General features: G+C 36.3%; 1 protein-coding gene across 3 annotated transcripts; it reads left to right on the plus strand.

Annotated features, from left to right (window-relative positions):
* The first annotated feature begins 10,029 nt into the window (after positions 1–10,029).
* Positions 10,030–46,403, plus strand: ANKRD10 (ankyrin repeat domain 10). Of its 3 annotated transcripts, none has more exons than XM_037799672.1 (6): positions 10,030–10,466; positions 15,164–15,316; positions 21,785–21,876; positions 32,341–32,576; positions 37,981–38,038; positions 40,126–40,264. In XM_037799672.1, the coding sequence occupies exons 1-5, from the start codon at positions 10,257–10,259 to the stop codon at positions 37,995–37,997; spliced, it is 708 nt and encodes a 235-aa protein (XP_037655600.1). In that variant the 5' UTR covers positions 10,030–10,256; the 3' UTR covers positions 37,998–38,038; positions 40,126–40,264. The 3 variants fall into 3 exon arrangements, with proteins under 3 accessions (XP_037655600.1, XP_037655599.1, XP_037655598.1); XM_037799670.1 differs by lacking the exon at positions 37,981–38,038 and adding an exon at positions 44,776–46,403 and having other exon boundaries at positions 10,037–10,466; positions 40,126–40,221; XM_037799671.1 differs by lacking the exons at positions 37,981–38,038; positions 40,126–40,264 and adding an exon at positions 32,678–32,915.
* Positions 46,404–72,089: the final 25,686 nt, after the last annotated feature.

Raw genomic sequence — 72,089 nt, forward strand, 5'->3', positions numbered from 1 at the left:
AACCATTAATCTTTTATTGTCTCTACGGTTTTTTCTTTTCCAGAGTGTCCTACAGTTGGAATGATAAAGTATGTAGCCTTTACAAACTGGCTTCTTTTACTTTGCAATATGCATTTAAGTTTCCTCCACATATTTTCATGGCTTGATAGCTAATTTCTTTTAATTGCTTAATAATATTCCATTGCATAGACATGCCACCATTTATTTATTAATTCACCTATGGATGGACATCTTGATTGCTTCCAAGTTTTGGAAATTATGAATGAAGCTGCCACAAACATTTGTGTGCAAGTTTTTGTGTGGAAATAAGTTTTCAACTCATAACTAGGAGGGTGACTGCTGATCGTATGGTAAGCCCATGTTTAGCTTTGTAAGAAACTGCCACACTGTCTTTCAAAATAGCTGCACCATTTTGTATTCCCACCAACAGTGAATGCGAGTTCCTGCTGTCCTACATCATTGCCAGCATTTGGTGTGATACTGTCAGTGTTTTGGTTTTAGCCCTTCTAATAGGTGTGTAGGGGTTTAATTTTTAATTTCCTCATGACATATGATGTTGAGTATTTTCATATGCTTATTTGCCATCTGTACACCTTCTTGGCAAGGTGTATGTTCAGCTTCTTTTGACCATTTTCTAATTGGTTTTTTGTTTTCTTATTGTTCAGTTTTAAGAGTTCTTTGTATATTTTAGATAGAAATCCTTTGTCAGATATGTGTTTTGCAAATATTTCTCCCAGCCTCTGATTTGCCTTTTCATTCTCTTAATAGCGTCTTTCAAAGGGCTGAAGTTTTTAATATTAATGAAATCCCACTTTATTAATATTTTCTTTCAGGGATTGTGCTTTTGGTGTTGTATCTAAAAAGTTATTGCCAAATCCAAGGTCACCTAGATTTTCTCTTATGTCATCTTCAGAAGTTGTATAGTTTTGCATTTTACATTTAGGTCTATGATCCATTTTGAGTTAATTTTTGTCAGATGTGTAATATCTCTGTCTAGATTCATTATTTTTGGCATAAGAATGTCCAGTTGTTCTACCATCATTTGTTGAAAATACTATCCATTCTCCATTGAATTGCCTTTGCTCCCTTATCCAAGATCAGTTGACTGTATTTGTGGGGTCTATTTCTGGGCTGTCTATTCTGTTCCATTGATTTATTTGTCTATTCTTTCACCAGTGGTCTAAGAACACTGTCTTGACCACTGTTGCTTTATAGTAAGTCTTATCAGGTAGTGTCAGCCCTCTATTTTCTTCAGTATTGTGTTGGCCCTTCGGGCCATATATACTTTAGAATCAGTTTGTTGATACCAGAAAATAACATGCTGGGATTTTGAATGGGACTGCATTGAGTCTATATATCAGTTGGGAAAACTGACATCTTAACACTGGGTCTTCCTATCCATGAACATGAAATAGCTCACTATTTATATAGATCTTTGATTCCATTTATCAGTTTTATAATTTTCTTCATATAGATTATATACATACTTTGTTAGGTTAATACCTAAGAATTTTTGGTGCTAAGTAGATGGTGGTGTGCTTTTTATTTCAAATTCTAACTGTTCATTGCTGATATATAGAAAAGCAATTGACTTTTTAATATTTACTTTGTGCCCTGCAACCTTGCTATAATCACTTATTAGTTCCAGTTATTTTTTTCAATTCTTGGGATTTTCTACATAGAGAACCATTTCATCTGTGAACAAAGACATTTTATTTCTTCCTTCCCAATGTATACACTTTTTAGTTCCTTTTCTTATTTTATTGAATTAGCTAGGACTTCCTGTAAGAAGTTGGGGAAAAAAGATGACAAAGGAAACTTATTGATCAAAGAATAGAAAAATATTGTACATTAAAAAATATTAAATAAACTTTAAAATTCAGTTCTTCAGTCTCATTAGCCACCCTTCAAATACTCAGTAGCCATATATGGTTAATGACTACCACCATATTGGACAGCACAGACTATACTGCCCTTTTGGGCAATTTTAAGAGATTTTTAAAGGGTAGTTTTGACTGGAAAAAAAACTGATGACTGTTACAATTTATAATTCCATCCATAAGATGCAACTGCACTATAAATTTTATTTTATTCACTGTCGTTCATTTAACAAATTGTAAGCATCTACTGTGAATGAGGCACTGTTTCTAGAACTTGGGACAGTCTTGCTGTGGTAGAACATACATTCAAGTGGGGTGGTCAAGACAGTAAGTAAGTAAGATAGTTTCAATGGTAATGCTACAAAGAAAATAAAAGAGGGATGGTATTACAGAAAATGACTTGGAGGTTAGGATTTTGGAATGGGTGTTCAGGGAAGATCTTTTTGCAGAGATGACATTTGAGCTGAGGCCTGAAAGACAAGATGAAGCCAGGTGTGTGAAAATCTTAGGTAAGAACACTTCCAGCAGAAGGGCAGCTTATTCTAGGAGCAGGAAGAAGGACAGTTTGACTAGAGGAGTAAGGGAAGGGAAGAGTGATGATAGGTGAAGTTAGAGAAGTCCACCGGGGCTCCAAACCATCAGTAAAGTGTTGATTAAAGTTACAGCCTGCTCTGTGCTGTACTTGGGAGAATTAAGAGGAAGGGTCCAACCTATATTTGGGATGAAGTGGACCAGGGTAGAACAGCATCTCCTCTTCAGAGAACAAAATGCTTGTAGCATCCATAGCGCCTGTAGAGAGTAGTGTCCAAGAGAAGTAATCTCAACAGGGGCCATCAGTGTAAGAAACAGAGATCACATTAAGCTTGTATGCCATGGTAAGGTATTTTTAAGTTCAATGAAAAGGCACTGGAAGGTTTTAAGCAAATCACATTTATCAGATTTACAGTTGTAAAAGATTCTCTGGCTGCTGGACAGGAAAAGTTGAGAGGCTCTTGCATTGGTTTAGGCAAGAGTGGACAGATCATGGTGGTAGAAGTGGAAAATGAAAGATTGGATGGACTCAAGATGTATTTGGAAGCAGAGCCACTAATGTGCTGATGCATTGTATGTGGGGAAAGTGCTGATTCCTAGGTGCTGGACTTGAGCCATCTGGTAGACATTGGTGCAGTTTTCAGTGACAAAGAACACTGTTTGTGTGGGATAGGATGACAGGTGTGGGGAGGCTGAGTTAAGAATTTTACTTGAGACACAAGTGGCGATGCCTGTAAGAGATCCAAATGGAGATGTTAACTAAGCCACTGGATTTATGAGTCTGGAACTCAGAGGAGAAGCCAGGACTAGAGATATAAATTTAGGAATCACCAGCATATAAATAGTATATGAGAACAGGGGATTAAATGACATTTCCTAAGAATAACATTTGAAGAAAAGAAGATCTAAGACCCAGCCCTGGGGTATTCCAACATTTAGAGATTGAACAGGAGAGCTAGAGTGTCAAGGTTAGGATAGAGAATTGATCACTGGATTTAGCAAACATGAGGTCTGTGATGAATTTGATAAGAGCTATTTCTTTGGGGTGCTGGGGACTGAAGTACAGTTGGAATGGGCTGAGAAGAAAATAGGAGGCAATGCCTATAGACAAGGAAGTTAGACTGTGAAGGGAAGCCAAGAAATATGCCAGCAGCTGGAAAGGTAGGTGTGGTTAAGAGGGCTGTAGTTATATGAAGGTATGTAGTATCATTGCAAATGATACTACAGCAGATTTGTCTCCTGATAGGATTAATCTATTTAGTAGGGCAGGAGGAATTACTGATTATTGAGCACCTTTTCATGTTTATTTGAACATTTATATTTCCTTCCAGAGAACTGCCTGTTCTAAACTTTGCCCATTTTTTTCCTTTGTTGTTCATCATTTTCCTGTTGATTTGTATTTGTAGTGCTTTTTATATGCTGACTATGAATCCTTTATTTGCTATATAGCTTACAATTTCCTTTGGTCTATAGCTTGTCTTTCATATTGATTCTGTTGCCTTTTTTCAAAATTACTTTTGACCTTGTTACTTTTAATATTTGTCCATTTTTTCTTTTATGGTTGTACTTCATATGTCTTGCTAAGAAATCCATCACTACTCTAACGTCATAAAGATAGTCTGTTATGTTTTCTTTTTCTTTTTATTTAAATTTTTCTTCCACATTTAAGTCTAATCTGCCCAGAACAGATTTTTGAGTATGGTATGAGGTAAATTTCTAATTTTACCTCTTTTCTTGCCCACTGCTCCTTGGAGGTAGGCTGGGGATGCAGGAAGGCAGTTAAGTAAAAACAATGAGAACAGCTCTGAGTCCGTTAGCTGATTCCTAATTATCTTCTGTAGAGTAGTTCTCCTTGCCAGTGTACCCAAACCATCAGTAAAGCGTTAATTAAAGTTACAGCCTGCTCTGTGCTGTACTTAGGAGAATTTAGAGGAAGGGTCCAATCTATATTGGGATGAAGTGGACCAAGGTAGAGCAGCATCTCCTCTTCAGAGAACAAAATGCTTATAGCATCCATAGCCCCTATAGAGAGCAGTGCTCAAGAGAAGTAATCTCAGCAGGGACCATCAGTGTAAGAAGCAGAGCCAGAGGTACCTGAGTTGGCACCCAAGGGATGCTCACAAACAGCTGCGGTGAACTCTGAGTGGGGCCAATTTCTGTAACAAAGCCACTGGAGGCCTTTACCACTGTAATGTAGCCTTTACAGGGGGGAAAAAAAAGTCACAGTATTACCTAGTACCAGAAAGAATGGTTACTGAAATTTTTATAAATTGCTGGCAGCAGTATAAGTTAGTAAGGCTCTTTGGAAAACACTCTAATAATATATAGCTTTACAATCTAAAAATCCTGTTCAAATCTTCAATCTTATCTCACCCTGAGAATGTCCTTTTACTTAGGATAATTATTATCCTCCAATAAATGAGGAAACTAAACCAGAGTGGTTAAGGTACTCTCCCTCCCGCAGAGGAGGCATGTAAAATATTCTTTCCAAATATATCAATCTGGCCCTCAGAAACAGAAAGAGGAAAAAACAAACAAACAAAGGTTGCTATAATGAGAAATTAAATTATCCATGCAATAATCCCCTGGGCTTCCCACCATCCCACGAGTTGTGCTGTTTTCTTTTATTTCTATCCCCATTTTTGGCTACTTCCCTAAATGCTCAGCAGTTACTTTCAAGTTTGAAAGGACCAGGAACTGTGGTTCAAAGTCCTAGACAAAAAGGAATAAAAGAAGACAATCAAGCATTTATCATCTAGGTAGAGACCATATTGTGAAACAAGTTATTTGATCTTTTTTGCTTCCCACCTTAACCTCTTGGTATGCCTTCTGCATTCCTTTCCAATTCTCTGATGTTTCCACACTGTCTCACTGGTTCTGCATTCACTCATTTAGTGTCTTGTTTCTTTTACTAAATAATGGGCTCTAAGAGTAGTTTTAAATTGACAACCTAATTCCTGTTAAAACATCAGATGGTTATACTCATTTTTTTTCCTAAGTAACCCAGATTCCTAACAGGTTAAATGCTCTTGTTACTGGAAGCTTCGTAAGGAATAAATACAGCAATGGGAATTACAGGAAGGGTGAGGAAAGTAAGTCTCTTTGATCACACCAGGTACCTGGGTCTGGTCCAACTAGCGATGGTTAGAGGGCTGCCCAAAAAATGTGGCACTCATTTACAGGAGGGAAACCGATGCCTCCCGTGGTGTGGTAACTTGGGGATTTTCCCGGCCTGCTATGCAGAAGGAGTTTAACAACCCCTCCCAGGTGGAAAAGTTGAAGCAAATTTTAATAATAGCAATGAATCTCTAGGGACTTTTCTCTACGGTAATAACATTGGGAAATTAAGGAATCAGCTGAAAACATTTAAAATGACTGCATGGGTTGCCAAATCAAAGGTCTTGGTGTCAGGAAACCACAAGCAGATCATCTTTACTGTTCAGCCCCAGAACCCCTCCTCAAACACAAGCTCCTCCTCTTGTTCTCTTATGCTAGGGATACAGTAATGACTGAGAGATGCCCATCCACAGGTGTGAAAAAATATACACTTAATTATTTAAATTTGTATTTGCATGTTTTAACCAACCATCTGTGGTTTTTGTAATATTCTTATTTTTTAAAATCTTTTTTTGGAACAGATAAATAAAATGATCAAGAAAACTATGAATTCCCTTTGGAGTTTACACAAACTGTGCTGTGCATCGGTTCTCATGTTATCCATTATTTTAAAAATGTCTGAAGTCAATGTCCTTTGTCACAGTTTTGGGATCTGCTTCTCCTTGGCTCAGAGACTCTTTCCCATCTCCTCTCTCTCCCAAGTCTCAGAGTTCCCCCCAAATCCTGTCTCTGTGCTTATCAGAGTAAATATCCAAATTCCTCACATTAAAAGAACAAAAATTCTTTCTGTAAAAATGGATCCTTTCATCCACTCTAATGGATCATGGACATCCTGGCCTGAAGTATTTTCAGAATAAGTTCTTAGACCTGCCTGACTGAGAGGGCTCACAGAAGAGTTCCCTTCCAGAGTATGAGAAAGAGGCTGCCACCAAGGACAAACATCTGCTTTCACACTTAGAGCAACCAGAAGCAAACTTCCGGCATGTTTCTAATTATCAAGAGTTCCACAAAAACGGAATTGCAGTCTCAGGGCACGTCTCTTCACAATCAAGAACTTTTTTCAATTCTGATTTACTTCAGGATTTAAAATAAATAACATTAACTTGTCTGGTTTAAAAAATTTTTCATTTGGGCCAACAGGAAACCAAAAGGCTAAGCCTCTGGAAACTTTTCCTGGAACTGACAGCCTAGAGGGAAAGAAAGCACCTTAGTGCTTTCTCACAAGGGTAATGGCCTTTGAAAAGGAAACTGAAAGGAGTCGGGCAGATTTTATAGGGAGTCTGGTTAGTAGGTCAGGCCACAGGGCGCCAGTCAGGGAAGGGTTCCCTAAGACGGGGAATTCGTGAGCAGAACCAGGCAAAGAGGGTGGTGCTGAGGGAGGAAGAGGAGAAGCCTTCCAGGCAGGGGCAGTCTTAAATTTCAAGGACCTGAGCTAGATGGCCCCTTAGTGCTGAACAAGGAAGTCATGAGAGAAGTAGGCCAGGCCCAGTTGTAGGGTACCTTAGGCTAAGTTAAGGAAATGAGGCCTCGCTCCAGAGAGCCTTTTCCCAAGTGTGGCATTCAGACCACAAATGGTGTGGAGCTGATTTGGGAAGTACTCAAACTTTATTTTGTTTTTGTTTAAATGTGTAGGAAAATAATGTAACTAACATACATAAATTCATGATTTCTCTGGTATTAATGAAGAGGATATGAACAAATTTCGTAAGTTTAGAAAGGTGAACATATTTTAAGAAAAATATTAATAGCACAGGTTCTATGTCAATATAAACATCCAGGTAAAGGTGGTATCTGAGTGATTGACATTAGGGAAACTGTCCCTATGTCAAATAAGTAACCATAGAAGGATTTTAAACAGGTTTGCATTTGTTTATAAAAGCTCAATCTGGCATCGTGGTGGGATATGGACAGGAGGGGAGAAAGCAAATGATAGGAAAGTATGGCTTTTGATCTCACTTTTAGCCCAGGCTCAAAGTGTCATCAAAGTGGATGCCCTCCTCCACAGAGCCAAGTTGCAAATCTGATCAAGATTAAATTTCCCCTGTGCCACACTTATCTCCCTCTTAACTGGTAAAACAACAAAACCCTTCACTGGTTCCCTACACATTTAGGAATTAAAAAACAGCTTTTTAGTTTTGTTTGTAACACTTTTCATAATATGGGGCCCTACCTTCCTCTCCAATGTTTTCTCCCTTACAACACACAATTCAGTTATATCCCATTCCTAGTGAAATTATAGCATTCAAAAGATGTTCCATCAATGTTTACCAAATGTATCGATATTTCTGTGCATTTTTATGACATTCATTTAACTGAGCCCTGCTTCACCCCTGAAAGCCCACATTTGAGCAGTTTTTCACACAGGATAATCCTATTTCAGAAAAATACAATGCCAATATTTTCGTTTTATTTTATTTTAGTATTTTGAGTCTTCTTGTTTTTACATGTATTTGAATCATATCTTCAAATACCTGTTTGATTATTTGTGATTGCAAGAGTAAAATAAAAGACAAAGGATGTTATGAATCTTTTTTTCTTTTCCCTAGAGCTTTTCATAAACAAGAATCCTAAAGAAAATCTTTAAGTGGTAATGATTTAAGAGTTGGGGAAAACTTGAGTGATCAATTGAAACAGTGGCAAATGACAGTATTCACTAGACATCACCTTATAATTCTCATCTATAATTATCATAAGGTATATGTTAAGGATCCATCATCATATATATTGATCTATTTCTATATAGCAACAGAAAGGTATATATAGTCCCAATAACCCTAGAAAAACAGAGTTATCTTAACTGAAAAAGGTTGTACTGTAAGTATCCTATCACTACAACCTATTTTATTTTCCTAGCCCTTAAGACACTTTACGCAAAATAAAGAAATTTTAAGTTTTAAAAAAAAATCTAACAGTGGGTTGGAAACCAGGTCTGGATATTATTTTAAGCTCTGCCACAGGAATGCAGTTTGTCATTGGGCAAGTTTCTTAGGTTATCTATGTTTCAGTTGCATCATTCACAGAATGCAGAGTAAAGAAGAGTGATCCTCTCATTATTTATGGATTACAATGCATGCTTATGCCCTTTTGCAAAATGAGATATCTCTTTCCTATGAAGGGTAGAAATATTTATCAGGAGATATATCTTAAAAGAGATAATTAGATTAAAACCAGCATGGTGTATACAAAGAAAAGTATTTGAATTACAGAGTAGACCAAGCTTAACATGAGTGTATAGCATTTTCTACCTTCTTAGCCCCACAAAACTGTATTATAGAACTTGAACTATTAAAATATTCTGGTTTAACCATCTAATAGATTAGAAACTCCTTGAAAGTACATTCTATGTCTCATTCCTAATTTTCATTCATTAATAGTTGCTCACTGAATTGAAATACTTTGCTGCTTTTATCACTTATTACATAGCAAATATTTCCCAATGTCTATTTCATTCACCCTTGTATTCATCAAATGCTTGTGTATTAACAGATGGCTGTGTTCTATGTTTATACTACAATTTAACAATTTCTCGTTGTTAAACCTTCAGTTTCTAATATCGTGCCTTATTAACTAATGCTGCAATATCCTTTCTTGTGCATCGATTTTCCCAAATATCTGATTAGTCAGTTGAATTGCTGTGATTTAGAATTTTGTAAAAGAAAAAAGAAAGCAATATATACAAGGAAAAACAATATATACAAATGAAACAAAATATATACTTAGAAAAAGATTATAAAGGATTATCCATATATCTTAGATGGCTATTTCCTCAGTGAATTTTTTGATGATTTTCATGTATTACAATCAGAAAAATCTTATTTATTGAAAAAAGACTATGATAGTCACTTGAAACAGGAAATTTAATATTTCCTTACAATTATATTTCTCAATAGAAAGTTTATTTTACTTTTTGCTTTCTGGCTTCATAACTTATCGTTTAAAATTGCAAATGTACAACCCTATCATCACTCAAACTGTGCCTGATTATGAGGCAGGCTTTCTAATTAACAGATAAAGCCGGATAATTTATTTTTCTGTTTTGTTAAAGAAACTAGGGCTTGTTAGTGTTCAGATTTTTAATGAGATGCTCTGCTCCCCGCAGGCGTTTAATAAATATTAATTGCTAAATTTAAATACACACAGCTTAACTAAAACCACAGTGCAGACCCAGGCGGCTCCCACGTGTTCGGGGGCGGGGAGAATTATTAAAAAAAAAACTAAAAACTCAAAATCCTGTGCAATTGCAGAAGCTTTGAGGGTTTTTTGGGTGTGTGTTTTTTAAGAGGAAGAAGGGTTTTTCTGGAGGTTTCCCGCCAACGGTCCTACTCCCAGGTACTACTAGGTTGCCACCTAGCCTGGGGTCAGGATCGGGGAAGCCCGGCCGCGACTAGACCGCAAGCTTAGTCCACTCGAGCCTGGCGCCCCGCGAGTCCCCGGCCGCTCCAGGCCCCGCCCCCAGCCCTGGCCCCGCCCCCGCCCCGCCCGGGCCGCGCTCCGCACCGCCTTCCACAGCCCGCTCAGTACACGCCCGGCTCGGCCGCCTGTGGGACGCAGTGGCCGCGGCGCTGCTCTCGTCGCCTTTGTGTTCGGGCAGCGGCAGCGGCCTGTCGGCTCCTTACCCGGGGCCTGCCCCTCTCAGGTCCGCCTGCAGCTTCGGGGCCCGGCTCCAGATCTCTGCCGGCCGCGGGGCCGGCTTCGGATGTTCAGCGGCGCGTTTGCCGGTCGCGAATCATGTCGGCGGCGGGAACGGGAACAGGGGTGGAGGCGGGCTTCTCCAGCGAGGAGTTGCTGTCGCTCCGCTTCCCGCTGCACCGCGCCTGTCGCGACGGGGACCTTGCTGCACTCTGCTCGCTGCTCCAGCAGACGCCGTGTGCTCACCTGGCCGTCGAAGACTCCTTCTACGGCTGGACGCCCGTACACTGGGCCGCACACTTCGGCAAGGTGGTTGGCATGCGGGGCCGCATGGGGAGTGGAGCGGGTTCCGCCGGGGGTGCAGGCCCTTCCCGAACGCGCGCGGAGGGCTGCGAAGACAGTGTCTCTTTAAGACGCCATTTTCTGCAGCTCCCAGCGCCCGGGCTGTGAGGATTGGGGTCGGTGAGGGACTGAGACGCGGGCCGGACGGTCGCCTCTCAGGGTAACGCGGGGGGTTTCGGGAGCGTAGGGGACGGAAGCGGGGCAGGCGGGGATATCGCCCGCGCGCCGAGTGTCCCGGGGCGCATGTGCGGCGGCGCGGGCCTGGCCAGGGGCCCCGGCGAGAGCGGGCTGGGGTCCCTGGGTGGAGCAAGCTTCAAACCGGGGCGGATACCCGGGAGACGCGGCGCCCAGCCTGGTCCCCACCCTGGCGTGCGCCTGGGCGCGGAACCCGGCAACTGCTGCGGAGGCCGGGACGTTTGCAGGCCTGGAACGCGACCGCCCTTGGTTAAATTAGGGGGAACCTGGGCTGTGGGCCTCCCTTGTTCACGCTACTCCTAGAGCGGGAAAGAGGGGGTCAAGGGCTCGTAGTTTGCTGGAGGGTCTCTTCACCACCTCCCCTCCCCTTATAATTCTTTGTATTGAAGAGCCCAGTTATCTTTGCGAGGACAGTTTTTTGAGATTCTCATACTGTTGGCAAGGGTCTGCTTGCTTGAGGCTCCCCTGCTTTCTTGCCCGCCTCCTGAGGAAAGATTGATTACACGGCACCTGAGTCACTTTTTTTTTTTTTTTTTTTTTTTTTTTTTTTGTTATGCCAACGAAGATGTTAGGTATCTCGGGCAATAATAATGGGGCCTTTTAGGCTAAATAATTCAAGTTGCTTCCGGTCTTAGAAACTGAAGTTTCTTTTTCGGACATCATTATGAATGTCGATTTTCTCAATTTAAGTTGCAAGTTAGAGATCCCTTTTGGAAATGTTTTTGTTTCTAAGGTATTAAAATTTCCACCACAGGGTAGTTATTCTCAGCTCTATGACTAAAGGGAGTAAGTAGTTCTATTCTCTGTAACGGGTGGGAATATGAAAAGCGTTAATTAACCGGACACTCCCAATAATTGACATACTCTATTAATAACACACGAAAAAAAAGAGGAACTCTTGATAAGAAACTTGGAAACAATCGTGTTTCTAAATTTAAGTTTAGCTTTTAAGAAAAGCCTCCAACTCTTGATATTATAGTAATGGTGAAGCTTTGAGTAAAAGATTTTCACATAAAAATTTTGAATAAATAACTCCTGTGATACTGTGTCTACATTTGATTTTCCTGTCCTCCATTATTCTTGTAATTGTGAAAACAGCCGTTTTTTCCCTCTTTACTTGAAACTCATCATATGATATATTTCAAACTTATCTTTGGATCAGACTTATTTTTATCTAGAAATGATCTGCAAATTTCAGATTGCCTCTGTGGAAAGTACCGGGGAAAAGATGCATTGTACTTAAGAGAATATGTTCAGTTTTTCAAATTATTGAAGACTTTTTAAAACAATTTAGACATAATTCATTCTAGAGTCAGGTTATATGCACATACAAAATACACTAAGTAGTATAGCCATGCACTCAGGAACAATTAGTCATAAATTATTTGTGTATATTTAAAATCAACCCTGAATTCATAGGTCTTCATACTATCAAACTACCATCTCTCTCATACTGCTTATGTGTGACTGGAGGACCAATGCCCACAACAGTGTTTTTAATCATTAATCTTTGCTTTATATATAGTTCAGTCAGTTTCAAATGAACAAAACATATAGACTTTATGACATTTGTGCTTGTCCTGGTTTGAAGAGATAGTGTACAAAAAAATACCTAGGACACAACTAACTCACTTTCCTTTCCCCTTCTGCTCAAGAGACATTTTCACTTTTTAGCTGAAGGTTGCATTTAAGATGATTTAGGGTTATGGGATAACTGACCTGATTAAATTGGAAAGTCACCAGACTTTAGGGAATTGGGTTTAGAATGTTATATGTATGCTTATAAGACAGTTACCTTGTCCAGGTCCAGTAAAATTAGTGATGGTTGTATTTATCTTGCATATAAATTGCTGTAAAGGGGGATTACATTAAATAGATGTACCTTTTGGTGGAGCCTTTACTTCTGTGTCATTTTTTTTTTTTAATTTGAAAATTAGGGGAAATAATTAGGGTGCTATTTTAAATTTTAAATATTTTCCCCATCTGTAAAGTCACATTGGGTTATTTGCTCACAGAGGTAGGTCCCTTTCCACTCTTAAACTGAGATTCACTGCCTTTCTGCAAAAAGGGACCTTTTTAAATAAAATGATTAAGATTTTTAAATTTGCCAAAATTCAGGGACATTATGTTTTTTTCCTTCTTAGAAGATGAGGTTGGGTTGAAATAAAGAAATGTTTAAGCAGAAAAAACTTCAGGATAATGTGAAATAAGTCATTTTACCTTGGGATCTTAATTTTTTTTTTTTTTTAATTGCCAGTTGATGAAGTTGCCATTTACATTGGTCTTCCTGGTATCACATTCACAATACAGTTGTATATTTTGGGAAACAGTTTTTGATTCCCATCATAATATGGAAAAGTTGGAGACTTATTTTAGTGGAAAAAATGAGAGGAAATTTTGACAATGGGAATGGGGAAGCAAATCAATCATATATGTGTTGGTAGACTGCTAGGGCACCAGTCTGTAGTTAGTACCAGTCACTAAAAATCAGTGCTCATGAGAAGTCAATCTCTCACAAAAGTACAAGAACCTTCTTTCCTGCCCTCTTCCTCCAGCCTTGAATGTAAATTCCCGAGGCATTATCTCCTTTGAGAATGCAACTTGCTCAGCTTCATCCTTACATTAAACTCTAGGAAACTCAAAGCATTGGTTCTCAACATCTTTTCTGTCCCTCTATGTTTTAAAGAAAAGACCTAAGTAAGCATACAGTTATCTAGAGATTAAAAAAATAACCAAAACTGAATTCTCTTTTAAAAAGTTTCTATTTCTATAGAATTTGAGTAGTTAGCCTAGGAGACCAAATATTGTAACTAGAGGCAGTTTCTTTAGTATTTATATTGTCTTTAATGATTAGGACTATAGTCTTTTAGATATGGAAGGGGCCTGAGAAATCACCTGTGCAGTGTCCAATTCCTTCACATCTGTGAGAAAAAGCTTTTTGGATAGAAATGAGACCAGGACTCATGTTTACAGATTCCCACCCCAGCCTTTTTTTTTTCCCTGCTTTACCAAATGCTGCCCTCCTTTTATATACATATGAACCTCCACTGTTGTCAGTGCCGTCAGCAGGGGACTAACTAGGTATTTAGCATACTATAATCTATTCCCAACTTTCATACATGTTTTATGCATATGTTTCATGCATATTTTGTTACAATTGTGTACATTTGTTATTAGCTTAATGGTTCCTGGAGGACTAACTTAGTTAAAGTCTCTTCTTGCACCTTGCTTTTAAAAGACATCATATTGAACAATATATTTGCACAATTCCAAACCCAGTTTCCTAACCAGTTAAACAGATAGGTGACAGGTTTAATTTATTAACCACTTTTGGCACGCCAAGTGATTTCTTTGTTCAGTTTTATCAGATTAGAGACTTGTTTGTCTTACCACTAGTATCTGCACATTCGTTTTTCTTGTTTCCCACTCAGTAAATTAATAAAGGCAATATATGAGAATATACAAAAGTTGTATGTGTTTACCAGCCTCCACGACCAGGTTCAAATTCCTTCAAGACAGACACCATGCTTTAATTATCCCTGTATTCCCAGTTGCCCAGCAGAGTACATCAAACAAAAGTTTGTATTGAAGTGATCTGTCCATTCCGAGGAGAGGTTTAAAATGCCAAAAGATGTAGGTATACTTGTATGAAATTGAAGTGTCACTTGTTCTTTATTTGCAATCTGTCCTTTTGTGTAGAATTACTTGCAGACACGTAGTAGTTTTTTCATTGACTCTGGATTAGGATCAGTGAAGGAAAAATGGGGCAGTCCTGAATCAGAGAACAAATTGGGTAGTAGAGTGTAAGTCTTAGAGCACAGTGACTCTTTTATACTAGCATGGGGCTTAGCACATGGTTGGCACTTGATGCATATTTAGTGATCGTGATGAACACCTAGGAACCAGCATAATACTAGTGCCTGGCTACAAATTCTTAATCCTTTCTTGCATATCGTTTCCTCTCCTATACAAACAGTTTCAAAAGACTAAGTGCTGCCCTTTCCCCTACTACTCCATATTTCTTTTCCCTAAAAAAAGTAATCTGCAGAATAGGCCTTCATCAAGTGTTCATAGAATACTGGGTTGTATATAGGGCAAGAATATATTTAAAAAAAAATCTTTAGGAAGAGATTAAGTATTTTTATTCTTTAGAATAGTGTGTGCAAAGTGACAAAATCCAGTTCTTTAAGTCTTTTTAATGGTAGTATTTGAGTATGGAAGTGTAATCTTTTGAATTGTCTTCTCTTCCCATGTACCAGTTTTTTAAGGACAAGGAAAAATGTTTTTTCAAATGCTTTTTTCAAGTTTACATGTTATTGGGAAGTGACTTATTTTGTTCCTTTAAAAATAAAAAGTGTTGTGACAAAAAAGCTATATATCGCCATTATAGAATTTAGATGATTTGTAATATTTAATAATGTACTGACATTTATGCATGTTTTTCATCCCTACAATGGCTGTTTTTAAAGTTGGAGTGTTTAATACAATTGGTGAGAGCTGGAGCCACTCTGAATGTGTCTACCACACGGTATGCCCAAACACCAGCCCATATCGCCGCTTTTGGAGGACATCCTCAGTGCCTCATCTGGTTGATTCAAGCAGGAGCCAACATTAACAAACAGGTAATGAAGTGCCTACTGGCTTTTTGTTTCAGTTTTCTTTCTCCAGTTAGAATTGCTTACATGGTTTGAGTTTTGTGTTTTGGTTTTGTTTTGTTTATTTGCATGTCTTCATTTTATTGGTATTGTGTTTTAAATTGAGGCCTTAATTATAGTTTGATTTCTTTACCTGTATGCTAACTGGAATTTTTATTTGCAAATAACTGTCCTTTTACATATAAATGCTTTCTCCATACTGAGTGCTTTCACATATTATTCGATTTACAGTGATTCACTGTGATCCAAGGTGATTTGCCCGAGGTTATAGCTGGTAATTGAAGGAGTCTGGCCTTGAGCCCAGGTTTCCTGACTCCCCTGCTCACAGCTGCCTAAGCTTCTTAGCTTCATTTATTAATCTTTTTTCCACAAATAATTATGAAAACACATCCATGCTAGCAAAGAATGGCTATTAAATAAGCTCATGGCTAAGTTAATATTGGCACATTTACCAAAATGAGTTAATACTATTTCCAATACAAGTTGGGGTTGATTACTAAACATGTACAAGTAACTGTCATTTAATAATTGGAATGAATAATTGGTTCCTGCACAGTAAGTACAAGAATTTTGTATTTATGAACTTAAGCGTGCCAAATTTTTCATGGTATGTTTTCAGTATTCTTTTCACCTAAGTAGAACAGAACACAGGAAGGGTGTTTAGATTATAAGGGACTTGGTTACAAGCATGTGCTTATAGAAGTGCCCAATAAGTATAGTCTGTCTTGGAGCAATCCCCAGATTTAGCATCCTGTCTTGAGGATAGGTTTGTCTGATGTATTTTGCCACTGGCTTTTGTAGCTATTCTTTATGCCTTTCTAATTTTCTCTTTTCCCTTTCTCCTATTTTTATATGCTTTTCCTCCTAATACTTATTAAGTGCCTGTTATGTGCTTTTCTGGTTTGCTAGAGCTTCCGTTGTGCAAAATACCAGAAATGGATTGGTTTTTATAAAGGGGATTTATTAGGTTATAAAATTAAAGTTCTGAGGTCATAAAAGTGTCCATACTAAGGCATCAGCAAGAGGATACCTTCACTGAAGAACTGGCCAATGGCATCCAGAACACCTCTGTCAGCTGGGAAGGCATGTGACTGGTGTCTGCTAGTCCTTTGCTCCCAGGTTGTATTTCAAAATGGCTTTCTCCAAAATGTCTCTGGGTTCTGTCTTTGCTTCTGTCTCTCAGCTCCTGTGTGTCCTTGCTTCTTTTTCCCAGGGCATTTCTCTCTAAGCATCTGGGGGTCCTCTCTTAGCCTCTGCAGGGCAAACTCTGGGCTTCATCTCTCAGCATCTCCAAATGTCCTTCTGTCTGCATCTTCAAGCATCAGCCTCTGTGTTGGTTCTTGAGCTCTCCTAAGTACTCCAGTGAACTAATCAAAACCTACCCTCAATGGGCGGGGAAACACCTCCATGGAAATAATCTAATCAAAAGGTCTTGCCCACAGTTGGGTGAGTCACATCTCCATGGAAACAACCTAATCATATGGCCCACGCTAATCAAAAGACTGCCCCCACAAGATTGCATTAAAGAACATGGCTTTTTTGGGGGGGCACAATAAATACAAACCAGCATATGTGCAAAAGAACTTTTATTTTCTCCTTTCTGCTTTTCTCTGCCTTTCCTAAGATTCATGCCTTGATGACATCCAGGTATAAAGTACTTGCTAGCCCTCTTTTAAAGATACCTCAGCCACTCACCTAAAAGGCAAGTAATTGAAGAAAGGTGTTTTTAGCCATGGTTTAAAATAATGATTAATAGTTAAAAAGCAATAAGGGTTAATCAGACAATTTGTTCCCCTTAAGACACTTATTAGCAAGGGAAAAGAGCATTGGTTTTCAGGCCTGGCTCTATTACTGAACTGGAATTTTGAATCTGGGACACTTTTTAAAGATACCATGCCCCTTCTTTTTCTCTTTCTTCCGTTTCCACACATTTATGCAATTACATTTCTCTGCTGCTTTGTTGCTTTTATTCATGTTTTCAGAAGTACTGTTATTGAGCTGGACATCTGTCAGTCCATTTGTGTTATTCCTTGTGTCCTGCCTTCCCCTTTAACTAACCACACTCAATTGTGGCCTCGTAAAAAATGTATTGGGAGCTTGATGTCTGAAGGCTTGGGCTTGATTCCATGTTTTGTCACCTCATATCTGTGGCTTTGGGCAAGCCTTTTACTTGGTCTTTGACTCAATTTCCTTATCAATAAAATAGCAATAATTCCATGAGTGGCAGTAATTGATATTTAGTATTAATATGGAATGTAAATGTAGAATATTTTATATTAATTTTCATTATATTGTTATAGTGCATCTAATTTGTCTAAGGAGATTTCTAACACTGGTTTTCAGATGTTTTTAAGTCCAGAAATCCCTCCTTTTCAAATAAAGTATTTTATGGAAGTCCAATATTTTCAATAGAAAAAGAGCATGTGGGGTGTGGTGCCCTATTACTACCTCCCTTTCTCTGTGGTGCCTCTAGATAGTGCGGTAGGAAACCTTTACTGCACTCTCCTTCCCAGTGCAGGAATCCCCAACAGCTCTTCCAACTTCTAATCCTTCTTTATCCTGACAGCCCTCCATATAATTAAAATACTCACCTGGTTAAATATCCCCATGTCCCTCAGATGTACCTGGGATATCATTTAATTAAGCATCCTGGAATTTTTTTTAAAGTTTCTTAGTTGGAGGTCAGGTCTGAGTTTCCCATATTGCGTTGCTGTATTATATACTGGTTTGACATGATCTATCTTGTGATGGACACTCAGTGACCCTTGAAGTCATAGTTGCTTTTTTGTTAGTTACACCCAACATCCTGTTGACTCACCCTGAAATACACAATAGCTTTTGGTAATATCCTGTCTGAACTGTTAATAAAGCCAGGTCTGGGTCTTTCGCATTGTTTGTTTGCATTTAATTTTTTTGAACCTGGAATAGCACTTCTTTATAAATCATCTTGTTAGTTTTAATTCATGTTCTAGTCTGTTCATCTGTTTTTTTTTTGTTGTTTTTTTTTTGAAAGCAATTTTATTGAGAAATATTCACACACCATACAAACCTTCTGAAGTATATACAATCAGTGGCTCACAGTATCATCATATAGTTGTGCGTACATCCCCTTGATCGATTTTAGAACATTTTTATTATTTCAGAAGAGAAATAAAAATAAAAAAGAAAACCCAAATCCTTCCATACCTCTTATACTCCCCTGTTATTGACCCATAGTATTGGTGTGGAACATTTGTTGCTGTTAATGAAAGGATATTAAAATATTAGTGTTAACTATATAGTCCATAGTTTGCAATAGGTACTATTTTCCCATATACCCCTCTATTACTAACTCCTTGTAATACTGTTGTACATTTGTTCTAGTTCATGAAAGAACTATTTTATATTTGTACAATTAATTACGGACATTGTCCACTTCAAGATTCACTGTTATACATTCCCATGTATTAACCTGCAACTTTCCTTTTGGTGACATACATGATTAGATTTCCCCTTTCCACCACATTCACACACCATTCAGCACTGTTGTTCTTACAATAAACATGCTACTATTCACCTCTGTCCATTTCTGAACGTTAAGTTGAACCTAGTTAAACATTCTGCACATATTAAGCAACTGCCCCCCATTCTTTAGCCTCATTCTATATCCTGGAAAACTATATTCTAGATTTTATGTCTGTGAGTTAACCTATTATAATTAGCTCATGTCAGTGAGATCATACAGTATTTGTCCTTTTGTGTCTGACTTATTTGACGTGACATAATAACCTCAGGTTTCATCCACGTTGTTGCGTGCTTCAGGACTTCATTTCTTCTTACTGCTGAAGAATACTCCCATCGTATGTAAATACCACATTTCGTTTATCCATTCATCTGTTTATGGATACTTGGTTTATTTCCATCTTTTGGCAATTGTGAATAATGCTGTTATGAACATCAGTGTGCAGACGTCTGTTTGTGTCCCTGCTTTCAGATCTTCTGGGTATGTCCTGAGTAGTAGGATTGCCTGGTGGTAACGCAATTCTGTATTTAACTTCCTGAGGGACAGCCAAATTTAACTCATCTTCTAGTCTGTTGATCTTTTGACATGGTATTTATTGTCCTAAGTTCATTTTCCCTAAGTTTAATATAGACTGTCCATAAGGTTAGCAAAAGAGGCTTTGGAAATTCAGATGTACCATCTATGGTCTCTGTTCAAAGTTTATCCAAAGAAGAAATGAAGTTTTCATGTGGTTTGTTTTATTGTCTTTTTTAAAATACATTTTGTATTGTGAAATTTAACATATATACAGAACAGTGATAACTTTTCAAAGCATGATCCAACAAGTAGTTAGAGAACAAATTTCAGAGAATGTTATGGGCCACAGTGCTACAATTTCAGCTATTGTGATCCCCATTGTGGTATATAACATATACCCAAAAAGGTGACAGCCTTCAAAGCATGATTTAACAAATGTAGGTGATTTCGAAGAATGTTATGGGTTACAGTTCCACAGCCTCAGCCACCTCCCCACTGTGAAACACAAGACATACCCAGAAAGGAGATAACTACCAAAGCACAACCCAACCAGTAGCCACTGGTATTGGTATTAACTACCAGTGATTACCAGCCATTTCTTTAAGTATTTGCAAGTCATCTTTTTAATGATCTAGAATTTTGTTAGACATTTGTGTTGCCTTTGGTTTCTTGTGACTAAATTAGAAATCAAGTTTTTCTTCCCTTTTAAAAAAAAAAATCAAGGTGACTTGCCTTTCAGACTTCTGGCACCTCTTCCACATTCTTTTATGACTCAGAGTTTACCAACAATATTTCTGTAATCATACTTTGAAATATTTAATACTTGTTGAGATGAGATTTGATGCTTGGATATTCTTAAAATGGCTGTTTACTCCCAGTAACTTCTCTCTTGGCTGCAATGTTCTTTAAATAGTATTTATTCAGACCTTCCCAGTTTAAAGAACATTCTCCTTATATGATACAAATAGGAGCTGGGAAATTTTTCTCTGTCATCTGTTAATATCCCACCATATTCCTGAAGATAGCTTTAAAATCCTTTTTTGTTTTCTTGAGCATTTTTTGCAAACCTCACCTAATTATCAGCTCTAGTTTCCCTTACAGTACTCTTATTTTATTATATGTGATTTCTATTATGTACCCTTTTTCTTCTCTCCTCCATATTTGGGGAGGGGAGGAATAGGGCTTTTTATTTTTTGTTTTCTGTAAAATAATCTGTCACTCTTTCTTTTTACTTTGATTGGCCCTCACCTCAGATTTTTCCCTTGGGAGTTGATATGCATAAATGAAGGAACTTGAAAATCTACTGAGTTTCTGAATGAACTGTTTTCAAAGTGGTGGTTGCCCCACATTCCTGCTTTGTATCTTTATCTCTTAATTACATGGTAGTCTTCATTGCCAATTTCAGCTTCTAATTACATTGAAGGGTGATTGATCAAGAACTTTTGCAAAGTTGAAAAAATGCTAGTTGGTCTGAATTTCCCCAACAGAAAGTACCAAATTAATTTTTCTAATAGAAATGAGACTTCTCTTTATTGCCTGTAACTTAAGTTATGTTTATTCTGTTTACTTCTTGTTTAGTTGAGTACTGTGAATGAAATTATATTTTGGTGTTTTTTTTTTATGCATGCAATGTAAATAATTCATCTTTGTTTGGATGACTACAGTAGTCTCCAAAGTAGTATCTCTGAGTCTACTCCCTTCTGCCTCCAATGTATTCTTCATTCCATCTTCAGAATCATTTTTCTAAAGCATATTTTCATTGTAATACACCTTTTCTAAAAATCCTTGAACAAACCTTTTGTCCATCACATACAGGCTTTGAGTTTGTATACAGTTTGCTTTATTTGACCCTTGTGATGTTCTCCCATAGCATCTTTTTGTTGCCTGACCTTTTAACCTCTTGTCTAAAAATATCCTAATTAAATTGAAGATAGAAAATTCAAGAATGGCACTGACATCTTGTTTCAGGTTAGATAAAAATATTAAACTTTATGTTAGGTATTAAGTGCTATTTCTAGACCTAGATTACTATTTTAATATGAATTCTTTCCTATTTGTCATAGGATAATTATTTTGGGTTTTATATAGAACACTCTTGTGCTAAGATTCAGCATGAAATGATTTATAAATCGCCACCTAGAGCACTAATGCTGTCACCACTGTAGAGGCACCATGATTTTTTTGTTTGTCATTGCTCTAAAAATTTTGAAGAACATGCCCCATCGCTTTTTGTATTCTGCTTTAAATTTGGGTACCGTATTATTTTATTTCAAAGGTGAATTAGAAATTCTCTGGTCTTTGTTAATTATTACAGTTTAATGTTAAAATGTTTAATGTTAAAAATGTTAAAAATTTTATTAGAGCTGAATATTTGTGTGTGTGTGTGTGTTTTCCTCTTTTCTTTGTCCTTTTTTTAGGATTGTGAAGGAGAAACTCCTATTCATAAGGCAGCTCGATCTGGTAGCCTAGATTGCTTAAGTGCCCTTGTGGCTAATGGAGCTCATATCGAGTAAGTATCTTGATTTATTCTTTCGAAATAAAGATACGGTAAAGGATGTTGTTTAAGGGCAATATTTAGAGTGAGCAATAATTCCTTTAAAAGCTTTTTATTTATATTAATAATATAATTTTGCTTTTTAAGGCCATTGGTGCTAGTGAGGAAAATTGTTGTATGGATTATCTTGACCTCTAGCCCAAGGGAGCTTAATTTCAAGTTAGTCTCAAAATTCTTGTCATGAGGGAGATTGCATTATTAAAGAAAAGAATAGTTAACTGATTAGATTTGGAATCTAAAATTATTGACTTTGCCACTAACTAGTGTATCACCATGGGCAAGTCTTCAGATTTTTCTTTGCTAAGTTTTAATTTGAAAATAAGGGGCTTGCATTAGATTAGACTTTTCAGGCCTCTTATGGTTCAAAAAATTCTTAAAGACAATTAGCTTTTTCTAAGCTTTGAATTCTTTTTCCTAGAAGATGTGAGGACATTACATTTTAAAACCTGTTATGACTTAGTAAGATACAGCTCTTTATAAAATGGAGCTGTATACTTTGAAGACTTAAAATTTGCTTTGAGCTTTTGATTTTGATGGCATTATTTTAGAATATCCTTGTTTTAGACCATTTTAGAACAGCTGGTTTATTTTATTTATGGCTTGATAGAAAAATCTTAATGTTTAAGAGTATTAATTTAGAAATGTGATCTTTTATGCAAATTTTTAGGTAGCCATGGTATTAGACCTTTGTTTTATGTATTAAACTCTTTTGTATTAACTTTCTCTTAAAGATTTATTTTATAAAAATTTTTCTTCTGCAGTTTACAGCATTAACAAAATGGATGCGGTTTTCACCCTTAAATGTTGAGTGTAAGCTATATAGCTGTAATAACCAAAATAACTATAATAATATATCAGCTTTTTTGTTTTACCTTAGTGAGTATTTTTGAATACTTAATAAAAATTAATTATAAACCACTTTATTCTAATTGGAAATACAAAAATTGAGGCTTTGGGAGAAATAAAAACCACATAACTAATTTAGTTTAACCCTTTGGTTTCCATTTCATTGTTTTGACTCTGTATTATAATAAATATTGAAACTTGATCCTGTCAGCAAAACCATATAGATTAATGCAAGGCATGTGTGAGTACTGGAGGCTTTCAGTAGTCTTTTAGTATCTGAGCTTCTGTTTTCATTAAGTATTATTGTCAAGATGAATCGCTGATTCAGGCCAGTGGGTTCATTTAGTTATATAGTGATAAAAATATGGCCTCTTTTAACTGTTATTGCAAGGAACCTTGTGACTCACTTCATATGTAGTTATATTACTTAAGGTAATATAAAAACAATATGAATATATGTAAGTTTTAAAATATGGAACATAATTCTTAATGGATTACTTTAAAGTACAGTTAATAGATGCAGTTTTATTAGCTATATTTAGATTAAAAACTCAAATCTTTAATTTTGATAACAGAAGCTTTGATTATAAAATACAGAGTCATATATAAAAATTGATTAAATTGCTTGTCATTTATTGAAATAATGGATAATTAGAAGTTGTTCTCTTTAACGACTTATTTTTCTAAACAATACACTAATTGGTCCTGAATATTTTATTACAAAGATGTTAGTTTTGTTAATGGATAGCTTAATCCTTTAAGCCAATAAACATCTATCACTATGTCCTTTTTTTAATAGGTGTCTTTTTTAAAATGAGAATATTTTATTTACAATTCTGTCCTTGGTTACAGGACCCTCAAGTGTCTCTTTTCCCATCTCCACCAACATTGTGATTGAGCATGGCCTCAAATGCCAGTCTGTTTTTCGTTCTCAGTATAAGAGCCACTCCCTCAAGACCCTGCATTATGGTGATTTCCCTTGACTGAACTTACACATTTTTTCTTTAGAAGAAATATTTCGTCTGAGCCATATAACCAAAACTGATTCTTAAAATTATAAGGTCTTGGCCTGGAGATAGAGCAAGTAATCCAGTAATCATTATTTATTGCTATTGTACTTGTGGTTATTTAATTTTAACATCTAGATAAGATGTCACTTTTGCCAGTAAACTAAATTGCAGATTGCTTCTTTGATATCTGTTCTGCACATTTTTTATAGTTTAACTGTTTTAGTTTACCAACATGTAGCAATTTGGTTCCCCAAAATAATGGTTTTCAGATCTGTTTTATTTGTTTCCTTTAATGCTGCTCTTATGGTAAAGTGCAGTCCTGGCAAATAATACCCCTTTAAAAAAAAAAAAAAAAAAAATCAAGGGGCAAAGAATTAACTTACTTATATAAAGTTATTTATTTTTTCTTTTCCAGTTCAGAAGGGCCAGACTATTAATTCTTCATATTACATGCTATAGTATTTAGGAGATAATATATAGTTTTCCTTTTCTTGTGAATAGATTAAAAATTACCTTATGCCAGTGTTTTTAAATTAGTAATTTTGCTCTTACTTCCTACTTTGCTTTTTATATATCTGCTACGTAAAATAGCCAAAGTCTTAAATTGTTGTGCTTTATTGGCTATCAGATACTGATGAGGACAAGCATACTAAGTATTTGTGGTTAGAATGGTTTGTTATATAACTTACTTGTTAATGTAGGTTGCACCTATAAGATAACGCATATCAACTGCTGTGCATCGTATTAAATTTTCTAGCACCACACGTGAGTATGTTAATGGACTTTCTTTTTCTTTTCTTATTTTAAATTTTGAGTTTTGGTGCCAAGTTTTCTTTTCCATGTGAGGTCTTATTTCTGGCTTCTATGATGGCCATTATCATTTGGCATTATTTACATCTATAAATAAAAACATGCAGGATTAAATGTCAGTTCTCTGACCAAGCTAAATGTTTGTGTACTTTAAATGATCTAAACTTCTACAGGCTATTCTCATTTTTTCTCCCTGTGTCCAAGTATGGGATTTTCATTATGTATGTTAATATTGTCATCATTCTTAGCTTTGCTTGTTTGCTAGTTCAGTTTTTCATGGCAGCCACTATTTGGGTGTTGTTTGTTTCACACTTAAGATTTTTGATTGGAAGAAGGCATATACTAATATGAAAAAGTTGCTTCTTTTTTTCTTTCGGATGATAGGATAAAATAATAGTTTAAGATTTTCTTAATTTGATTTTGGAAAAAGTGATTTCAAACCTTGGATTATCTTTATTTTAGTATTTTGGTGCCATTTAATTTTGATTACTTTGTCTTTATATTATATTTGTTTATAAAGATAAAAGTGGAGAATTTTTCCATGTTAACCAGATATAAAGTTGCCTTTATGCCCCTGAGGAGGAACAAAGGGATTTAGCTGGATTTAAGGTGAAACCAGATTTACTTGAATCTCAGGTAGCTTTGCTAGCTCTTTTTAATGCCACATTATACAGATGCTCATGTTTAATTAGGTTATGCCAAAGTCTCTCATATCTTTCTATTGAAGAGCATTTCTGTAGAAGTCATTAATTCTATGGTAACCAGATCTTCAAATGGACTACATTTATTTTAACATAATTAGTTTGATCCTAAGAGGAACTTAACTGTGTTTGACAGATAGCAGAAGCGTCTTTAGCCTTATAGCTTGCAAGGTCTTTGACTCACTTGACAAAAAAAAATCTTGCCTAATTTAGAAAACAGGCATGGTTTTATAACACAAAAGTCTAAAATGTGATGTTAATAGTTATTACAATGTTGCAAAGATGTATATTGCTGGACTTTAAAATTCCTAATTAAAATGGAATTAGTGTAATTAATGATTTGTAATTGGTGACAATTTGTTACTCATCTTTACTTGCTTATCCTTCTAGAAGCAAAATTTTTGTTGGGAAAAATTAGTGTCAGAAGTTCATTTGCAGTTTTTGCCCTTGGCAAAAATGTAATCCAGATTGACTTTTATTAGCCATTCTTTTTTCTTTTTTTAAATTTGCATCAAACTATCTTGACTAGACTTTAGGAAAAAAACATTGAAAAATGGGTTTAAGATTTGCCAGTTCCTTTTGCTTAAACTTCTTTAGGAATAATTTTAATTTGCAGTCTGCTTAAAATAACCTTAAGAATCATTTTTAGTGTATGACAACATTAATATGTTCCAATTAAAATGATTTCTAACTATACTATAGTACATAGAATCTCAGGTTTTGTTTTTCAAAAAACTTAAAATATTTAAAGTCAGTTTTAATATTTGGATAGTGAATCTAATATTCTGAAGTTTTTATTTTTCCCTTACTTGCTTATTTGCATTTCAGAATAATAGTTCAATTACAAAATACAGTAGAATTATGACTTGGGATTAGTATTTAAGTCTTTAATTGTCATATTAAAGTGTTGCAAGCAGTGTGGAGGAATTATTTCCTGAAATAGCTACTAGTCTACCTGCCAGACAGAAACAGATGGTGGGTTGATAAGTATTCCACAGTTGTTGACAAGTTTAGTTTAGAATTTTAATTATTTGTCATAACAACCTGAATAATATATAGATTTTAATTAATACTTGTTTAACAGTGCATTTATAAATAGCTTTCAAAGAACACCAGCAATTTCTAAATCCCAATATCCTTTTCCTTTGCTAAATTACAGTGGGAGAATTGTAAATATTTCATGAAACTCTTTGAATGATGCTCTAATATTTTAATGTATGCAAACATAATTTGGGTTAAATTGCAGTGCAAGAGTATGCTCTGTAATGTTGGACTTGAAATGAAAACTTGGCACCAAATTTTTTCAGGTAGAAACTTTGTAAAACAGTTTATTCCTTTTAATTTTTACCTGAAGAATATTTTTAAGAAAGTCTTCATAATTATTTGAGCTTGGATACCAAAGGGTTAAAAATACACATGTATTTCTTTTACTGAAAAATTCTAGATGTTTCTAATGTTTTGTCTGTACAAATGGGCATTTAGTTATGTTTTTTATTATTTTTTTTAATGATTCCGTGTATTTGCTTATTTTCATCTAGGAATAGTTACTAATGTATTTGAGATACAGCATACCAAATTTTAAAGTAACCAGAATCGTGAGTTAATGGCTTTTAGTCCATACTGTTAAACTTTTGTTGAAGTATTGCCATGTTTAAATTGGCTTCATGCTAAAATTTTATTTACCTCAAGGTAATTTAAGAGGCAGTGTTGTAGAGTAGTATCTCATGGTTAAGGTGGTCACATGACAATGGATTAAGCTCAGTGGTGTGCTTCTGCACCTTATGTATATATATGTATTTTTAATCCAAATGTTGCCTGCAAATATGTGATCCCTTATTTAAGTTTCCTGTATTATGAACCATTGCCCGTTTGAAATCAAACAGAAGATTCTGAATCTGTAAAAACTACACATGTCAATGTTTTACAGCTACGTAATTCGAATTGACTTGATTTTTTCAAGTAATCCTAGAAAGGGGGAGCATTCCATATAGAAACTGCTGAAACTGCCACAGGTGCTTCTCCGAAAACCTTACAGTTGTGGCATTGAATGTTCAGTATCGCTTCCTTTCTGCACACAAGGCATACTGTTGAGGTATTTGTTGCGGTGATTGGTTTTAATGCTAATCTAGGAATTCAGATATAGATTCTTTAGATTTGCATGCTTTGCTTACCCTAATTTATGATATCTACCTTTTTATCTGTAAACTAACAATAGATAAGTTGAGATCAGAATTTTAACAGAAATATTATTTATATAAAAATTATAGTTACTTTTTATTGTCACATGGCATTAACAAAAAGGAAACATCCTGAAGGTGATGTGACAACTCAGAATATGAAATTATATTTCAGGTATTTTCCTGATCCGTGGTTTTTCAAAAATTTTTTTTAAATGATCTTATTAGAATGGCTTCTCATATGCTATGTTATTGTGGCACTATAAGTGGAAAAGAGATGTAGGATTAGCTGGCAACAAAGTTGAGTCTTGTTTTAAAATTCTTTGGGGGGATATTCTTAGGTATAAAAAATGTGAATATTCTGTTCAGAATTTTCTTACATAAAAGTAGATCAATGCAAAGGGAACCTAAAATACAGTGTATACGCATTTATGTTTTAATTTTAGAGAAGTTATCAATACCAGTTGGATTCATCTTTGTGAGGTTTTCAACAGGACAATTATTTCACTATAAAGATTATTCTGTGTTTTTCCATGTTTTATAATTCCAATTCTGAAAGAAGAGTAGAAAGAAACTATTGGGAGAAAATGGATGGCCCTGGCCAAAAATTGCTTTTTATAATCCTGATGAGTATTATGGGGACTAGAATCTACAGATTCTAAAATAAATTGTAGCAGATTTAGTTTACCAGCCTAAAAATCTAATCATGCCAACTTTCTTTCAAAAATAAACCATTTACTTAAACTTCAGCAACCAATAAGAACCATCAAGATGACTGATATCCATTAAAGAAAAAGAAATCTGCCCCATTTTCAAAGATTTTTCAAATGGATGTTAATAGAGCACCAGAGGCAGTAAACTGTAGCTTTAGAAGGACCTCACAGCAAGCTCCTGCATGGGAGTCATCTTTTTTTCAGCTATGGACAAAGATAAATTTTAGATCAGTATGGAGTCTGTGTTTGCCCAACTGCGTCAGGCTTAAGGATGCAAAATTAAAATTTAGATTTTTCAACAATTTGTTTAAGAAAAATATGTACAGTTTCATTACTACCAGGATTTTCATTCAAAAGGTAGTTTTTGAGAGTATTTTTGAATTTGAAGGACTAAATAAGGGATTGAAGGTTTAGTAAGTTGATGCATTTTAACCAGGATTACTGTTTCAACAATTAAAACATCAAAATTGAATCATCATTTAACAAATACAAAAATATATAAGAAAACAGATCTGAGACTCCTGTTAAAAACTAAGTGTTCGGAGAACTATACCATTTCATCATTATATATTCTAATCTTTGACTTGGAAACCCACATGATTTTCAGCGAAGTATTATTTTTTTAATTTGAATTGAATAGTGTGTAAATTAGTAGACTTTTTTCTTCAGGAAACCATAGACAGATACCCATTATCAAGAGTAGAAGAATAGTTATAAGTATCATCTCTTTGTTTAAATGTTTTTCACCAAATCTTGTCCACTGTCCATTTTATTTGTGACTTGCAAGCTAAGAATGGTTTTTGCGTTTTTAAATGGCTGAAAAAAGTCAAAAGAAGGATGCTATTTTGTGACACACAAAATTACGTGAAATCCACATTCCAGTGTCCATGAATAAAGACTGATCAGAACATAGCCATGCTTGATTATTTACATACTATCTAAAACTGCTTTCTTGCCACTACAGAGCTGAGTAGTTTTAACAGAGACTGTATGGTCTGCAAAGCCTAAAATATTTACTCTCTAGCCCTTTACAGAATAAGTTTGCCTGCTCCTGGATTCGGTAATCCCTAATGTTCGGTAATCCCTAATGTTCGTTACAGGTTACTTTCTGTACTACGCAATTGAGCACGCTTGCATATATTTTAATGTGAGCAGAGGAGAGTTAGGGAGTTTAACGTTTCACAGAGATAGAGAATGGATGTAATGAAATATAGGTAAGTAGATGAGGAAATGGGAAGGAAGGTATTTGGAGACAAAAGACAAGTGGCTTATCTGTATGTAAAACCAGAAACTACCAGAGTTGGGTATTAACAGATCCTTTTGCTTGAGAAGAATATAAACTGAAATGAAATGAAACTATATTGTATACCTTCAATCTTGAGTAACATGAGAAATTATATATTTGAAATCTGTTATAAGCTGACTAGAAGCTAAGAAAGAATTCTTATCTATATTACTATTTCTGATAATACTATAGGGAGGAATAGTGGCATATAAACATGGAGAAAATTTAAAACCTTAATTCTTCCACAGTCATCATTTGTCCCAGATTCTGATGCCTGTCCATGTCCAGAATTTTTTAATCTCTCCTTTTTTTGATCAGCCTAACTTGAGGCCCCCAAAGTGGCATGAGAAACCAGTAGAAGTTCAGTTTGACTTGTGATTGTTCTAACTTGCATAGGAAAACATAGTGTGAGGTTAGCTTTTGAACTCTTTTAGTTAAAGTAATGTTTGAAGATAATACTCAAAACTACTTGAAAATTTGGTTGGCTCTAGTCTAAAGAGTGGGTTTGAGTTGAAGAGAAGCAAAGCAAGCCTGTATTATCTAGATATAAGAAAGTACTCTTGCTAAAACGTTTACAGTCCTGGATTGTCTCCAGATATTTGGCAATAACTGGTTGCTAATTTTTCTTTAAGGTTAATTTTCCTTGGGAGAACAGTAAAATTATTCTTCTAACCCAATTTCAGTCTGTTGTTCATTTTCTGAATGAGGAGTAAAGGAATTGAATGCCTTGGATGCTCTTTTTTCCAACAACTTCAGAATGTTGACATGGCCCTTAAAGCCTCTTAATTTTCCTTAGTGAACTGGCATTTGTGATTTTAACTCCATTTTACAAAATTTATTTGCTGTTTTTTTTTTTTTTTTTTCTTTTTTTATTCTCTGTTCCACTAAGAGGTAATCTTTACTGTCAGCTTTATTGAGTAAGTATTTTTGTTTGTTCTAATTTCAAGGAGCAGCTTCTGATTTTTGTATTCTTTGATTTGGGAGAGAAAGTTCATGCTTCTCTATAGGAATGGTCATTTTTAAAACTTGTCCTAGGTTCTCAGTCTTTATCTTTTCAGATTTTGAAGAGTTAAAATGTTTCACCTTCATATGGCAACTTTTTTTTCATTCTTGATAATTATAGATCTTCTTAGGGCCATCTTCACTTCTGATACTGTCTAAAAATGAAGTACACCATGTTTTTAAAGCATCATCTAGTATACACTTTTTATATTTGTATACTTATGTTATACTTCAATTAAAAAGCCAATACAATGTGATCATTTTGTATACATGTAATAAATGTAGTTAGTTCTGCCCAAACTTTGGTATTTCCTTTTCATTTTAATACATAAATCAAAATATAATATGAAATTCTAGCATAGTATTCATCAGAGTTTACCATCATAAAGTCTAAGAGAATTTGGTTTCTGGGATTCTCAGTTCTTGTCTTTATAGCCGATCAAATTGAGTTTGGGCTTTTGCCTTTCTTCAAAATGTTTAACACATTTCTTTATCTTGTGCTTTAATAAATGGAGAAATGTTTAGTGATTGTCCAAAAATAAATAGGTTTTTTAAATTTCTGAGGTTGGAGCTTTGTTAAGTATGATGACTGGAAATATGAATTCAAAGTTTATTGTTATAAGTGGAAAATTCTATTTGTCCCTGATTCCATCACTTTCCCTCTCAACACGTGTTTTTACATTAACAACAGTAACCCCAGGAGACACATACATGAAAGCTCTGGATTGGTTATCTCAATGGATGTAAGAGAAGGCCATTAACTTGGGTTCACATCTTTGCTGTGTATGTAGAATAGCTTGCTGAATAGATATGGAAGCTGTCTTTGCTGTTTATAATAGTGCTTTTCCAATTTCAGTTTAATCAGTCTGCACCTAACAGAATGTTTTGCTTTTTTACAGGTTTATTTCACAGAGCAGTGTGTAATCTTATCTTCCAGGGGAACTTCAGCATGGAGTAAAGTAGCTTTTGTTCCCTTAATTTTAATTCAGTATTCCAATTAAGCTTTACAAGTTCAACTGATCCTTTTATAGATTCATTTTGTTCATACCTTTCACTTGTTCTATCACCACTTTCTACTTTATTCTGAATTTTAGCCAGAACACATATTAGCTTAACTTTAGCCAAATAAGATGATCTTGTTTCTTTTGAGTGGTAGGAATCTTAACCTAGGGAATAAGTTCCTAGAATAATATTGGAAGGCTTTTCAAAAGAAACATCCACGCAAATGACCTAGAATGCCAAGATTTAATACCCCTAGAAGTTTTCCTATGCAAGACCTCAAAACAACAAACCCCCTTCCTGCTCTGATCTTCTCTCTGATGATAAATTATTTTAATGTCAGGACATCCTTCTTAACTTCCACTTATAGTGTCACGTTAGCATAAAATCTGCTTTGAGCAGACTTAGGCTTGTCAGTAAGCCAATTATTTTTGTATTTAGGAAGCCAGTTATGAATGCCATGGACAATTTCAGTACATGTTTGTTTGTTATAATTTTACTCAAGCTAGAGGAATGAATTATTAAAATTAAGTGCAAATAATGTAGAATTCAGTTTAATACTAAGTCTGAAGTTAGCATACATTTAGGTTCTTCAGACTGACAGTGATTTTGAGAAGTTAAATAGGAAGATACCTTTTTAAACAAGTTTAGTTTGTTGATTTTTAAATTACTATCTTCCCAAATCTTGCTTAGAAATCAAATGTGTATAAGAAAAGTTAGTTACAGACCTAGGATGATTACTTCTTTAATGAAAATTTGCTGTAAATTTGTATACTCTTTCATATCACCTTCAGATAATAGTTAGTCAGTTCAGCAGGAGCAAGCACCAAGTGAAAATGCCAATGGAATGTAATTCAGATTTTTTGTGTCATACAGCCTAAGAAATGCCAGTGGCCTGACAGCAGCAGACATTGCACAAACCCAGGGTTTTCAAGAATGTACCCAGTTTCTCTTGAACCTCCAGAATTGTCATCTGAACAGTTTCTATAATAATGGCACCTTAAATGGGGTTCATCAGAATGTATTTCCTAATCATATTAGTATGGGAACAAATCGAAAGAGATCCTTGGAAGATTCGGAATCCATTGGAGTAAAGAAAGCTAGAATGGAAGGTGAGACCACTTTATGGGTAGGGAAGAACAGACTTTTTTTCTTTCTTTAATGTGTCTTCTTTTTTTGTGTCTGAAAACTTGACATAAGATCTTCATTTAAGGTGATATGTACCCAGAGGATTCTCGTGCTGTGATGGTGGAGTTTTTTTCTCTATATTGCCACTTCGAAGATTGGCCATTTAACAAAAGGGAGGATATAAGGGAAATTTTGACAGCTCAAATGTAAATGTGTATATATAACCTTCTTAGTACTCAAGTTTACCTGCCATGAAGTAGATTTTTTTTTTTGTCATTTGTTGTATCTGTTTGAAATATAACTATTAAAAAAATCTGCCACTGTGCCTGATTTTTTTTTTTTTTTCCTGTGAATGTCCTGAGCTTATAAAAATTGATGTTATGGCAGTAAAACCTGTTTTCACATTTAGGAAAGTAAATGTTTCCAAACTTTACTCTTTGCCAATTAAAAACTTTGATTTGACTTCATTGGACTCCGTATCCCCGCACTGTAGTGTTTGCTTATTTATCACAGTAAGATTCAATGTGTCAATTTAAAGTTGAGGATTTAAGTCGATAAGGTAAGTTATTTTAGGTTTTAAGTAGCATTCTACTTTTTTTTCCCTTTAGATTTAAAATTTTGGAGTTTGCATCTAAGTGGTCTGCTGGTTATAGTTACTCTTTAAATTGAAAAAACTTTTCATTCATCTAGGAGAAAAACTATTCAGAACTTAATCAGAAAACAGTAGCTTGTAAGAAATATTTAGCCAACATATATATGAAAGGGAAATTTAGATGTGAGAGTGATCCAGGATTGAAAAGTAATCACATTGAAATTTTGAACTCAAGTAAGATGTGCTGAGGATAATACAAAGTCCTCCCCTTTGGTTTAAAAAAAAAAGAAAAGAAAAAAGAAAAACAACTATTAAAAGTATAGGATGAGAAAGACCTCACTGAACATCAGTTCATCACTTAAAGATCTAGAGGCTTCACTTGACTTTTAATTAGATGTATCCTTTAAAAAATGATTTGTGCTTTTGTTTTCCCTTACTGCTGATAAATCTTAAATCCCATTTAGTATTTTTAAATTGATATCACTTAACATTAAAGACTCAAATGTACTTAAATGAATTTTTTAAAGAAATCTCAACATTTTGAAGGCCATTCACATTGCCTAAGTAACCTGAAAAGACTTGCCAAGGATCCCTTAAACTTGAAGATTTCTGCACTTTATTATTGCACAAAATCAGTTTGAATAGAGGTACTAATTTTCATGGGATTTTGTTTCCTCCTTTAGATGAGGATTCGTTTTGGTTGACCGTGGTTAGAGGTTCAAATTTTGCACATTAAACTCACCCATGTAGCTTTTTCTAACACTGCATTTCCAGTCCCCAGCCCTAAAGATCTTATTCCAAAAAAAAATGGTTGGAGCCTGGCATTTATTCTGTTTTTCAGGTAATTTTTACACATACCTAAGGTTGAAACACTATTCTAAATGCACATTAAGTGATTTATGAATAATATTTTCTGTAAACATCACAGTAGAAATCTTTGATTCAAGAGGAACATTATTTCAAAGCTACTATTCCAGGGTGTTCCTAATTTGTCTTCAGATCATTACTTTAATTAGTTTTCTAAAGCTTCCCATTTCAGTCCTTTATGTAGTTGACAGTCCTTAGATTTGCTCCACATGTCACTAAGTGTATGCATGTTTTTTTTAAATTTTTATTTGTGTAAGCATAGCTAGATATCTTCATACACACTCCCCACTCTTCTCTTTAGAAGAGGAGGTAGTGTGTTTTTTGTTAGATGCTCAGTGTGAAACCAGGTATTGGAACATTGATTCTTTATCATTAAAATGATTTTTTTTTAAAACTTCTGAGATAATACCATGATTATATATAAATGTATAACTTGGAATTTATTAAGAAAACTTAGTCCAATTCTGTCTTGCTAGAATCCAAGACGTTTAGATTGTTATTTTTAGTATGGAATTTATATTTATAAAAGCTGTTACTTGGAGAGCTTTTCATGACTAAGCCATCTCTTAAAGGGGTGCCCTGTAAAATTCACTTTTAATTTTGGAATCATGAGTCGGAAAGTTAACTGTCTTCCCCACAGAAAGTAGGTACCTCCCTCAGCTTTCAAGAAATACTTTATTTTAAAATATTTTAAGATAATTGGAGTAATTTTCCATTGGAAACTATATTGAAGTAAAAAGACTTAATAACTTGGCCTTTTTGTATTGTTTGGATATAAATTACCCTTTGGATACATACTACAAAAATTCATACTTTAAAATCAATCATGTTTCAAAATAAGATTTGGTAGGAACAAGAGACATGATTAATAGATATAGTCATGAATTCTGGGCTGTTAAATTCCAAAGTTATTTGAGTGGTTGATTCTGATGGAAAGTTTTTGGAGGCAATATTTCCCCAAATTTGGGATTGTTCAAGGAAACAGTAAATAAATGTGTTTTTCTGATTTTCAGCCATTTGGTCAAGATGGTATGTGAGCTGGATTTCAGAACTACAGTTGCAGTTTCTGTTAACTCTCATAGTTAATCTTCAGGAATGACTTTCACTTAACATAATTATTCATGTATATATTCCTTGAAAACTTGTCCAGATTATCAATGATCTGGTTAGAAAAGAATGCCAGGTTCATCCATGACTGAAAGCTTGATCTTGTTTTTAGTTAATAATTGTTTTGATTGGAGCTCCAGAATTTTGAGGGGCAGTGTGAATAACTAGGTAAAAACTGAACCAACAGTAGCCATAAGAAGTAGGTTGTAGTGATAACAGATCTCAAATGCTGAATGACAGTTTTAATTAAATACATCTATCTTGGAGTCTCGTGTGACATATAGGTATTTAATTATAAAAATGCCTTTTGGAAACAATACCTACATTTCCCTCAGTTTTAAATTAGCAAGCCTCAGTACACTTTTTCCCAGGGTGAATTTAGCATGTCAATACAATTAAGTCTCCACTTTATTCTTACATTGCTGGTGTTGATAAGGCTTAAAGACTAGGTGGGGAGACGGGTGAATGTAACTTAGCAAACTTGTTAAATGATATATGTTAGCTACTTGTTAGCTAATTGCTTAAAACATGAGGTTCAAGATGCCTCCCAGGAGTGATTTTTTAATTTGGTTCCTTCTAATATTTCAGCATAGAAATACTAAATGTATGTATATAATTCTTTAGACTTTTTCTCAGCTTTTCTTGGTGTCAAGTGTTCTCAGACTTGCTGTAAATGGCTATATTTGCGGGATTTTTTTTTCCACTGGACCAGATTTGACAGAGTAACCTTACTGTATTTGAATAACAAATTACTATGTCTTGATTCCTCAAGACACGGCATCTTAAACATAATCAGAATTATAACTTGGTGTTGTAGTCTTGAATTCTTGAAAACCTAGTTTATTCCCAGCAGTTGTAGAGTAACGAGTAACTAAAAAAGTAACTAGCACACATTTATGTCTCGTGTAGAACATCCCTCCCAAGCTCTTAAGAAAACCTGAAAACTGTCTTCAAAACAGTCACTGATTTTTATTTCTTACATTTGCTTTGCATGCTCTCCTCTCCATTTTTCAGTGTCACTTTTCTACCTTCTTGAATTATGCCCATCCTCTGTTCTGTCTTTTCATGCCATGGTAGGAGTCAAAAATCCCTTGGAAAGTCAAACTTGCAGTAGAAGAAACCTAGTTTTTGGCTTTAGGCACTATTGATTTTAGGAGGCCCTTTTAAAGGGAAATATTTGAGTAAAGTATACAGTGGAAAAAAGAATAATTCTGATTAATAATGGCTGGAGGGGAAACACAGAGGAAACTCCTTTCCTTTAATGGGGAAAGTAGGGCTGCCCCAATGGTTAAAATACACTTAACTGTGGAAAGGCCAGCAAGGGTATGAGGTGTCCTAGTGGACCCTGCTACTCCCTCTTAAGGAATTATAGGTTAGCCCATAGGAACCCTTTCACTCTGGTACCTTAACGAAAAGAAGATATATTACTAATATGCCATGGCCCCAAACTTCATTTAAATTCATTAAACCACTTGGCAGTTTTTACACATGTAAAACGGTGTCTCCTGCTTTGGTCTTGGGGACTTGACCAGCATGGGGTGTGTCTTGGGTATAAAACTTCTTAGCCAACTAGAGCACTTAGTTCTCTTGTTGCTACATTACATAAAATGCAGGATTGTACATAAAATACAGGATTCCCATATACTACCCTGTTTTAAACACTGCATTGGTGTGAAGTTTTCTACAATTGAAAGCACATTTTTGTAATTGTACTATTAGCTATAGTCCACAGATTTTTAAAAAGTTTGTTCTAGTACCATATATACAACCTAAAATCTCCTTTTAACTACATGCAAATACATAATTCAGTGCTGTTTATATCCACAATGTCTTAGAGCATTTACATCTTAAGACATGACAGTGTAGGTTAGTTTTTGCCTATTCCTTTAGGGATTTCTCTGCCTTCAAAGTTAAAATACGCTTAATTAGGCATTTTTTTTCATAAACTATAGATAGATTCGCAGGTGTGCCTAGCAAAATCTTGGTTCTGTATATATATCTGAAACATCAATATGAGTTTACCAGATGCACAGTAAGTGCATCTACCTAAATTTGCATAAACAGCATTTCAATTAACTTTCCCTAATGCTACAGCTCTGTCTAGTTACATTATTTTTGTAATGCAGCGTATGTAATCTAGCTTTTAAAAGCAAGATAAAACCTTTTCAGCCTTTCCAAATTGGTCATGAGATATTCGTGTGGACTTAAAATTTTTTTTTTGCAAGAGGCTTTGGATATTTTTATGGACTTTGTCCAGCCTTTGCATTTTAGGTGAAAAAAATGCACACTTGATTTATCCCTGGGTATTAACTCCAAATAGGGTATATTCTTGCACAGCTCTACAAGGACTTGTGTATCTATAGAGAAAGAATGAAATTCTAGGATGTTTACGTTAACATTTGCTTCCTACATTAAAATATTTCTCAACTGCGAAAATATGAAAGCTTTTGGTCTGTTTCATTTTTATCCTGCTCTATTAATGAGAAATTTTTTATCTGGCTTAACAAAGAGGGATCACCTAAATGGAACAGCTTCAGAGAAGATATAGAATCCCTACTGCACTACATAGTAATCTAGTTAAGGGGTTAATTTTTGCTTTAAAATGGTATTATGCTTCCGTTCTTCATATACGTGCTTTTTTACTTTGAATAACTCCATACACTCTTTTGCCACAGACTATTCGCCCTCTAGTGGCAGATAGCTGTCGTATTACACTTCCTCCTTATAGTCAATTTTACCTGAGATGATTGTGATTCTTCAGATTTACTGATTGGATACTGTAAATTACTATGTTTGTTTTCTGTTTGATTTTTTCTTGATAGTGAGTTGGCTTCAGTGATAACAACTTACTGTACTATTCCAGGCACTGGGCTTAAAAGAGTGAGTAAAATGAAATACCCTGGTTTTCATGAAGGTATTTTGTTTTTGGTTTTATCTCAGTTTTACGAAGTGTATTTGTGGTTTTGGCATGGTAGTCTGTACCAGTTTTCAATGCTGGAAAAAAAACATTACCTTATTTGGCTTAGCAGACTGCATAGAATGATGAAAGAGCAGAGCTTCAGAGTCAGAAGGGTTTGAAACCTGACTTGATTACTGTGGGATTAGTCTGCCTGTTTTCTTATCTCTAAAATGACTTTAAGAACTCCCTGAAGGTTGTGAGAATTTAGTCATCTAGTACCTGAAAAACCTGGGGACTGTACCCTCGACTTGCCCCCACTGTTCGCCTCCCCCACCTTTTATTAAGGTGCTGTATTTCTGCCTGACTTCTGGAAATTGAGCGCTGCTTCATAGTAAAGATCAGAGTCTGGCCTGTCACTGCTTTTGGGTCTGTGGACTGCTTTCTTCAGGGTTGTGGAGGATTATGAAAAGCTTTGAGTGGATAAGACTGCAAGCTGCTGTTTAATACCTATGATTTTAAAGGAACTAAGTTTAAGAATGCTTTTGGCATCATACCTGTGCAGACTTCTGTTTCCCAACTATGCAAATCATACTTTCCTGTTTCTCTCTCCCATATGCTAATCATTTAGAAATTGGATTACTTGTTCATTAACAATTCTGTACAGTACTACCTGTGGTTTCTACACAATTGACAATAATCTGGAACTGATGTATGCATTCCTGTATTTAAAATAATTCATATGCCCCTAAAACTAGAATTAAAGGTGCAAAGTTTGATTCTCCCTGTTTTTAAAGTGTTTATTTGAAAGAAACATTTAGCACTGAAGATTGTTGTGTTATTTGTTGCATCTGTGCTTTGACCCAGAAATATATGTAGCTGAGTAACTAGAGATATATACAAAGGTACATTTGTAAGAATGCTAATTATAGTATTCATAATAGGAAAAAAAATGAAGCAACTCAGACAGCAAGGGGAATGTGATTAGGTAGATTATAATATAGCTATAAAATGGATTCTTATTCAATTTTAAAGATTCTTTTAAATTATTTGATGTGGGGATACATCCATACCATGTTAAATGAATAAATGTAACAGTAATACATTTATTACTATTTATAGTAATTTTTATCATCTGTTCTTATAAAAATATATGCTTATTAAGACTAGAAGGCCATACATCAAATGAGAGTGGTTGATCCTTGAGGAATGAATATTGCTGGTAGTTTGGGGAGAGAAGGATTTTTGCAGAAAGTATATATTACTTGGAGGAAAAGTGATTAGATAAGCTCATTGACTTCCTCCAAAATCCAAAGATTAATTTCTAATCAATGTGCATATATGATTTCAATTCTAAATTTCTTAGAACTAACATTTTTTAATCATGTTTTTTATTGTAGAGTATACCATATGCATAGAAGTGATAACTTTCCAAGTGCAATTTAATAAGTAGTTAGCAAATTTCAAAGAATATTATAGGTTGCAAGAACTAAGGCTTTTTAATATTTGTTTTCGGTTTTATTATATTTTGGTGTATAGGTAGAACAGATACCACTCTGAGACTATAGACAAACCTGTCTTGATCTTGAATTTTGGCCTTTACTTAGTTTCTGATACTGAAATCAGTGATTTTTCTTTTTTTTTTAATTTGAGGATCATTTCAATGGTTTTTGTGTTATTAAGAGTTGTCTGTATTTTTCTATGAAGAACATTTGAAGGAACATTTTGGACACTATGCACTGTGCTAAATTTGAGAAAAGTGCTTACACATGTATCTGAGTTACATAATAATTGCTTTTTATTCTCAAAATAGCCTTAAAATGAGAATTTGGGGCATCAACTATATGATATCTGAAATTCCGTAACTTTTAATTGAAACTTTGCATATTTCAAGAAGTATTTTTATTGAAAAATTTCTCTGTGTATAGTTTAATAGTAAGCCGTAGATTTTTAAATTATTTGACAGTTTTAAAGCATTCATGAATGTGTTTTGACAAAAATGAAAAATGTTTGTCTTAAAGTCATCTTGTATGTACGAGAAAATCTAAAACAGTCTCTATTTTCGGTGCAGCTCAAAGCTTCGATTATTCCATGCCAGTAGTGAACAGTGAAACAGAAGATGATGCTGACAAAATGCACATTGATAGAGAGTTTGCTGTTGTAACAGGTGGGAGTGGACAATTTCCTGTTAACTGCAACAACAATCAAATGGTTGAAGACACCAAACAACAGGAGAGTGGTTCTGTTGGACCAAAAGAAATAGAAATATATACTGTTTCAGCAATGCAAACCCCTTGTCGTTGCAAGAATCAGTATGCTTATTATTTCTAACATAAGTTTCTCAAACTTTTTTTGCACATTGTTGTCAAGTGTCTTTATAGAATGTTATACTATAATTTGCATATCTTGGACAAGTTTATAGATATAAGGTTGTTCTTGGTGCATTCTAATGGATATGAAAACATAAGTGCAATCTTCCTATTTTGATTGAGGCTTTTGCTTAATGTGCCTTGCTTATTTTTAATGAAGTTTTACATTTTTAATTTTCTGATATATGGTCTTTGGGTGAACATACCAAACATGCTATTGCTAGTATTTTGAAGGCAATATACAGCCAGGACAACAGCTGTAAACATGAAGATACATGTTGTTTTGACCCAGAGAAACCAATATGGAATTTTGCACTGAAAACTGCTTGCTTTCGTTTCTGTTGCATTCAGAATAAGTCTATAAAAATGCTAAACACTTTGTTTCACAAGGCACACATTTTAATATATAAAATTTTGGCATATTGAAAAGTTGATAGTCATATTTTGAATTTTTAAAAGGTAAAAGGCTCGGTTCCTTCTAGCATTTAGACTATATAAAAGTATTTATCTATTTAGTTAATTCTTTTTTCTACTGTTCCTTTTATTTAGGTGACCAAGAAAATATTTTAGCCATTCTTGTGACGTATTATATTTATAAAAAATACTCATTTTTTATTAAATTACATTATGTCCTTTTCTATGCAAAATTCTTCACTGGGGATAAAAGATCATGTATTTTGTTTCCCAAATCTAAATGAAAAAGTTATTTCTTTTCAATAAAATGAAAAAGAAATTTGTACATCTTTCTAGCAACTGCAGAGTTGTTAGGGGGAGAGTTACCTTGGTTGCCAAGTAATTCAATAAATAGGTAGATTTCCCAAGGTAAATGCTGATTGGTTAATACATTTAACTTAACAGATTTTCTGTAGTCAGGGCCTATTTGACTTTGGTTAAAGATAAAGAACAAAACTTATAAAGCTATTATTTTTTTTTTTAAAGGCTTTGCTACATGCTTTGAAAGGTCAAAAGTAAGCATTCTTTATTCTCTAAATATTAATTCTCAGGGTTTTCAGGTTTAATTTAATACCAAACTTGAACATAATGTTGAAAAAGTCATGCTATATTTCAAGCCAAGCTCATCCTATATAGTAGGTGCCAAATAAGCATTCCCTATATTTTTCATCATTTTGATTTATAATACTATCTGATTGAATACAAATGTATTAAATCACTAAAGATTACTTTCATTTTTCCTTATGTGAGTTAGTATTCCATTTCCAAGCTTAAAGTTTAAGAGAACTACCTTCTCTGCCCCTTGACATCCATTATAAAACTCAGACTATTCTCATTTAAATACTTATAAGTAAGTAATTTTGGTTTTTTGTTGCTGTTGTTCTGGCAAAATTATTTTCAAGTGTAGTACATTTTTGAAAAATTGTGTACAAATAATGTTTTCACGTTTTAAATGCCCCAAGTTTGAGACTCCAGGTAGATTACTTTAAAGGATTTACAATAGAATGGTAATTTCTTATAAATTCAGATCTTCCTATGTTGGGTTGGCTTGACATGAGGTAAATTTTTTTTTAATAATTCAATTTTATTGAGATATATTCACATACCATGCAGTCATACAAAGCATACAATCAGTTGTTCACAGTACCACCATATAGTTGTGCGTCCATCACCAAAATTAATTTTTGAACATTTTTATTACCACACACACAAAAGTAAAAAGAATAAAAATTTTAAAGTGAAAAAGAACAATTAAAGTAAAAATGAGCACTGAGTGCTTTTTTTTTTTTTTTTTTTTTTTTTTTTTTTTTTTTTTTTTTTTTTTTGCCCATTTTTCTACTCATCCATCCATACACTGGACAAAGGGGAGTGTGATCCACATGGCTTTCCCAATCACATTGTCACCCCTCATAATCTACAGTTTTATACATTCGTCTTCAGGATTCAGGGGTTCTGGGTTGTAGTTTGATAGTTTCAGGTGTTTACTGCTAGCTATTCCAATTCATTAGACCCGAAAAGGGTTATCTGTATTGTGCATAAGAGTGCCCACCAGAGTGACCTCTAGGCTCCTTTTGGAATCTCTCAGCCACTGAAACTTACTTCATTTCATTTCCCATCCCCCTTGTGGTCAAGAAGATGTTCTCCATCCCACGATGCCGGGTCCATATTCCTCCCCGGGGGTCGTATTCCACATTGCCAGGGGTATTTACACCCCTGGTTTTCAGATCCCATGTTGGGGGGAGTGAGGTTAAATTTTATAGTTGGAACCGAATTGAAACAAGATCAGTTTAGTGTAAGTGGTTTCCATTTGTAGAAAGATAAGTTGTCAGAAATTTTATTTCAGGGCAGACCCTGGCTGCCTTCAGTTTCCTTTGTTTAGATGTTTGAGGAATACATGGGGTAGATAGTTAAATAGGGTGAGACAGAAAGCATTAATCTCTAAAAGGTGGCCTTGAACAGAGTAAAAGGGACAGTATTTTAGATGGCCAGTGGTTTGCCGTGTGCTGTCCAATTAGGGGTTATTTTTTAGCAAATTTCTAGTATGCTTGTTATTTTTTTATATTTAGCTTATTAGAGTTTCCATAATATTTTGAAGTTATATACTAACCTTTATTTTGAGGTTAAATTATGGAATGCATTTACTTTAACTGGGCACTGAAGAGAAATACTACTTCCCATATTGATTCAATAAAAAGAAAATGCAGTGAATATTAAATGAAAAAAATATACTCAGATTTTTTTTAGTCATTGCTTAATTATTTTTGCTTGTCCCAGTCACCTAAAAACATAATTCCCATCTTTTTTATATCAGTACACAGATAATTGGCAATGCCATTAGCAACAACCCAGGAAAGGTATTCTGTGTTTAAAAACAAGCAAACAATACAAATATTCTCCTGGGAATAATTTGTTTCATTTATTTTGGTTTTCATTTCATATTTTGTCCTTGAAATACTTTTCTCTAATCTTGAGTATTAACTAAATATAGAAAAACTATCATTTAATTTGAAAAAAATCGGTTATCCTCTGAAGCATTTATAACAGTTACTAAGCTATGATTGTTGCTTAAATTTCCCCAAAATTTGATGATCAGTGAAATATTTATGTTCATTGAACAAGCCATGATTGTTTTGTTGGCAGAAGTAGAATGTCAGTTCACACAGAAATCTTTCAGAATGCAAATCGGAGGTATATAGATGGTAAGACTAAAAGTAAGCCTTTATGGGAAGAATTACAGGTGTATGATATATTATTATGCTAACTAAATGTACATAATATATGTCATTCTAAAAATTATTAGAACTGAGCTATTATATATTTAATACCATACCTTGCTTCAATAGAACAGAGCATGAGGATAAAAATATTACCAAGCAAGAGGTAATTTTTAGATCATTCTCTGTACTGTTCCATGATTTCATATGAGCTTGGATATTTATAAATTCTTGAGTTACAATATACTGAAAAATAACTTGTAATTGCCTATCCCATTGTGCTCATACATTTTGTAATTGCCTTTTTTCCTTAAGACATCTCCCTCTTAATGGATGTCTATATATGCAGATTAAACTGTCAACGTTTTTTCCAACATAAGTGATTTTTGGAAGTATCCAATAAAAAGAAACATTGGATATCATACTCATTTGAGCAGTTGAACTCATAAGAAACTGTTCAAAACCATGCTATGGTGTAAGACTGTATGAAATAGAATCTTTAGGATTCCTGGTTCCCTCTAGTCACTGTTATTCTCTGCTCTGCCAATGCTTATATGTGGCATTTTGCAGAAGTACTATGAAGATGTGAGTGTTACTAAAAAAATAAATTGTTCCTTTTAATATTCCTATGTATGCTCCCCTAAACTTGGGAGGAAAGAAGCTTTTAAAAAACATTAAATGATGCTGTTTTACATTAGTTTGACAAGCTTCGTTAATTCACCTGGTTCTTTTATCTCTTTTTTTTTTCCTTAAGAGCTAGAGAGGTTTGATTTTAACCCTTTGTGGAAAACCTTACATTCACTTCTGATAGACTTTTTCAAGTGTGACTTTAAAAACTGCTTTCCAAAAGAAATTGTAGTGTGAGAACAGTTTTTTTTGACAATTTTTCAATACTTTTGGTATTATTCATGCATTATATTTATGAGCTTAAATTTTTAAATTTGGCCACCCGATGCTACTGAAATTTGTAAACTTCATATCTTACCAGGCAAGTACTACCATGTTTTATTTTTAAATCTATCTATGCACATTTTTTACTTTGGAAAAGGGACCAGTTTGTTTTTTTTTTTTTTTAAAGAAAGAAATTAAACAAATTCTTTAAAATTGTAGCAGCCATGAAGCATTTTACAGTTCTTCTCCCCCACTGGTTCTGAATTTTGGTGACAGGTGTATTTCTTAATGCAGATATGAGAAACAGTAGCTCCGTATCGAATACATTGACAAATGGATGTGTCATCAATGGACATTTGGACTTCCCCTCCACGACTCAGATCAATGGGATGGAAAACAGAAATGACCAGTGCTTAACAGGATCTAATGGAATTAGCAATGGATTAATTCCAGGACTGCCATTTATGAGTAGCCAGGGTTCTCTCTCTGTTAATGACACTGAGGAGCCAGAAAAGACTATGAGCATTAACTCTGAAATGTGTGGGTCTCTGCACCTGAATGGGAGTCCAAGTAGCTGTGTAGCTAATAGACCTTCCTGGGTAGAAGATATTGGGGAGAATTTGCACTATGGACATTACCATGGGTTTGGGGACACTGCTGAAAGTATCCCTGAGCTTAATAGTGTTATAGAGCATTCTAGTTCTGTTAAAGTGGAAGAGAGATACGACAATGCTGTCTTGAGTACAATGCACATTTATCATGGCTCTTAAAAATTATGGCCTATCTTTAATCTGAAATACATTAATCCTTCCTATTAACCAAGTCAAAATATTAATGTAGCATTAATTTGAAGGAATGTCACAACTTGTACTATTTTTTATACTTTAATTGACTGACAAAGTCAACCTTTTCTTTGACAAGGTAGTCCTAGTTTATGCATGAGTAGGGCTTATTTAGTATATGGATGTTTCTACAGTGAGGTGTTGGTCCTTTCATAAGATGCGCTTTTGGAATTAATTTTTCTGTCACCAAACTCAATATTTCCTTTTTAGTACTATCATCAGATATTGCTATTTTTCCTTTTGTCAAATTAAATTATATCTGACCAAAATAAATTAAGAGGCTGTAGTAAGTGAGGTGCCTGGTAATTTATCTATATGTGCACATGTACATCATTTTGAAGAGCTTGTGCTTCCTCTTTCCTGTTGAATTTATGACACACAGCTATTTCCCTATGCAAGGAACAGCCTTACAACACATTTCTTGCATTGATCTATATGAAGAAAAGAGCTTTTGTCTCTTTCAATGTTGTTTGAAGTTACCTTTGCAATTTGCCATGTGGTTTTAATTATAAACACAAATAGTGTAAAACACAATACTATAAATGGTCTTCCTTCTTTAATGATGTAAAGTAGATCACTGCCTTGTTTGTTGAAAACCAAGGTCAGCCTAGGACTTACTTCTGATTTATTGCATTTTTATTCTGCACTTCCTACTTTGTCCTTAGAATTTTTGCCACAGATAATGGCTTTCTTTATATGTAGTGGACATTACTATTTGTAGGAACTATCAGGTCAAAATGCTTAATTATTTTGACATATTTTTTTCTTATTTTTATTTTTTTGGGGGTTTTCTGCTTTAAAATATATGCCAGTATGTATATCCAGTTAGCTGAGAGAATTTTTGAATCTTGTAATAAAGCTGCATTAAGATTACGGTTTTATAAAAATTAGCTTTTGTTTAGGCAACTAGTGGTTACACTGTGCAAATATTGTAATGAATTTGTACTTTTCTGATTTTGTAATAAAAATTGGTGAAGCTAGAGAAAATATCAAAGGTATAAACCAATGTTCTAAGAGTGTTACTGACATTTTGTTTTAAAACTATCCTTTACAAATTGAATAAAAACCTCTTATGCTCAATTTGTTCCTACACTGTATAGTTTCTTGGAGGGTGGGGAAGAGGAAGGAATGAGAGGAATGGAAGGAATGGGAGGGAGATAGAACTTTAGTTTTGCATTTTGTTTTACTTTATTTTGCTTGTAAAGTTTTACTTTGTTCTTCTGATTCTCTCCATATAATATTTTATATGTTTGACTTAATATATTAGTTGTATGGATACTTTGTTTTACACTATAAATTGCATGCATCACTATTGTCTCTGGATGCTACTTTTATGCAACACAATCATAATGTCCTAAATTCCTTTAGTTTCAGCAAATATTAATGAAACTAAGCCTTTTAAAAATATAAATTATAGTTAGTAGGTGACAATAAAATAGCCATTCTGACATGCCTGTATGTGTAACTTAAAATATTCATATTACTTTTTGCATATTCTTATAAAACTTAATAGGCCAAAATGAGAGAGCCTTAAGTTTCAGAAATGTGACAAAAAATAGCTGAGACTGAGAAGGGTACCACTGCTTCCTTCTCCCATGCTTATGGCAGACATCAGTCATCAAGCTCACAAGCTAGATTTGGCCTCAGGAACATTTTTTAACAGACTGATCCAAGAAGCCACCTGTAATAGGGTTCTCTAGGGAAACAGAATCAACAAGAGATAACTATAAATATAAGATTTTATAAAAAATGGTCTCATGCAACTGTGGGTATGCACAAGTCCAAATTCCGTAGGGCAGGCAGCAAACTGGCAACTCTAATGAAGATGTTCGATGAACTCAGGCAGTGAACTGGCAACTTTGATGAATGTGTTCAGTGAATTCGTCAGGAATCAACTGGCAACTTCAATGAACTCCTCAGGAAACACTATGCTGGTTAGCTGAAGAAGTGGTGAAGGTCCTCTGTCTCACTTAAAAGTCTTCAACTGATTGGATTAAATCCAGCTGATTGCATTCTTTCATTGTGGAAGATACTCTCTTTGTGGATGTAATCAGTCACAGCTGCAGCCAATTGAATGATGATTTAATAAACCAGCCTTCTGGTTTATTAACCAGCCACAAATGTCCTTGTAGTAGCGGTTAGGCCAGTGCTTGCTTGACCAGACACCTGGGTACCATCACCTGGCCAAGTTGACACATGAATCTAACCATCACAGTCCACCCCTCAACCATACTTTATCTCTAAGTAGATAACAATAACAGACATATATTTTGCCTAAGAATACTCTGCTGTCCTCAGTACAAACAGAAACACTAAATCTCCAGAATAGGGTGCAAGTCCTTGGGTGACATTAACTCTTAAAATTGATTTCCTTTAACTTAAATACTGCAAAATAAACAATACGGCTTATGACATATAATAAGGGGTTAAGATAGAGAAGAAAGCAAAGATACTTGCTATACAGATGAATACAAACAACAAGGAGGAAATATTCATGCCATCATAGTCCTTGTTTCTGTAACTGGTCACGTGGCCCTAGTTCATGTTTATCTCTACCTTCCTCCACTACCCATTCCATGTTCCCTTTTACCCTCAGCAAGCACTTCAGCTGGCTGTGGTTCTTTGCCTGGTGGGGTAACCCAAACCTTCATTCCTGAAGTTTCTTGGCCATTGGTAATCCTTCTTGGATTGGGTTGTTGCAGTTTTCCATTGACTTTAATCACAGGGCATGGTAGTACTAAGAGACATCCTAGGGGATCTCCTGTATTCCAGGAAAACTCTTCTTTACCTCCATGGTGTAGTTGCAGTGCTATTTACCCTTGATAGGATCAATCACCCCAGCCAGTACAGTAATCCCCATCCTTGCCTGTGGATTCAGAGGCATAAGAAGTCCGAAGTGGCCAGGTGGCAGTCTCAACTTCCAGTTCAATGGAATTATTGTTGTGTTTCCTGTTAGGGAGGCTCCCAGTCTGCTGAAATGATGGCTGAATGGGGCTTTGTTAATTCACACTGCTCTACCTTCCCAACTCTGGGACAATCAGCTGAGGTTGCAGGGAAGGCCAATGTCCACGCCCAGTTTTGTGGTGTGTGCCTGTTATTTGAAGCACTTCCGTCACACTGGGTTGTCTGGGGCAGCTCTGGGCTATGGGGCTGGCGATGGGCAGGAGTGTTTCCTGTCCACCAGGATGATGGCTGTGAGCGGACACCCCCCTTTTCTTGGGAAGTTGTGGTGTTTAGTGAATTTTCTCAGCCACTGGATTATTGCGTTTTGTCTCAGAGCTCTCCTAGTTCTGCTCTTGACTTGACCTGCCCAAATAGCAAGTCTTTGAAGCTTTCTGTATTGGGCTTCTTAGAGTAATTGTTTTAGAAAAAGAAAAAAGGATTAAAAAAAAAAACAAAAAAAAAACGGGCCCTCCTCAGAGATCTAATGGGTTATTGAAATGCTAAGAGACAAAGCAACCAGGGCCATTAAGGAAAGGTCCACAGGGCAGAGAGATCAGCTTTTCTTCGGGATTTGCATATGCGCCTCAGGGCCTGAGCCTCTGCCCTTCCCCTTTCTATGTTCACCAGAACTCCAAAAATCCTCCGCTTTTATTTTGGAGTTTTTCGTGTTGTTTTTTTTTCTATGCCTGTCTCCTCTCTGCTGGGCTGGCTGCTCTCAGATTCTCTGGTGTCTGGTCTCAGTCTATCTATGGTTGGAGTTTGAATCAGTAGAATGAGTTTCCGATAAGGGCAGCCACTGCAGTTCTCCCTTCTCCTTCCTGGAGCTGACAGCCCCTCCTCCCACGGGACTGAGCCTGGCAGGGAGGGGCGCGGGTCCCCTGGCCGCAAAAACTTACAGATTTCGCTGATCTCAGCAGTTCCACGTTTTCATGAGTGTTGTATGAAGTATGCCCAAAGTCAGATTGCTCTGTGGTGTCCAGTCCACGCAGTTCCTGGCTTTCTACCTACTTTCCTGGAGGAGTAACTAAAACATACAGCTCACCAGTCTGCCATCTTGCCCCGCCCCGTGTTTCCTGTTAGAAGCACTCCTCCTTTTGAAACAAAGACTGGTAGATCAGCAGAGCTTAAACTTGCAAGGACAGGAAGTAAAAATTTTCTTAGTGGATCACTAGGAGTGATAGTGAGTGGTGCCACTCCACTTTCCACCCCTTGATTCCTGGACCTGTGAATCCTGGCTATGGGAGAAAGCACCATAGAGTGGATGCTTATTCAGAGCATACAGAGCCTTCTGGAGAATGCTGCCTCAGCCCTGCAAGGTATTGCCACCTAGTTGGCACCATAATTGAGTCTTCAACAGGCCATTCCACTGTTCTATCAACCCAGCTGCCTCTGGATGATGGGGAACATGGTAAGACCAGAGAATTCCATGAGCATGTGCCTATTCCCTCACTTCATTTGCTGTGAAATGGGTTCCTTGGTCAGAAGCAATGCTGTGTGGAATACCATGACGGTGGATAAGGCATTCTGTAAGTCCACGGATGGTAGTTTTGGCAGAAGCATTTCATGCAGGGAAGGCAAACCCATATCTGAAGTATGTGTCTATTCCAGTAAGAACAAATTGCTGCCCCCTCCATGAAGGAAGAGATCCAATGTAATCAACCTGCCACCAGGTAGGCTGATCACCTTGGGGAATGGTGCCATATCAGGGACTGAGTGTGGGTCTCTGCTGCTGGCAGATTGGGCACTCAGCAGTGGCTGTGGCCAAGTTGGCCTTGGTGAGTGGAAGTCCATATTGCTGAGCCTATGCATAACTTCCATCCCTACCACCATGACCACTTTGTTCATGAGCCATTGGGGAATGACAGAAGTGTCTGGGGAAAGAGGCTGATTGGTATCCACCAAATGGGTCATTTTATACACTCGATTATGAAAATCTGCTGAAGTCACCCTCTGGTGAGCATTCACACGGGACACAAATATCTTCATGTTTTTTGCCCACTCAGAAAGGTCTATCCACATACCTCTTCCTCAGACTTCTTTGTCACCCATTTTCCAATCACGTCCCTTCCAAGTCCCTGACCATCCAGCAAAACCATTAGCAATAGCCCATGAATCAGTATACGAATGCACCTCTGGCCTGTTCTCCTTCCAAGCAAAGTGAACAATCAGGTGCACTGCTCAAAATTCTGCCCACTGGGAGGATTTCCCCTCACCACTGTCCTTCAGGGACATCCCAGAAAGGAGTTTGCAAAAGAGGTGAAGCAATGCCATCCCATTTGGACTACTTTTTGAAGGTATTTCTGAGACTTCATAGTTAAAATTTTCTGAAAGTCATGAAGTGAAGCTCTTAAAATATACTAAAGAGAAAAAAATATATACTAAAGATCAAAACATTTTATTGATGTTTGGAGTTGTTCATTAGAATATGACTTTCTTGGGGGCAGAAATATTGCATAGAATCTATAGTAGGGTAATGGCCACAGTTCAATGGATAATTGATGCAAAGTCTATATTCTAGTTCTGCCACCTTAGAGTCATTTATCCTAGTGCATAAAGTTCTCATGTAGAGATACATAAGGGAATTGTTATTGATGAAATTATATCATGCCAGGAATTTGCTTCAAAATAATATAAGGAAAAAAGTGAGTGGATACAATTCAAATAAGATTACATGTGAGCTGATTATTGGAACAGAGTGGAAGCCATTTTAACATTGATCAAGAATAAGCTTAGATTTTGTCATGTAAACTATAATAATCTCATGTTTTTATAACCATCCAATATTTTTATAGCATTTTAGCACATTCTCATCCATGTAAAACTTGATTTCAGTTAATATTTAAAAATATTGGAATTGTACAAAATTGTTTAAGCTATATAAAATTTTTTGCTTTGTAGCTTTTTGGGGAGAGCTCACATTTAATTTGCTTGTTTTGTAAACTTCTGTAGTCATTTACTAAAATTGCTTTTTTAGTTGTGGGATTCTTTGCTTTATTGTTATGGGACCTTTTTTCCTCCATACATGCTAACATGTTTCTCATTTGTACTTTTCTAAGCAGTGAATAACCTTTAACTCACCAAAATTAAGTTTATGCAGAACTATTAACATAGCTCTGGTTCTCAGCCTTTTTGGTCTCTCCTCTTTTACATTCTTGTATTCTTATATACTAGCAGCAAGCAACTGGAAAATGATTTTTTTTAACCCATTTGTACTAGCACCCAAACCACGAAATACCTAGGAATACATCTAGTAAACAATGTTCTGGAACCTCTACACTGAAAAATGCAAAATGAGGCTTAAATAAATAAATGTTTTGGTCAAAGTATGTAAAGAAAATCTGGCTTCACACAGATATGTAATTGGAAAAGGGATGGATATTTTAATAGCCTTTTTTAAAAAAATTAATTTTATTGAGATTGTTCACATACCATACAATCATCCAAAGATCCAAAGTGCACAATAAATTGCCCACAGTAGCATCATGCAGCTGTGCATCCATCACCACAATTTTTTTCAATTTTTAGAACATTTTCATTACTCCAGAAAAGAAATAGACAAAAAAGAAAACTCGAAAACTCATATCCTCCCATACCCCTAATCACTCTCTCCTCCATTATTGACTCATAGTATTGGTATAGTACATTTGTTACAATTGATGAAAGGATGTTAAAATACTATTAACTCTAGTACATATTTGCAATAGTTATGTTTCTCCCCTATATACCCTTCTATTATTAATTTCTAGTTACAGTGTCATACATTTGTTCTAGTTCATGAAAGAGATTTCTAGTATTTGTAAAGTTAATCCGGGACATTTGCCCACCACAAGATTCACTGTTTTATACATTCCCATATTTTAACTTCCAACTTTCCCTCTGGTGACATATGTGACTCTAAGTTTCCCCCTTCCACCACATTCACACACCATTCAGCACTGTTAGTTATTCTCACAATAATGTGCTACCGTCACCTCTGTCAATTTCCAAACACTTAAGTTCAACCTAGTTAAACATTCTACTCATAATAAGCAAACACTCCCCATTCATTAGCCTTGTTCTGTATCCTAGTAATTTATAATCCATGTCTATGAGTTTACATATTATATAATTAGTTCATATCAGTGAGACCATACAATATTTGTCCTTAGGTGTCTGACCTATTTCACCTAACATAGTGCCCTCAAGGTTTCTTCATCAACCTTTTTTTTTTTAAGATGGTTTAGTTCACTCACCATACCTCCCATCCTTAGTGAACAATTGATGGTTCCCTGTATAATCATGTATATATGTGTTCACCACCATCACCACTGTCTATATAAGGACATCTCCATTTCTTTCACAAAGAAGGAGGAAGAGTCAAAAAAAGTAGAGAGACAAAAGAAAAAGAAAAAAATGACAGCTAGGAAGCAATGAAAGGAAAGATAGAATTAAACTAAAGTACAATTAAAGAGACAACATCACCAATGCCAAGAGTCCCATACCCCTCCCTTATGTCCCCTTGTTATAGGCATTTAGCTTTGGTATGTTGCCTTTGTTACATTAAAGGAAGCATAATACCATGTTTCTGTTAATTATAGTTTCTAGCTTGCATTGATTATATTTTTCCTCAATACCACCCCATTTTTAACACCTTGCAAGGTTGACATTCATTTGTTCTCCCTCATGTGAAAACATATTTGTACCTTTTATCACAATTGTTGAACACTCTAGGTTTCACTGAGTTATAGAGTCCCAGTCTTTATCTTTCCTCTTTCCTTCTGGTGTCTCACATGCTCCTAACCTTCCTCTTTCAACCGTACTCACAGTCTTCTTTGTTCAGTGTACTTAAATTGTTATGCTACCATCACCCAAAATTGTGTTCCAAACCTCTCACTCCTGTCTTTTCCTATCTGTCTTTAGTGCTCCCTTTAGTGTTTCCTGTAGAGCAGGTACCTTGTTCACAAACTCTGTCATTGTCTGTTTGTCAGAGAATATTTTAAACTCTTCCTCATATTTGAAGGACAGTTTTGCCAGATATAGGATTCTTTTTTTTTTTAATCTTTATTGGGATTGTTCAGATACCATACAATTATCCAAAGATCCAAAGTGTACAATCAGTTGCCCCTGGTACCCTCATACAGCTGTGCATCCATCACCACACTTAATTTTTGTTCAATTTTTAGAATCTTTTCATTACTCCAGACAAGAAATAAAGTGAAAGATGTAAAAAGAAAAAAAATAAAGTAAAAGAAAAGAAAAGGAAACTCGAATCCTCCCCTATCCCTAACCAAACTCCCTCAATTGTTGACTCACAGTGTTGGTATAGTACATTTGTTACTGTTTATGAAAGAATGTTGAAATACTACTAACTGTAGTATATAGTTTGCAATAGGTATATAGTTCTTCCCTATATGCCCCTCTTACTAACTTCTAGTTATATTGTCATACATTTGTTCTGGTTCATGGAAGAGTTTTCTAATATTTGTACAGTTAATCATGGACATTGCCCACCATAGGATTCAGTTTTATACATTCCCATCTTTTGACCTCCAACTTTCCTTCTGGTGACATATATGACTCTGAGCTTCCCCTTTCCACCTCATTCACGCACCATTTGGCACTGTTAGTTATTCTCACATCTTGCTGCCGACACCTCTGTTCATTTCCAAACATTTAAGTTCATCCTAGTTGAACATTCTGCTCATACTAAGCAACCACTCCCCATTCTTAAGCCTTGTCCTATATCTTGGTACCTTATATTTCATGTCTATGAGTTTATATATTAGAATTAGTTCTTATCAGTGAGACCCTGCAATATTTGTCCTTATGTGTCTGGTTTATTTCACTCAGTATATTGCCTTGAGGTTTTGTCATCAACCCATTTTTTTTTTTTTTTAAAGATGGTTTTGTTCACACACCATACATTCCATCCTAAGTAAACAATTGATGGTTCTTTGTATGGTCACATATTTATGTGTTCACCACCTTCACCACTATCTATATAAGGGCATCTACATTTCTTCCACAAGGCAGGAGGGAGAGTCAAAGAAGGTAGAGAGGCAAAAGAAAGAGGAAAAAAAATGACAGCTAGGAAGTAGCAAAAGGAAAGTAACCTTAAATCAATGTAGAGTAAAGAGTCAGACAACACCACCAATGTCGTGTCTAACATGCCTCCCCTATCTCCCCCCATCTGCATTTACCTTAGTATATCACCTTTGTTACATTAAAGGAAGCATAATACAATGATTCTATTAGTTACAGTCTCGAGTTTACATTGATTGCATCCTCCCTCTATGCCTCCCCATTTTTAACACCTTGCAAGGTTGACATTTGCTTGTTCTCCCTCGTAAAAGAACATATTTGTACATTTTATCACAATTGCTGAACACTCTAGATTTCACCAAGTTACACAGTCCTATTCTTTATCTTTCCTCCTTTCTTCTGGTGTCTCGCATGCTCCCAACCTTCCTCTTTCAACCATATTCATAGTTATCTTTGTTCAGTGTACTTACATTGCTGTGCCACCATCTCCCAAAATTGTGTTCCAAACCATGCACTCCTGTTTTCTCCTATGACTCTGTAGTGCTCCCTTTAGTATTTCCTGTAGGGCAGGTGTCTTGTTCACAAAGTCTCTCATTGTCTGTTTGTTGGAAAATATTTTGAGCTCTCCCTCATATTTGAAGGACAGCTTTGCTGGATATAGGATTCTTGGTTGGTGTTTTTTCTCTTTCAGTATCTTAAATACATCACACCACTGCCTTCTTGCCTCCATGGTTTCTGCTGAGAGATCCACACATAGTCTTATCAAGCTTCCTTTGTATGCGATGGATTGCTTTTCTCTTGCTGCTTTCAGGATTCTCTATCTTTGACATTTGATATCTGATTATTACGTGTCTTGGTGTAGGCCTATTCAGATATATTCTGTTTGGAGTACACTGCACTTCTTGGATCTGTAATTTTATGTCTTTCATAAGAAATGGGAAATTTTCATTGATTATTTCCTCTATTATTGCCTCTGCTCCTTTTCCCTTCTCTTCTCCTTCTGGGACACCAATGATATGTACATTCTGGTACTTTGTTTCATCTTTAAGTTCCTGGGGACATTGCTCATATTTTTTCATTCTTTTCTCCATATGCTCCTTTGTGTGTAGGCTTTCAGGTGTTTTGTTCTCCAGTTCCTGAGTGTTTTCTTCTGCCTCTTGAGATCTGCTGTTGTATTGTGTCTTTTGTCTCTTGTGTTGTGCCTTTTATTTCCATAGATTCTACTAGTTGTTTTCTTGAACTTTCAATTTCTGCCTTATGTATGCCCAGTGTTTTCTTTACAGCCTCTATCTCTTTTGCAAAATATTCTCTAAACTTTTTGAATTGATTTAGCATTAGTTGTTTAAATTCCTGTATCTCAGTTGAACTGTATGTTTGTTCCTTTGACTGGACCATAGCTTTGTTTTTCTTAGTGTAGGGTGTAGTTTTCTGTTGTGTAGGCATCTTACCTCCTAGGCCACCCCAATCAGTTTTTCCCAGATGAGAACAGGCTCAGGTCACAGAAGGAGGAAATATTCAGTATCTGGTTTCCCTGATGGTTTTTCTTAGAGGATTGATACACCTGTGCTTTTCTGCTTGGCAGGTGCACCTGTCAGCCCATCACTGGCTGGTGTAAGTAGGTGTGGCCTGTGGCTCTCCTCCCCCAGGCTTTGGGGTCTGGTTCCAGAAAGGTGGGCAGTAGAGCTGGGCCCCTCCCTTTCCTCTTGGGAAGCTATGCCCCCTCTGGAGATGTCATCTGCATATCTATAAGTTCTTTGTTTCTCTGACTCTGCTGATCAAAGTGTTTTGATTTTAAAATGGCTGAGGCTGTCTTTACTGCAAAGTGCTGTGGGCTGAAAATGGCTGAGGTTTTCTCCACAGAGAGAGAAAGGGACAGAAAAGCTCCGAGGTTCACCTGTCAGCCAGAGATAGCACCTGATACTCTGGGCTCCCTGTCCTGAGACAAATATGTCCCCCGACTCTCCCACGGTCAGTTGTCACCAAAAGCCTCTGTCTGCTTGTTGAGAATTCGCTGTCTGTATTGAGTAGTTAACATTAAAACCCCAGTTGGAGCTGGGCTGAGAGAGTGCTGTTCTCTAGCACTGCAAGGCTTCCGTGAGGGAGGGGCTCTCAGCTCTTGGCTCTCAGCGCAGGTCTGCGGTTTTACTTACAGATTTTATGCTGCAATCTCGGGCATTCTTCCCAATTCAGGTTGGTGGATGATGAGTGGTCAGTCACGTTTGTCTCTGCACAGTTATTCCAGGTTATTTACTAGTTTTTTCATCATTTATGAATTGTTCCAGGGGGGACTAACAGTCCTTCCTCTTCTCTCTATGCCACCATCTTAGCTCCTCAGATATAGGATTCTTGATTGGCAGTTTTTCTCTTCCAGTATCTTAAATATATCATACCACTTCCTTCTTGCCTCCATGGTTTCTACTGAGAAATCCACAGATAGTCTTATCAAGCTTCATTTGTATGTAATGGATTGCTTTTCTCTTGCTGCTTTCAGGATTCTCTCATTGTCTTTAACATTTGATAATCCAATTATTAAGTGTCTTGGCATAGGTCTATTCAGATCTCTTCTGTTTGGGGTTCACTGCGCTTCTTGGATCTGTAATTTTATGTGTTTCATAAGAGATGGGAAATTTTCATTGATTATTTCCTGTATTATTGCTTCTGTCCCTTTTCCCTTCTCTTCTCCTTCTGGGAAAGCCATGACATGTACATTCATGCATTTCATGTTGTCATTCAGTTCCCTGAGATGATGCTCATATTTTTCCATTCTTTTCCCTATCTGTTCTTTTGTATGTAGGATTTCAGGGGTCTTGTTCTCCAGTTGCTGAGTGTTTTCTTCTGCCTCTTGATATCTGCTGTTGTATGTCTCCATTGTGTTTCTCATCTCTTGTATTGTGCCTTTCATTTCCATAGAATCTGACAGTTGTTTTTTCAAACTTTCCATTTCTAGCTCATGTTCGCCCATTTTTTTCTTTATATCCTTCAGCTCTTTTGCCGTATCTTCCCTGAATTCATTGATTTGGTTTTTGAATTGATTTATCATATTTCTTTGAAAATTTTTAATTGATTGTTTCATTAAAGTGAAACAATATCTCAATTGTATCTTAATTGAAGTGTAAGTTTGTTCCTTTCAGTGGGCCATATCTTCATTTTTCCTTGTGTAATTTGTAGTTTTCTGTTGTCTAGGCATCTGGTTTCCTTGGCTACCCCAATCAGAATTTCCAAGACCAGAGCAGGTTCAGGTCTCAGAATGGGGTTATATTCAGTTTCAAGTTTCCCTGAGGAAGATTGACAGACTTTCCTGTGGGACCTCTAGCCACTGTGCTTTTCCTAACCTACCCAGCAGGTGGTGCTTGTCAGCCTGTTGCTCCCAACTGGTGTAAGGAGGTGTGGCCCCTTTAATTCTCCTCTTAGGTTCTTTCTGGTTTGATTGTTTCCCCCCAACCCTTGGGTCTGGGTTCTGAAGGGAAGCCCAGTACTAGAGCTGGGCCTTATCTCCTTCCTCTCAGGGAAGAGACACACCTTAGGGAATTATCTTCTGCATTTGAATTTCTCTTTTGTCCATCTGACTCTGTTATCTCCACCGCTGTCTGGGTCAGAGCACTTGAACTGAAAATTGCTGAGGCTTTCTCCATTGAGCTGCTCAGGTTGAGAAAGAGAAAAAGGGAAAGAAAGCCCCCTTTCAGAGCCAGTCCATGGTCCCCCAGTTTCGCCCATCAGTCAGAGATAGCACCTGGTCTTCTAGGCTCCCTTTCCCAGGGCACAGGCATTTTCTGGCTCTTTAAGTTCAGCCATCACTAAAAGCCTCTGTCTGCTTGTTAGGGGTTTGTCTATGTTTGTAGCTTGTATTCAGCAATCCACATTTGTTAATTAAAACCCCAGCTGGAGTTGGGCTGAGCTATATTCACTTGCTCCAGGACTGCAGCTTTCTCCTACAGTGAAGTCTTGCAGCTCAGCCTGCCGTGTGGGGAGGGGGCTCCCAGCATCGTTATGCAGTTTTTACTTACAGATTTTATGCTGTGCTCTCAGCCATTCCACCCAATCCAGGTTGGTATACGATATGTAGACAGTTACGGTTGTCCCCCAGAAGTTGTTTTTTACTAGTTGTTCCTGGTTATTTATTAGTTGCTCTGGGGGACTAACTAAATTCCACTCCTCTCTATGCTGCCATTTTACCCCTCCTCTCCTTTGTGGAAATTTGATACAACACCAAAACTCTGTAATGATAGTTTCTTAAGGGTTAGTGGCAATGTTAACTTAAACCATATCAATGAGTTTCTTGTATTCATTTACATTAAAATCCATTAATCTATCTTGCACTTTGAAATAATCTTTTACCCATGCATTAGCTATTTGGAAAATATTGTTTAACTGAGTTCTGCAGATCTTCCAAATGTTGAAACATTTTGTTACTATGTATCAAAAAATCATTAATATTACTAATATCTCATAAAGGCTTATTGTAGTAGATATAAGATTTGCAACATTCTGATTTTTGTTCAAAAGCTCAAATTTTATCATTGCCCATGTCTTAGTTTAACAGGTCTGCTGTGACAAGTACCACACACTGGTTGGCTTCAGCAACAGGAATTTATTGTTTTGTGGTTTTGCCAAGCTAGAAGTCTAAAATCAAGGTCTTGACAGCCATGCTTTCTCCTGGAGTCTAACATTCTAGTGTTGGCTTGCCACAATTCTTGGGGTTCTTTGACTCACTTCTCTTGTCACATGCCAGTTTGCCTCTTGGGTGTCTGCTCCTCTCGTTTCTGCTGACATCTGGGTTCTAACTATGTCTGAATTTCCTCTCTTATAGGACCTGCAATCATATGGATTAAGGCCCATCCTGATTAAATATGGCCTCATTCAAAATAGGATCTTTGAAGATCCTATTCACAAAGAGTCCGCATCTTAATACCATCTTCAGAGTTCTTATTTACAAATGGTTCACATCCATAGAAACACCAATTAACATTTGAACATGTCTTTTGTGGGGTGCATGATTCAATCCCCCAGAGGCCACAAATACTGTCAGTTGTTTTCCTTGGAGTGGCAGGATCTGATTCATTTTTTTAAAAAATTGTCTGCTAGACACACACATCTGAAAGACCATAGTTTGTCAGTTTTAAATAAAAATGGTGTTTCATGAAAAGAGCAGCTAGTTAAGCTTGCAACACAATCAGTGACACAAGTGCTTTTCCCTAGAGACAACCATTGTACTTTGGTATATAACAGAAATGCTTTACGTATACTTGCCATTTTGTGATACAGAGGTTAAGATTTAATAAAATAATCATTTTTACTGTTTCATCAAGGTCATTCTTAAGTGAAATTGGCTTTTTTTTTTTTAACGGAGTGCCCAGTGGTTGAGAATATAATGACAACTAGGATAATTTGTTGCTGTGGCTTTAATTCTTGTACAAACATTAGCAGTTTTACTCACCATTTCTTTTTCATTTTTTAAAACTTTTTATTGTTGTAACATTTATGCAACTCAAAATTTTCCATTATAACCACTTTAAAGTGTACATTTCAGTAATATTAGTAGCTTTTCACAATATTGTGCCACCATCACCAATACCCACTAACTATCTCAACTTTTTCATCACCTCGAGCAGAAACTGCACATTAAGCAGTAACTCCCTTTTGCCCTCCATCATTTCATTTTAACTGTCAGTGCAACACTGTAAAAAAGGCAAATTACATATTGGTAGTAGTTTTGACCTCGTGGATTCCCTGAAATGGTCTCAGGCCACGAGGAGTCTGCAGACCATAATTTTATAACTGCTGGAATAAATATACCATTATTGTTCTAGAGCTATGATATCTAAACACCTAGTAAATATTGGTAAACCTAGATGGGTGTTCACTGAATTATTCTTTAACCTTTCTATAGGTTGAAGACAGCAGAGGAGTTGGAAACAGAAAATACAGAAAAGTTTTTGAAGAGTTTTTCTGAAAAGGGAAGTAAAAAAAAATAGGCAGTAGTTAGAAGTGTTATCAAGAGAGGCTCTTTTTTTAAGATGAGAAAAATAACATGTTTTAAAACTGATAGGGGAAGATGCAAAAGAGTAGAGAAAACTGGTGAAGCCAGAGAGATGGAAGATTGCTGAAGCTTCATGAGAGCGAATAGACTCGGGTGCACAAGTGGTTCCTTTCCCCAAAGAAGAGAGACTAAGTTCTGGGAGTGGATAGATGTGGAGTGGCAGCTTGTGGAAGTTCTATTGCTGTTTGCTTCTATTTTCCCAGTGGAATTTTAAGTCAACTGCTGGGAGTGAGGATGAACAAGAGTTGGTGTTTGAAGAGAGACAGGAAGGTATGATTTAATCATTTAGGACAGTGAGAGACAAAACGGCCTGGAGAAATACACTGGTTTCTGGAGGGCAAGCGATCACTTGAAGTTATTAACTAAATTGAAAAGTGAGGCCAGGCAGAAAGGTTCGTGAGTGTAAAATGAGTTTGATTTAATCAGATTATGGTATAGCTAAACAAGTAAAGTGAAGTAAAGAGGGATTATTATGACTCTAATGATACAGTACAGAATTTAAGCTGGCTCAGAAGGGGACCGAAGACAGGACTGGAGGGAGAGTTAAAGTGGATGGTAGTTCTAATGGAGCTGAATTGCTCCAGATAGGACACTAGAGTGAGCGGGCTAGAAAAGCAAGAGGTGATAGAGCCGGGTGTTTGCAATTGAGATTATAAGGGGTTTGCAGCTAGCAGTAGTGTCAAGGTCTGTAGTCAGACTAAGGGAGTGACAGGATAAAAGGGGGTCAAGGAACTGAGAGATCAGAATATTGAAAGAATCATCTTTGTGGATAGTGAAATTGCCCCAAATTACTACAGAAGTAATGTTAGAGAATGATAATGAGCCAGGCACTCCACATCCAAGGAATGTGGAGAAGAGACCCAGGGTTGGGATATAACTGCAGCAAGGAGAGGTAGTGTGTTGTGGATGGATTAAAATTTGAAGCTGAGATTTTTTTCTAATGCAGTTTTATTGAGATATATTCACACCATACAAACCATCTGAAGCATACAGTCGCTGGCTTACAGTATCATCACATAGTTGTATGTACAACCCCACGATCAATTTTAGAACATTTTCATTACTCCAGAAAAGAAAACCCAAATCCTCCCAAACCCTTTATCCCCCCACTTCTCCACATTATTGACCCATAGTATTGGTGTGGTACACTTGTTACTGTTGATGAAAGAATATTAAAATATTACTGTTAACTATAGTCCATAGTTTGTAATAGGAACATTTTTTCCCATAAACTCCTCTATTATTAACTCCTAATTGTGTCATACATTTGTTCTAGTTCATGAAAGAACTTTTTTATATTTGTACAGTTAATCATAGTCATCGTCCACCAAAAGATTCACTGTGCTATACATTCCCATGTTTTAACCTCCCACTTCCCTTCTGGTGACATACATGACTCTAAACTTCCCCTTTGCACCACATTCACACACCATTCAGCACTGTTAATTATTCTCACAATAGAGTGCTACCGTCACTTCTGTCCATTTCTAAACATTTAAGTTCAATCTAGTTAAACATTCTGCACATGTTAAGCAACTGCTCCCCATTCTTTAGCCTCATTCTATATCCTGGTAACCTATATTCTAGATTTTATATCTATGAGTTTACATATTATAATTAGTTCATATCAGTGAGATCATACAATATTTGTCCTTTTGTGCCTGACTTATTTCACTTAACATAATGTCCTCAAAGTTTCATCCATATTATCACATGCTTCAGGACTTCACTCCTTCTTACTGCTCAATAGTATTCCATAGTATGTATATATCACATTTTGTTTCTCTCTTCATCTGTTGATGGATACTTGAGTTGTTCCCATCTTTTGGCAATTGTGAATAATGCTTCTGTGAACATCATTGTGCAGTTGTCTGTTGGTGTCCCTGCTTTCAGATCTTTTGGGTATAACCCAAGTAGCAGGATTGCCAGGTCTTAAGGCAACTCTATACTTATCTTCCTAAGGAACTATCCTCCACAGCGGCTGCATCGTCTTTGAATCCTGCCAACTCTAGGGGAAACCCACCAACAGTGTATGTGTTCCAATTTCTCCACTTCCTCTCCAATACTTGTAGTTTCCTGTTTGTTTAATAGTGGCCATTCTAGTAAGTATGAGATGATACCTCGTTGTGGTTTTGATTTGCATTTCCCTAATAGCTAATGAACCTGAGCATCTTTTTGTGTGCTTTTTAACTATCCGTATTTCCTCTTGGGGGAAAATGTCTATTCATGTCTTTTGTCCATTTTTTAATTGGGTCATCATTTTATTGTTGAGTTGTAAGATTTCTTTATATATTCTGGATATCAAACTTTTATCAGATATGTGGTTTCCAAATATTTTCTCCCATTATCACCCTTTTGATAAAGTCCTTTGAAGCATGAAGTATTCAATTTTGAGGAGTTCCCATTTATCTGTTTTTTCTTTTGTTGCTTGTGCTTTGGGTGTAAAGTCTAAGAAACTACCACCTATCACTAGATATTGGTGATATTTCCCTACATTTTCTTCTAGGTGTTTTATGGTATTGGTTCTTATATTGAGGTCTTTGATCCATTTTGAGTAAGTTTTTGTATAGGGTGTGAGATAGGGGTCCTCTTTCATTCTTTTGGTTATGGATATCCAGTTCTCCCAACACCATTTATTGAAAAGATTATTCTGTCCCAGTGGTGTGGGCTTGGGAATCTTGTCAAAAATCAATTGACCATAGACCCATTTCTGAGCTCTCAATTTGATTCCATTGATAAATATGTCTGTCTGTATGCCAGTACCATGCTGTTTTGACCACTGTGGCTTTATAATATTGAAGCTTGCATTTTGAGGGATGAGAGAAGAATGGTCTGGAAGCAGTAAAAAAGCAAAAGGAAGGCATGTTTACCTCCTGCAGGTACCGTGTGAGAGAAAACAGGCAACATATGAGGGGTTTTGGAGGATGCCCTGCTGTCAGAAGAACCAGGCTTCAGGTAGAGAAAGAAAGAGTAACATAAGGAGAAGAAATATAGCATATTGGGAATTTTGCTAATGTCTGAGTGTGGTTTCCAAATGGCACAGTGGAAGGGTTTTAGGCGATTCAGAAGGGTGGGAGATAAGACCAGAAAAGTGATATATATGCACATGTGAATGGGAATTAGAGTTTTGGCAGGGAAGGTGGGAACTGGAGGAGTGTTGGACAGAGGTAGAAAAAATTGTGCTTAAAGGTGCATAAGAGTTTTCCAAATTTCCTCTGAATGATGCCCCAAATTACCAGTATATTTTAAAACAAAATCATTAAAATAAATGAATTTGTCTCAAGTCAGCAGGACATTTGTGGTGTCTTATTTTTTCTTTATTACAAACAGTGCAGCAATGAACATCATTGTTAAAGCCTTTCTTTGGTTTTAGTACCTTGTAGGATAGGGAAAGATGATTTGATTAAATCTTAAAAACCATCCTGAAACAGAGACTTTTGAAATAACTGTTTTGTTAGGTAATCTGAATTTAGGAATTCTTGATTTAGATTATGACCAATTAGGCTGAAATTAAGAAATATAGAGGCTCTTGAGTCTAAAAAAGTGTCAAGAGGCTTAGAAGGTGGCTTGGAAGAGATAGAATTGAAAAGGGAAGGCAGAAATGATATCCTTCAGGTCCAATCAAAAGATAGAAACCACAGTAATTTAAACAGAGAAGTGTAATATAAAATATAAAATACTAAGCTATGAAGCTATGATAGGAGAAAAACTATAAAGGCATAAAAAGAATTCTAAAAATTACAGTGGCAATGAGGGAGAGTACCCAGGGATGGACAAACTTGGTAGGGGTGTCCCCTCCCCAGGGCTGGAGTTCATACCTCCAAGGAGAAGGGTGGTTGCAGTACAAGGAATGTGAAGTGCAATGGATTGTCTAAACACAGCCACCAGGCAAGCAGGAAACAGCTCCCTGGCATAAAGTCAAGCTGAGGCTGGTGGACGGATAACACAGAGGGCTCAGGACACTACTGCCAGTAGTGTTGGGAGGGTCACACGAAGTGGCCCTGGCTGGGACTACAGTGTTGCTTGAGAGGCTGTGTGATTGCGTAAGAGCAGCAATGGATATCTCCACCTCACTTACACAAACACCACTGATGAACTATAGGAACAAGAAAATGCAAAATACAGCACATCAGAACCAGGAAGAGAAATCCCTTCCTCCTGCAAAGTCCCTCCAGCGCCCTCTACTGGCAAAGCCTAATGTTGCGCTCCCTTTAAGGAAGAAATGCTTGGGAGTCCAGTCCATTATCACAAAACAGGTACTGAAGGGTAAATTTGGATTTGAGAAGCCATGAATTGATAATGGGCACAGCATCCATTCTGGGCCAGAAGGAAGAGGAACGTAATTAAAGCAAATTGGAAATGGAATTGATTAAGTTCCAATCTAATCTTGGTACTTACAGTCATACAGATTTGTATATAACCTAAGTGTAGAACTTGGTACCAGCAACCACATACTACATGAGAAAATGATGAGTGGTATAGAAGGATTCTGGGAGTGTTCCTGAATTTATGCCAAACACAAATAAATAACTTTACTAAAAAAACTTTGCTGATATAATAGTTATAATTCAGTCATAACTGCTTATCTTTTTTTCTAATTCAAGATTTTTACCTGTAAATTTTGACAATTATGGTAAAGTTCCAAACATGCATACCAAGAGCCAGTAATCCCAACTGTAGTAGAACTCTTAGAGAAACTTGTAATTTGCACAGACACTGTAGTAGTTACCTATTGCTATGTGACAAATTACCTCAAAACTTAAAACAACAAACATTTGTTATCTCACAGTTTCTGTGCATCAGGAATCCAGGTGCAGTTCAGCTGGGTGCCTCTGGCTCAAGGTTTCTGATGAGGTTGCTGTCAAGCTATCAGTCAGAGCTGCAGTCCCATCCAAAGGCTCAACTGTGACATGCTCTGCTTCCAACTCACTTCCATGGTTGGCAGCAGGATTCAGTTCCTCAAGAGCTGTTGGACTGATGGCCTCAGTTCTTCGCTGGATGTTCTCCAGGGGCCTCTTTTAGTCCTTGCCATGTGGGGCTTTCAACAGGGCAGCTCACATCATAGAAACTGGCTTCCTTTAGAGTAAACAAGTGAGAGGAGAGAGGGCTCCCATGATGGAAGCCACAGTCATTTAGTAATTTAGTAACCTTATCTCAAAATAATGTCTTATCATCCCTGCTGTCTTTTATTCACTAGAAGTGAGTTATTAAACTGAGGTCATTCTAAAATGGAAGGTATTACACAAGGGCCTGAATATAAGGAGTCAGGGATCATTGGGGGCCACCTGAGAGACAGCCTACAACAGACATGCACAAAGATGCTGCCCTGGCCTTGGAAACAACATAGATATCCAACAAAAGGGGATTGGGTTCATAAATTATGATGTCATCATGCATTGTAATACTACACACCAATTAAACATGAAGTAGGTCTTCACATACAAACATGGTTACATGTCTAAAGCATGAGGGTGAGGTGACAGAATGGTATGTACAGCCCAGTTGTAAACTTAAAAATACAACACTACTGTATATTACTTGCAGATCCACTCAGTAGTAAAAGTATAAAACACATGAGTGGGAATGATGTACACAGCCTTCAGGAGAGTAGCCACTTGGGGGAGGGAGGGCAGGGAATGGGATGGAGAAAGGTACAAAGATGACTTCCATTTCTTAAATTTTATTGCCTATTTTTCAAAGGAAAGTCTAAAGCAAATATGTAAAGGCCATTTTAAAAACAAAATAAAAGAATCAAATTAGAAGAGCTCTACTTGGAGGCGGGGAAAGTGGTGAAGAGGTGAGGTGCAGGTTTTAGTTACTCCTCCAGGGAAGTAAGTAGAAAGCCAGGAACTGCATGGACTGGACATGGCAGAGCACTTTGACTTTGGGCATACTTCATGCAACACTCATGAATTCATGGAATAGCCGAGATCAGCGAAATCTGTAAGTTCTTACAGCCAGGGGACCCACGCCCCTCCCTGCCAGGCTCAGTCCCATGGGAGGAGGGGCCATCTGTGCTGGGAACGAGGATGGAGAACTGCAGTTGCGGCTCTGATTGAAAAGTCAGACTGCTGATTGAAATTCCAAACATAGATTGATTGAGACCAGACAGACACCAGAGAATCCGGGAGCAATCAGCCCAACAGAGAGGAGATAGGACTAGCAAAAACACAAAAAAAAAAAAAAAAAAAAAAACTAAAAATAAAAACAGAGACTTTTTGGAGTTCTGGTGAACATAAAATGGAGAAGGGCAGGGCTCAAACAGAGTCAGGTTCCTATGCAAATCCAGAGAGCGAGGCCCCTTGTCTGAAGACTCGGTTTCTCTGCTTTCTTGATTGTTCCTTAATGGACCTAAATTCCTTGTCTCTCAGCATTAGATCTGCAAGGAGGGCCCTTCTTTTTTTTTATTTCTTTTTCATTTTTTTATCTTTTTATCTTTTTCTAAACAATTACTCTAAGAAGCACATTACAGAAAGCCTCAAAGACTTGCAATTTTGGATCCAGGCAAGAGCAGAGCTAAGATAGCTCTGAGAGACAAAGCAATAAGTCTAGTGGCTCAGAAAATTTGCTAAACACAACAACTTCCCAAGAAAATGGTGGTGTCCCCTTATAGCCATCTTCCCGAAGGGCTGGGAACACTCCTGCCTGGGGCCAGCGCCACAGCCCAGAGCTGCCCCAAGCAACCCAGTGTGATGGGAAGTGTTTCCAACCACACACACACACACCACAATATTGGGCATGGACAATAGCCTGTCCCGCACTCTCAGCTAATTGTCCTGGAGCTGAGAAGGTGCAGCTGTGTGAAAAGTGGGAAATTAACATGCTCCATTCAGCCATCCTTTCAGCAGACTGGGAATGCACCTACACAACCCTGCAGCCCAGAACTTCCCTTGGGGGATGGCGCTCACCTGTGACATAGCACAGTCATCCCTCAGCAGAAGACCTAGGAGTGCACGGCTTGGAAGAGGGACCCACTCTCAAGTCCCAGGGACCATACGCCAATACCAAGGACTTGTGGGTCAGCAGCAGAGACAAACTGTGGCAAGACTGAACTGAAGGATTAGACTATGGCAACAGCTTTAAATTTCCAGGAATACGTGGGAAGATTTGATTATTAAAGCCACCCTCCCTCCCTAACCACTCAGACACATGCTCCACATCAGGGTGGGCAGCACCAACTATACGCCCAAACTTGGTGCACCAGTTGGACCCCACAAGACTCTCACCCCCACTCCCCACAAAGACAAAATGGGGGAGAACTGGCTTGAGGGGAATAGGTGGCTCTCAGATGCCACTGCTGGTTAGTTAGAGAAAGTGTACTCTACGAAGCTGTAGATCTGACAAATTAGAGATAAGTGTTTGAATCAGTCTACGCATCCTAAAAGAACCCTATCAAGTTAAGCAAATGCCAAGAGGACAAAAGCAACAGAAAAATTTAAAGCATAATGAAAAAACAGATGATATGGATGCCCCAAACCCAAACACCCAAATCAAAAGATCAGAGGAGACACAGTACTTGGAGCAACTAATCAAATAACTAAAGACAAACAGCAAGAGCATGGTAAAGGACGTAAAGGACATGAAGAAGACCCTAGAAGAGCATAAAGAAAAAATTGCAAGAGTAAATAAAAGAAAAAAAAGATGATCTTATGGAAATAAAAGAAACTGTTGACCAAATTAAAAAGATTCTGGATATTCGTAGTACTAGACTAGAGGAAGCTGAACAACAAATCAGTGACCTCAAGGATGACAGAATGGAAAAATGAAAGAATAAAAGAAAGAATAAAAGAAAGAATGGGGAAAAAAATCAAAAGGGACCTCAGGGATATGACAGATAATATAAGACGTCCAAATATAAGACTCATTGGTGTTCCAGGAGGGGAAGAGAAGGGTAAAGGTCTAGAAAAAGTATTCAAAGTTGGGGAAAACTTCCCAAATCTTCTAAACACCATAAATACACAAATCATAAATGCCCAGCAAACTCCAAATAGAATAAATCCAAATAAACCCACTCTGAGACATATTCTGATCACACTGTCAAGTATGGAAGAGAAGGAGCAAGTTCTGAAGGCAGCAAGAGAAAAGCAATTCACCACTTACAAAGGAAACAGCATAAGACTAAGTAGTGACTAGTTAGCAGCCACAATGGAGGTGAGAAGGCAGTGGCATGACATATTTAAAATTCTGAGAGAGAAAAATTGCCAACCAAGAATTCTTTATCCAGAAAAGCTCTCCTTCAAACTTGAGGGAGAGCTTAAATTTTTCACAGACAAACAAATGCTGACAGAATTTGCTAACAAGACACCTGCCCTACTTGAGATACTAAAGGGAGCCCTACTGACAGAGAAACACAGAAAGGAGAGAGAGAGATGGAGAAAGGTTCAGTACTAAAGAGATTCAGTATGGGTACATTAAGGGACATTAAGAGAGAGAGGGAAAAAATATATCTGACAAACATAAACCAAAGGATAGGATGGCTGATTCAAGAAATGCCTTCACGGTAATAACATTGAATATAAATGGATTAAACTCCCCAATTAAAAGATATAGATTGGCAGAATGAGTAAAAACAAAAAATAAAAATGAACCATCAATATGTTGCATACAAAAGACTCATCTTAGACACAGAGACACAAAGAAATTGAAAGTGAAGGATGGAAAAAAATAATTCATGGAAGCTACAGACAGAAGAAAGCAGGAGTAGCAATATTAACCTCAGATGAAATAGACTTTAAATGCAAGGATGTTAGGAGAGACAAAGAAGGCCACTACATGCTAATAAAAGGGGCAATTCAACAAGAAGAAATAACAATCATAAATATTTATGCACCCAATCAAGGTGCCACAAAATACATGAGACAAACACTGGCAAACCAAAAGGAAGCAATGGATGTTTCCACAATAATTGTGGGAGACTTCGACACATCACTCTGTCCTATAGATAGATCAACCAGACAAAAGAGCAATAAGGAAACTGAAAACCTAAACAATCAGATAAATGAATTGGATTTAACAGACATATATAGAACAATACAACCCAAATCATCAGGATACACATTCTTCTCTAGTGCCCATGGAACTTTCTCCAGAATAGATCATATGCTGGGACATAAAACAAGCCTCAATAAATTTAAAAACATTGAAATTATTCAAAGCACATTCTCTGACCACAATGGAATACAATTAGAAGTCAATAACCATCAGAGACTTAGAAAATTCACAAACATCTAGAGCTTAAACAACATGCTCCTAAACAATCAGTGGGTTAAAGAAGAAATAGCAAGAGAAATGGCTAAATGTATAGAGATGAATGAAAATGAGAACACAACATATCAAAACCTATGGGATGCAGCAAAGGCGGTACTGAGGGGGAAATTTATAGCACTAAATGCATACATTAAAAAGGAAGAAAGAGCTAAAATCAAAGAACTAATGGATCAAGTGAAGAAGCTAGAAAATGAACAGCAAACCAATCCTAAACCAAAAAGAAGAAAAGAAATATCAAGGATTAAAGCAGAAATAAATGACATAGAGAACAACAACAACAAAAAACAATAGAGAGAATAAATAACAACAACAGTTGGTTCTTTGAGAAGATCAACAAGATTGACAAGCCCCTAGCTAGACTGACAAAATCAAAAAGAGAGAAGACCCATATAAACAAAATAATGTATGAGAAAGGTGACATTACTGTGGATCCCAAAGAAATTAAAAAAATAAGAGGATACTATGAACAATGGTTTGCCAACAAACTGGATAATTTAGAGGAAATGGACAATTTCCTGGAAACATATGAACAACCTAGACCGACCAGAGAAGAAATAGAAGACATCAACAAACCAATCACAAGCAAAGAGATCCAATCAGTCATCAGAAAACTTCCCACGAATAAATGCCCAGGGCCAGTAGGCTTCATAGGGGAATTCTACCAAACTTTCCAAAAAGAACTGACACCAATCTTACTTAAACTCTTTCAAAACATTGAAGAAAATGGAACACTACCTAACACATTTTATGAAGCTAACATCAATCTAATACCAAAACCAGGCAAAGATGCTACAAAAAGGAAAACTAAAGGCCAATCTCCCTAATGAATATAGTTGCAAAAATTCTCAACAAGACTTGCAAATCCAATCCAAAGACACATTAAAAAAATCATATACCATGACCAAGTGGGGTTCATTCCAGGCATGCAAGGATGGTTCAAAATAAGAAAATCAATGTAGTACAACACATTAACAAATCAAAAGGGAAAAATCAAATGATCATCTCAATAGAGGCTGAAAAAGCATTCAACAAAATCCAAAATCCCTTTTTGATAAAAACACTTCAAAAGGTAGGAATTGAAGGGAACTTCCTCTATATTGTAAAGAGCATATATGAAAATCCCACAGCCAGCATAGTATTCAATGGTGAGAGACTGAAAGCCTTCCCTCTAAGATCAGGAATGAGACAAGGATGCCCGTTGTCACCACTGTTATTCAATACTGTGCTAGAAGTGCTAGCTAGGGCAATCCGGCAAGACAAAGAAATAAAAGGCATCCAAATTGGAAAGGAAGAAGTAAAACTGACATTATTTGCAGATGATATGATCTTATATCTGGAAAACCCTGAGAAATCAACGATACAGCTACTAGAGCTAATAAACAAATTTAGCAAAGTAGCGGGATACAAGATTAATGCACAGAAGTCAGTAATATTTCTGTATGCTAGAAATGAACAAAGTGAAGAGACATGCAAGAAATAGATGCTATTTTCAATAGCAACTAAAAAAATCAAGTACCTAGGAATAAACTTAACCAAAAATGTAAAAGGCCTATACAAAGAAAACTACATAACTCTACTAAAAGAAATAGAAGGGGACCATAAAAGATGGAAAAATATTCCATGTTCATGGATAGGAAGGCTAAATGTCATTAAGATGTCAATTCTACCCAAACTCATCTAGAGATTCAATGCAGTACCTATCAAAATTCCAACAACCTACTTTGCAGACTTGGAAAAGCTAGTTATCAAATGTATTTGGAAAGGGAAGATGCCTCAAATTGCTAAAAACACTCTAAAAAACAAAAATGAAGTGGGAGGACTTACACTCCCTGACTTTGAAGCTTATTATAAATCCACAGTACTTAAAACAGCATGGTACTGGCACAAAGATAGAGATATTGATCAATGGAATCAAACTGAGAATTCAGAGATAGACCCCCAGATCTACAGCTGACTGATCTTTGATAAGGCCCCCAAAGCCACTGAACTGGGACATAACAGTGTTTTCAACAAATGAGGCTGGGAGAGTTGGATATCCATATCCGAAAGAATGAAAGAGGACCCCTACTTCATACCCTACACAAAAATTAACTCAAAGTGGATCAACAATTTCAATATAAAAGACAGTACCATAAAACTCCTGGAAGATAATGAGGGGAAACATCTTCCAGACATTGTATTAGGCGGCCACTTCGTAGACCTTACACCCAAAGCACAAGCAACAAAAGAAAAAATAGATAAATGGGAACTCCTCAAGGTTAGACATTTGTGTACCTCAAAGGAGTTTGTCAAAAAGGTGAAGAGGCAGCCAACTCAATGGGAAGAAAATTTTGGAATCCATGTATCTGACAAAAAAACTGATGTCTTGCATATATAAAGAAATCCTGCAACTTAATGACAATAGTACAGACAGCCCAATTATAAAATGGGCAAAAGATATGAAAAGACAGTTCTTTGAAGAAGAACTACAAGTGGCCAAGAAACACATGAAAAAACAT

Source organism: Choloepus didactylus, chromosome 12, assembly GCF_015220235.1.
Source record: "Choloepus didactylus isolate mChoDid1 chromosome 12, mChoDid1.pri, whole genome shotgun sequence".
Classification (NCBI taxonomy): domain Eukaryota; kingdom Metazoa; phylum Chordata; class Mammalia; order Pilosa; family Megalonychidae; genus Choloepus; species Choloepus didactylus.

Excerpts from the sequence above, each read along its gene's own strand:
- ANKRD10 (XM_037799670.1), top strand. The coding sequence starts at position 10,257 with ATGTCGGCGGCGGGAACGGGAACAGGGGTGGAGGCGGGCTTCTCCAGC. Across the intron at positions 10,467-15,163 it reads GGGCCGCACACTTCGGCAAG|TTGGAGTGTTTAATACAATT; the intron begins GTGGTTGGCATG and ends CTGTTTTTAAAG. Across the intron at positions 32,577-40,125 it reads AAAGAAAGCTAGAATGGAAG|CTCAAAGCTTCGATTATTCC; the intron begins GTGAGACCACTT and ends TTTTCGGTGCAG.